We start from the raw sequence: 72,089 nt of genomic DNA, 5'->3' as shown, positions 1-72,089 counted from the left end.
CACAGATTTAAAACATACTAAAATAAAGCATTATTATAAAAAATATAATAGAATAGAAAATGAAAGTATATGAGGAATTCCAGCGTTTGGATGTGACATTTGCAGTAAAAACTCAAAACATAAATACACAAAGAAAGTATATATGTTGACATTATATTGAAACATCTGTTTATATTTTCCAAAACGACTAACCACAGAGTTATGGGATCAGAAAAATATTTATCTGTAAACATGTTTTGTACTGTAAATGAGGAAAATAAACATGCGTTATGGACGTGACAAAAAAAAGTCTGCGAGTTTACAGTATACAACATACTTTGTAGAAATTCTGTGAATTAAACTGCACAACTCAAAATAAATAATGCTAATCAAAAGCAATCAAGAACAAGATTCAAGAACTCTAATCAAGAACAAAAATTATTAACATTATTTTATTTGACATTTTTGCATTTATGAGGAAAAAGTGTTGTTATGTGACGTCTCTCCGTTATGGATGTGACAGATGTGAAATTGCCACTTGTGTTACTTTGTTAAGTCAAGTACAATAGTTTGAAAACACTGACAGATACATTTTTGAGTATTTCTGAAGTACTGTAAAATACTTGTATACACAAAAAACATAGAAACAGTTTCGGTATTTTGGTGAAAACTACATTTTTTCATGGCAAGGTTGACATTTGCATGGAATTGCTCATATACATTAATGAAAAGTAGAAACGAAAGAGAGAAATGAAAACTGAAAATATAAAAACTCACTGTAAAATTATTATGGATAATTGTTTTTAAAAAGTTTGCAGATTATTGTATAAATACACACAAACACACACTTATCATTCATTCATTTTCCTTTGGCTTAGTCTCTATTTCAGAGGTCGCCACAGCGGAACCACCAACTATTCCAGCATTTGTTTTATACAGCGGATGCCCTTCCAGCCACAACCCAGTACTGGGAAACACCCATTCATGCTCACACACACACACACACACACACACACACACACACACACACACACACACACACACACACGCACACACACACACACACACACACACACACACACATACACAAACACACACACACACTACGGCCAATTTAGTTTATTTAATTCACCTATAGCGCATGTGTTTGGACTCAAACCAGCAACCTTGAGCCACCGTGCTGCCCCCACACACATATATATTTATTTATAAACAATACAAGTATAAATTTCTATAATTTCTTTACCAGAACCTTTGGCATTTAGCCTTTTGAATATAGTGTATAATGCTACTAAAGCTTTTTTTTTTTCAGTTTAAATGCTGGCCTTTGGGTCTTTCTATTCTTCAAAGAATAATGAAAAAAGAAATGTTAATAAATACTGATGATATAATGATAACGAAATTAATAACAAACTTTCCTTGAACTGCAAGGACAATTGAAACTGAAGGATTGTGTGATTTAATGATGCAAATAATTCAGTTTTGAAATCAATAAAATAAACTAAATTCTAAAATATATTTAAAAAAGCAAGTTATTTTTTGCTGTTTTTTTTGGTGAATGTGTATATAGAGCAGGGGTCACCAATCTCGGTCCAGGAGGGCCGGTGTCCCTGCAAGGTTTAGCTCCAACTTGCCTCAACACACCTGCCTGGGTGTTTCAAGTATACCCAGTAAGACCTTGATTAGCTTGTTCAGGTGTGTTTGATTAGGGTTGGAGCTAAAATCTGCAGGACACCGGCCCTCCAGGAACAAGTTTGGTGATCCCTGATATAGAGTATAAAAGTGACTAGGGGTATAACTGATTACGGTTGATCCGTGATTCATACGGACCACAACCCATGGTTCGCAACACACGTGAACCATGGATTAATACATTTTTTTACTAGTAGATCAATCCTAAATTTGTTACGATCACAGAGAGATCGCATCTCGTGTCGTTCAAATCACACGTATGAAAGCATTTAGGATTTCCTGTAAAATATAATGATGACAGAAGAAGTAGTGGTAGGTTATTCAGGACGTGGTGGGTTTCTTAGGTTATTAAAGGTGCTTTCTGTCACTACTTGATTAGCCTGCATTAAAGCATTCAGTATAAGCTACATGATTAATCAATAAAAGATCAGAATCTCAACACCCATATAACATAAATTATAAATGAAGGTGATTTGCATGTTTATTAATCCTTTGAATCGCTGCATTCAAATCTGAGTTTGAAAAACGCAAAAATCAAGAAAGAGATTCAGTCTTCAGTCTTTTGAGTAAACAGTCAAATAAACACAGAACTACTGGCGCAACAGTTTATAGTTTATAGTTTAGATATTACCACTAATGCTTATGGTAAAGATCATATCTTATAATACAAAAATCACCATCATTTGCATTTAATTTGACGCTCAAAAATGAAAGCTGTAGGCAGAAATTACACTGTTTAACCAATAGGTGGCGACAACCAGCCATCAAAAATATTCATTCATTCATTTTCTTTTCGGCTTAGTCCCTTTATTATTCTGGGGTTGCCACAGCAGAATGAACCACCAACTTAACCAGCATATGTTTTACGCAGCGGATGCCCTTCCAGCCGCAAACCATCACTGGGAAACACCCATACACGCTCAATCACACACATACACTACGAACAATTTAGCTTACACAATTCACCTGTACCGCATGTCTTTGGACTTGTGGGGGAAACCATGTGAAAACGGGGAGAACATGCAAACTCCACACAGAAATGCCAACTGACCCAGCCGAGGCTCGAACCAGCAACCTTCTTGCAGTGAGGCAACAGCACTACCTACTGTGCCACTGCGTCGCCCCCATCAAAAATATGCCACTGAATAATTCTTCAAAAATTATCCATCTAGCAATGAAACAAAGTTTCATGAGTGAATAACTGAATCAATTATTGAAAATAAGACAAAATATAAACATGGGTTGTACAAATTATAATGTTAGATTTATTCTGTACATTTAGCGTTATCAGCAACAGTAGTAGTAACAGTGAATTTTTCACAGTACTGAATATTTACATTTATTCGGCTGATTATTTATTAATTTTATTTTAATAACATTACAAGTTCTACGTTCTGTTTGTTAAAATCAAAAGTTTCTTGCAGTACTGTTTTTGGAATAAATGTCAAGCAAATTACATTTGTCTCCTTCCCTTTTTGGCTGATCTGAAAAATAGTCCGATCCGTGACTAAAAAACTATAATGTGATCCAAACCATAAGATTTGTAATACGTTACACCACTAAAAGTGACTAAACTTTGTGTTTTGGCACATACAAGAAATTCAAAATATGAATAAATAATACAGGAATAATGTTAATACCCCAAGTACAAGAAATATTACCACCAATGCATGGTACATATTCAGCTTTGTATTGCATCTAGAAGACAACAAGCAGCTCAATGCTTTCAGCTCAGTGCACACAACCCTCCAAAATCAACTCAAATATATCTCACAAAACCACTCCATGTTCAAATTCATAATTACTTCAAGCCTGTGTGTGTGTGTGTACTCTTAACATACATCAAGAGTTTTCCATTTCTCCAAGAAACTGTCTAAAAAAACCAAACCACCACTTCAAAGAGAGCCCATTAGATTCTGTTTGCCACCCAAGATACAATAGTTTTCCTCCTAGCTGCTTTGTGATTGAGTGTGGTCAGCTTTTACTCCGGTTGCCATGGCACCATGGAGTTGTGCTCACCTGAAAGGCTCACACGCTCTGTAATCACATCCTCGAATCAACACATCTGTCTGTGCAACCACTAAACAACAGCCGATTCCCCCAAAGCAATTACTGTACAATTTTTACAGAAATAAAAGCACAAATCTATAATCCATCGTATAATAACTTGCAGATTCTTACCGATGGTGAAGCTGAATCCATCGATGCTAAAAGTGGCACTTCTGCCTTTAGTGAAGCCCTTTTTCCTGGAGTCCGATTCTGACATTTTCCCCTTCTAGCGTTTTTGGAGAGAATCCCAAAGTTGTTTTGGTCTCTCGTTTTTTTTTATTTTGCCAGATCCCTCTATCCTGACACTCTTTTTTCTTTTTTTATCATTGTCATCCTCAGATGATTTTCCTGCCGGCTGAATGCGAGTCTCCTTTCAACAGAGCACTTTAGTGTTATCGGTGCATAACACAACATAACACACGCACGCCTCTCATCCGCACTACAACTGTGTGTCTGCTCGATGTGCTGCGATGCACATTTGAAGAGCAGAGAGAAAAAAAGAGAAAAGAAAGCAGCTTCTTTTTATCGTGTCTGTGTGTGTGTGTGTGTGTGTGTGTGTGTGTGTGTAATGTATGTATGTGCGATTTTATCAGCTCAAACCTATTTGGATTGGCTGAACGCTTTCCCAGAAAAAGTGTCTAGCGGGGCCAAGGCCGTGAGGTTTATCTTATGTATTTTGGTTAAGTGTGAATCACTCATTTCTATTCAAAGGCTGTCTTTTTTTAAACTATAGAGACATGCAGACAGGTGGAGGCTGAGATGGAGCAATTGTGCTGAAATAATGGCTGGAGTTTTGATCTTTTTTGTCTGTGAATACAGTGGTCTCAAACCCCTGAGGGTCTGCTGACGGTTTAATACAGGATTGTCTCATGTCTTGACTGAATGATTAGAGAGCAGAAGACAATCTGAAAGGTCCTTCAGTAGCGCAAACGATTATAATGACACAAAGGAATTAAACAGTCATACAGTGCAAAGCGAAGAGCAGCATTGGATAGAAATTTTTAAAGAAGAGTATAGTAGAGTAGAACATAATAGAATAAATAAAAGTAGACCAGAAGAGAGTAGAAAAGAATGGATTAGAGTACCGTAGAATTGAACCAAATATAATCGAATACAGTACAGTAAGGTAGAATAAAATAGAGCAGAGCAGAGAGGACAATAGAATAGAAGATAACAGAATAAAACAGAGTAGAGTAGATTCTGAAGAGAATCCTAAAAAAAGATTAAAGATTAGTAGAATACAGATGAACAGAATAGAATACAGAACAGTAGAATACAATAGAATAGAGTAGAGTCAAGCGGAATAGAATATAATATAGTACAGTAAGGTTGAATAGAAAAGAACGGAAAAGAGTATAATAGAGTAGAGTTGCGTACAATAGAATAGAGTGGAGCAAAACTGAATAAATTAATGATGAACGGAGTAGAATAAAGGACAACAGAATAGAATAAAGTGCAATTGAATGAATTACAGTACAGTAGAGACAGAATGGAGTACAGTAAGATAGAATAGGATAGAGCAGAGAAGAGTAGAATAGAGTAGTTTAGTAAAATAGGATAGATTAAAGATGAGCGGAGTACAATAGAGGACAACAGAATAGAATAGGGTGCAATAGAATGGATAACAGTACAGTAGAGGCAGAATAGAGTACAGTAAGATAGAATAAGATAGAGAAGAGTAGAATAGAGTAGTTTAGTAAAATAGGATAGATTAAAGATGAGCGGAGTACAATAGAGGACAACAGAATAGAATAAAGTACAAGAGGGTAAAATGGATTAACATGGATTAGACTACAGTGGTCAAGTAGAATAGAATAGATTATAGTACAGAAGAGTTAAGCAGAATGGAACACAGCAGAGAAGAGTAGAACAGAGCAGAGAAGAGTAGAGGATAATGGAATAGAATATAATATGGTAAGGTAGGATAAAATCGAACAGAGCAAAGAAGATAATAGAATAGAAAATACTAGAATACTGAGAGAATATAGATTAAAGATGAGAACAAAATAGAATAGAATAAATGACAGAAGAGTAACATAAAACAGATTAAAATAGAATACATTAGAGTCAAACAGAATAGAATAAAATAAAATAGAATATGGTACAGTAAAGAATGGTAAACAGAATAGAATAGAATAGAATAAAGCAGAGAATAATTTAATTTAATTTAATTTAATTTAATTTAATTTAATTTAATTTAATTTAATTTAATTTAATTTAATTTAATTTAATTTAATTTAATTTAATTTAATTTAATTTAATTTAATTTAATAATAGAGTAGAATAAAATAGAGAGATGAAAAATACAATATAATGGAGTAAAATTAGATTAAAGACAAGTGGAGTAGAACAGAGGAAAAAAAACAGAAGAGCACAGAAGACTAAAACAGAACAGTAGAATAGAAAGAATTATGGATTACTCTATAGTAGTCAAGTAGAATATAATAGTGTACAGTAGAGTCAAGTAAAACAGAATAAAGCAAAGAAGAGTAGAATAGAGTGGAGAAAATTAGAATAGAATGGAGTAAAAAATAGATTAACGACAAGTGGAGTAGAACAGGATAATTGAATAGAATAGAGCACAGAAGAGTAAAATAGAACAGAGTACAATAGAATAGATTAGACTACAGTAGTCAAGTAGCATAGAACAGAGTATAGTAGAGTCAAGTAGAACAGAATAGAGCAAAGAAGAGTAGAATAGAGTAGAGTAGAAGTTAATAGAATGAAATAGAATATAATAAAACAGAAAAGAATAGAGTGGAGTAAAATATAATAGATTGAAAAGTAAAGAAGTAGAATAGAACAGAATTGTACAACAGAGTCAAGTAAAATATAGAATAGAATACAGTAGAAGAAGAGTAGAAAATAATAGAGTGGCGTAAATAAGAATAGATTAAAGAATATTACAGTAGAATAAAAGGGATTTGAGTACAGTAGAGTCAAGTAGAATACAGAATAGAATAAAAGAGAATAGATTATACAGTACATCAGAACTGAATAGAGCAGAGAATAGAAGATAACAGAATACAATAGAGAGTAAAATATTACAGATTAAAGAATAGTACAATAGAACAGAATATAAGAGTACAGAAGAGCAAAAGAGAGGATAGTGCAGAACAGAATGAATTAGAGTACAGCAGTCAAGCACAATACAGTACAAAGTAGAACAGTACAGAATGGCAGAATAGAGCAGAGTAGAACAGAGTAGAATAGAGAAGAGTAAAGTAGAATAGAATTGGGTAAGGTAGATTAGAATAGAGCAGAGATGAGTAAAAGATAACAGCATGGAAGAGAAAAACAGAATAGATTAAAGAATACTACAGTAGGACATGATATAATAGAGTACAGAGGAGTAAAATCAAGCAGAAGATCAAGAAGTTAGAGATGAGTAACGTACAATAGTGAAGAGAATGTGGTACAGCAGAATAGAGAAGAATAAAAGGTAAGAGAATAGTAGAAGATTACAGAATAGAACAGAAGTAGTACAGAGTACAGAGTAAAACAGAATACATTAAAGAATAGTACAGAAAAGAAGTGTACAGAGGAGTAAAATAGAGCAGAGTATGAGAGAATAGTGAAGAGCAGATTACGTTGAAGTTGAGTACAGTAGAGTACAGTACAGTATCTTCTTTTCTATTCTATTCTGAAACAGAATAGAATATAAAATAAGAGAATATAGTACAGAAGAATAGAGAATATTTACAATAGAATATAGTACAGTAAAACAAGGCAAAGAAGAATAGAATACAGTAGAATAGAATAGATCAGAGATGTGTAGAAGATAATAGAATGGAAGAGTAAAGCAGAAAAGATTAAAGAATACTACAGTAGAATATAATATAACAGAGTACAGAGGAGTGAAATAGAGCAGAATAGAATAAAGAGTATAGTAGAACACAAGAGGTTAGAGGTGAGTAGAGTACAATAAAGACAAGAATAAAATATTGTGCAGATGAATAGATGAGTGAAGAATAGAATTCAATAGAACAGTAGCAGATAATAGAATGGAATGAAGTAAAACAGAATAGCTTAAAAAAACAGTGAGGGACTAAAGTAACGTAGGACAAAAGTAACAAAGTAATTTTCTCGAAGCCCTAACAACATTTGCTTTTCAGACACATTAGCAGCACATTCAGCATGCAGCCCTTAATGGAGCTGCCAAATATCATGGAATTTCAGGATTATGTCCTGGAGATAGCGCCAAATTTCAGTTTTTATGTGCAAAAACTTTCCTTATTACAAGTTGGGTTTCTCTCTTCATGCATCACACTAATGATCAATCTACAGGTTGTTTAGTGCAAAAACACATCCTTAAGTTTGCAATCTTTGAATTTTTGAGTTTAAATCAGGTTTAAATAGCAAAAGTTCATGTGGGTCTGAAAGAAACACTGTTATTTATGTCCCACTACCAATAACCAAGCCTTATTTTTCACCTCCACATTAGAGTTTGCACAATATAATCAAGATTAAGGCAGTAAATAGAATTGATGAGTAAAACAAAATAGATTAAAGAATACTACAGTAGTATAGAGTATAACAGAGTACAGAAGAGCAAACAGAGCAGAATAGAATGAAAAGTGTAGTAGAGCAGAAGAAGTTAGAGGTGAGTAGAGTACAATAAAGAAGAGAATAGAACAAAGTGTAGAAGAACAGATGTGTGGAGAATAGAATTCAATAGAATAGTAGCAGATAATAGAATAGAACAGAGTTAAGCAGAATAGATTAAAGAACAGTACAGAATATAACAGAAGAGTATGACAGATGAGTAAAATAGAGCGGAATATAGTAGAACAGAAGAGGTTAATGGTGAGTAGAGCATTATAGAGTATAACAGAATAGAATATAGAATAAGAGAATATAGCACAGTAGAATAGAGAATATTTACAATAGAATTTAGTACAGTAGAACAAAGTGTAGAAGAACATATGTGTGGAGAATAGAATTCAATAGAATAGTAGCAGATAATAGAATAGAACAGAGTAAAGCAGAATAGATTAAAGAACAGTACAGAATATAACAGAAGAGTATGACAGAAGAGTAAAATAGAGCAGAATATAGTAGAACAGAAGAGGTTAATGGTGAGTAGAGCATTATAGAGTATAACAGAACAGAGTATAGAATAAGAGAATATAGTACAGTAGAACAAAGCAGAGAATAAAATAGAATGGAATAGAATAGAATGGAATACGATACAATTACACTATTATATTACACTAGAATAGAATAGATCATAGATGAGTAGAAGATAATAGAATGGAAAAGTAAAACAGAATAGATTAAAGAATACTACAGTAGAATAGAGAATATTTACAATAGGTTATAGTACAGTATAATAGAGCAGAGAAGAATAGAATATATTAAAACAAAATAGAGCAGAATACAATACAATACAGTAGACTAGATCAGAGATGGGTAGAAGTTAATAAAATGGAAGAGTAAAACAGAAGGGATTAAAGAATACTACAATACAATACAATATAAGAATATAATAGAATAGAATAGAATAGAATAGAATAGAATAGAATAGAATAGAATAGAATAGAATAGAATAGAATAGATCAGAGATGAGTAGAAGATAATAGAATGGAACAGTAAAACAGAATGGATTAAAGAACAGTACATCAGAATAGAATAGAGCAGAGAAAATAGAACATAACAAAATAGAGTGTAGTAAAATATACAGATTAAAGAATAGCAGAGTAGATTGGTGTTTAATAGAGTACAGAAAAGTAAAATAGAAAACAGTGTAGAATAGAAATAATTAGCGCAGAGAAGCGTAGAAAGAGCAGAGTATAGTAGAATAGAAGAGGATAGAGTTGATTAGAGTCAATAGAATAGAATATTGAAGAATAGAAGAGGTTAGAGATGATTAAAGTGAATAGAATAGAATAGAATAGAATAGAATAGAATAGAATAGAATAGAATAGAATACAGCGGAAGATAATAGAATGAAAGAGTAAAACAGGACAGATTAAAGAATAGTACAGCAGAATAGAATATAACAGAGTACACAGGAGTAAAATAGAGCAGAATAGAATAAAGAGTATAGTAGAAAAGAAGAGGTTAGAGGTGAGTAGAGTACAATAAAGACAAGAATAGAATATTGTGCAGATGAATAGATAAGTGAAGAATAGAATTCAATAGAATAGTAGCAGACAATAGAATAGAATGGAGTAAAACAGAATAGATTGAAGAACAGTACAGAATAGAATATAACATAGTATAACAGAAGAGTAAAATAGAGCAGAATATAGAAGAACAGAAGAGGTTAAAGATGAGTAGAGCATTATACAGTATAACAGAATAGAATTTAGAGCAGAGTGTATAGTAGAATATAGTACAGTAGAATAAAGCAAAGAATAGAATGGAATAGAATTAAATAGAATAGAATAATCTAGGCTTCATCATCACACTCTGCTATCTTTTAAAGGATCAAACTAGCAACTTGTGGTTACAATAAAACAAACCCACCCACAACTAAAACAGTGTGAATTCACACATTTGGGGACAAAATAAGCTATTATATCAGCGCTCTATGAAACACACATGAAGGCTCAGTGTGAGATGGTGATCTGGTGTTTCCTCCAGTGCTGTAATGAGCCTGCAGTCGTTAGAGGAGTTGTGTGTTGTTTGTGTGAGGTCGGCTCATGTATATGATGTCTCTATTGTGAACCGTGGTCACTAGGCAACCAGCCAAGGCTTTTTCCCTCAGCATTCGAAAGATCCGGAGGTTAATGTAATGCAGTGTGTACTGGACAAAAGCTGGAGCTCACGTTTAATGTGTGTGGATGTATATGATCTATATAGTAAATTAACACTTTATTGGTATTCTGGATTGGTAAGATTTTGTGTTCGAACATTTCAGGTTTTAATTCCCATTTTAATTGATTATTATATTAAAATATACAGTTGAAGTCAAAATTATTAGCCCCCCTGTGAATATTTTTTTTCAAATATTTCTCAAATGATGTTTAACAGAGCAAGGAATTTTTCACAGTATTTCCTATCACATTTTTTCTTCTGGAGAAAGTCTTTTTTGTTTTATCTTGGCTAGAATAAAAGCAGTTTTTAATTTTTTAAAACCATTTTAAGGTCAATATTTTTAGCCCCCTTAAGCAATATTTGTTTTCGATTGTCTACAAAACAAATGATCATTATACAGAGACTTGCCTAATTACCCTAACTTACCTAATTAACCTAGTTAAGCCTTTAAATGTCACTTTAAGCTGAATACTTGTGTCTTGAAACATATCTAGTAAAATATTATGTACTGTCACCATGGCAAAGATAAAAGAATCTTCTCTCCATTAAACAAAAATTGGGAAAAAAATACAAAGGGGGGCTAATAATTCAGGAGGGCTAATAATTCTGACTTTAACTGTATTTGTTTTTTTAAGTATTTTAAAATGGTATGCTTAAATATGCAAATGAGCTACAGTTTAATGACATATGCACTCATTTGCATAAATTTCATCTTGCACAAAATCTAAACACTTAAAGTATGTTTTTACTTATAAGCCAAAGGTTTCGATGAAGAAAAGTAAAGTGGGAAGGATAGTGATTCTGAAGTAGAGATTTACTGTATGACTTTTTGTGAAAACAAAAGAAACACTTTAAAGTGTATATTGAATGATTTCTTTGCATTAGCAAAAAAAGAACGTGTAAGTGTTTGGGTCACTGTAAAATGATCAATGTAGTCCCATTAGTGTCAAAATACTTGGCAAATATACAGTACGGTATCCTTTAGGCAACATTTAACACATTTACTGAATTTTGTAGGGGGCAACACAGTCGTTAGCAGTTTCCTTTGGGTGCTCCAGTTTCCTCAACAGTCCAAAGACATGCAGTGAATTGGGTAAACTAAATTGGTCATAGTGTATGGGCTCTATTTTAACGGTCTAGGCGCAAAGTCTGAAGCACAGGATGCAAAAGCATTACGGGCGTGTCCGAATCCACTTTTGCTATAAGGACGAGAAATACGCTCTGTGCAGTGGCGCATGGTCTAACAGGGTTGTGCTTATTCTCTTAATGAGTTATAGGTGTGTTTTGAGAATAAACCAATCAGAGTCTCATCTCCCATTCCCTTTAAGAGTCAGTTGCGTTGCTCCATGGCACATTTGCTATTTACATGGTGGACTTTGTAAGTGGAAAAATTGAACACTTCAAAACAGTTAAGAAAACAGTTAAACAGCATCTGCAGCAAGAGGATAATGAGCCTCCTCTATTCGGCCTTTATGTTCACTCTTTCGTGGATAAGGAAACGGTGTTGTACACTCTCCACTGAAGACATTTATTAGCCTACATAATTAATTTTGTTTGTTAAGAGCAAGGATTTGTTTTAAAACTATTTCTAAATTCAGTTCTAATTTCCAGCAAACGAATAAATGAGCAATAATAACGAAGTGTGGTCAAAAAACGGAGTTATATCCAAAGACACGTCCTATGCCCCATATGGTCCAAAACCTGACAAGTGGACAAATCTAAGGTTGGTTTTTATAAAACAAATATAAATATGCATTTAATAATCATAATAATGATAATAACACTATACAAACGCAAGTTGTTGTGAATAAACTGAAAAAGCCCCAGAGATGAAGAAGGCATGGAGGTATGTTTTTTTATTTATGTAGAAAATAATCATTTTTGTAACACTTTAATCCTTTAATTCTTTGTCATTTGTAAAGATATTTGTGTATTGCTGTGTATTAAGCATTGTTTAAGCGAGGCGCACAACTGACATGCTCTGCACTGGACTTTAGACCTGCTTTTCAGCTGGTCTTTTGAGCAGTCTATTTTAGTTCCGCGAAATAGCAACGTGCCAACAATGCGCCTTAACACACCTCTTTTCTAGACAAAACACCCATGAGTCTACAAAGTGGTGCAATTGGATTTGCTATTTAAACAACATGGTGGAAAACAGAAAAAATAGGATTGTGTTGGTCTGAAACTAGCAACACGTCATGAAACACGTCTTGCACCTTATTGCGCCGGGTGTATGATAGGGCCAGGGCTTAATTTGTGAAAGAACACGCCAGATCCAGATCCGACACCTCTGAAAATAGAATTTTTTTTATTTGATAGAGCAATATTTGTATTTTGATGTTGTTTTGTTAAAAAATCATTATTAAATTCCATTCGTTCCAATGGGTTAAAAGTTAAATTCTGTTCTTATGAAATTACATTCAAATAAAATATTAATTTGACATTCAACGAATTCCACTTTTTTTTCTCGACAAACGACGCCAATGCTGTAAGACCACCAGTGGTAAAAAGAGTACTGAAAAATCATACTCAAGTAAAAGTACCATTACTTGCCTAAAAATATGGTGCAAGTAGAGTAAAAGTATCTGTTGTAAATATTACTCAAAGTATGAGTAAAAAGTAGACCTTTCAAAAGTACTCAAGAGTCGTGAGTATTACTCTGTAAAAAGCTAATACATTTACATGTAATTTGTGGATGTGTGCAAACGTAACATTCTGTAGTGCATTTAGTTATTTCCTAGCAGGCACACAACATCACAAGACGTTAATATTACAGTAGGTTAGATTTAGGTCATGACATCAGGTGACCAAAATTCAAGTCTAGCCAGCGTCTAAAGACAACGTTTTGACGACGTCAAATTACGTTGGTTTGATTGATTTTAGGTTGTGTTAGAAAGTGGCAAAAATCCAACGTCGAGTCAACATCTTAAACCAACGTCATATTGACGTCAAACACTGAGATTTATTTTATCTATATATTTGTCAGGCATGGCAACCAAAATCCAACATCTGATAGACGTCATAGTGGTAACGTCCTCGCAACGTCAAGATGTAACATCATTAGACGTTGATATTTGGTTGATTTTAGGTTGGACGTTAAACATTGGCGTCGGCCTGACGTTGGGTTCTGTTATCAACCCGATTTTCATTTCTAAATAAAATGCAACGTCCCCACAATGTTGGGGTACAACGTCAATCTGACATTATGTTGACGTCTTGTGGGTTCTTCTGGGTGTTTAAGGCCATTTCGATCCTCTCATCAGTGACATGCATCTAAACAGTGTCTGGGTCATTGTGTGTGAAGATTTTGGACATCTTCTTGGACACTTTTAATACTTCCAAACAGTTTGCTGCATTTATAAAGCACCATGTCATGAGGTAGTTCATTATGATGCGATTTACCTTCTATGTGTGATTTGATTGGACAGGAATCACAAGACTGAGTTTTCTAATCCCCAAAGACAAGAAAAAAAAAATAAAGCAGTGACTGCAGGTTGAAGAAAACTAGAGGAGTAAAAGTACTGATACTGCACTAAAAATGTACTCAAGGGAAAGTAAAAGTACACATTTTTAAAACTACTTAGTAAATTGCAATTCCTGAGAAAAACTACTCAATTACAGTAATCTGAGTATTTGTAATTTGTTACTTTACACCACTAAAAACCATGGTTAAAACTTTGATGTATTTTCACATTAGCTCATTTATATTAATGTGCTGATCAGATACAATATGGTTCAAAAGTTATAACTGTTAAAAATACGTCAATAAAACGTTTTATGACAGTTAACGTAAGTGTGCCAACACATTGATTTACCTGAATTTTCGGTGCAGTTCCCGCATGTGACCAAAAGAGCGCGACAAAACCTCTTTAATTAATTAGAGACTTGTCAGTGATAACAAATATTGAAACATCACTGTCTCTCTGTTTCCGTTTGGTTATGATACATAATCAGAACATGTGAATTAGACGAATAAATTAGTTAAATAATGCGTGAAAATCAATCTGAACAGAGAGATCAGAAACGGAACAAGCTGTTCCTGCGCCTGTTGCCATGGCAGCACACACAAGCGCGTGCTCTCGGTGATTCCCCCGCGCTGGAGCTCTGAGCTCGGTGACGTCACTGAACGTAAATGCGCTGGAAATCATAATATTAACTAATAGGTATATATATATATATATACACATTTTTCTTTTAAAATAAAGAAGCCAAAAGCAATTAAATTGCTGTTACAGCCTGATCTTTGCATGTATAGTCGTACTTTAGTGTGTAAAGCAGAAGGTTTACAGTATCTCGATTCGTTTATCCCTCTTTGTCTTTACTTGTTAAAGATTCTAATTGCAGATATATTAATAACTTATTCTTCTCTTTTATTTGAAAAAACAAATCCCAAAGTATCAAACATCATTCCTATAAAACATCATTCACACTAATAAGAAAGCTGAAGGAGGTCTATAGATGCTTTATTTTGAGGATATCAATAACCTTTAAGGTCAATTGGATTAAGAGATGTCTATCCACCTCCCAATTCCACCCCCAATTCCTTTTGGTACAATATTCCTCATAATTTTTTTAACCAAATAAGTGGCTTGAATGTTATTTTAATATTATTAAAATCCCCTTTAAACTCTCCAAATTTCACCAACAAGCCTTTCTTGCTTGGAAAAAATGTTACTCTCACAATTTTTCTCTTCACACCTCTTTTATTTGGAATAATGGAAATATAAGCTCTTCAAATAAATCCTTGTTCTAAGTAAACTGGTTTAACAGAGACATTAATCGTCTTAAAACTTTTCGACAGTTTCGGGAATATTCTATCATATGAACAATTCATGTCTATTTACAATTTTCCAATACTGTTTAGAGAAATGAATTTAGTTATTAAATCTATCCCTGTTAAAATTATTTAACTTCATTCATGAAAATTTATATTTTCTATAATTCTCTTTCTGTTGTAAACCCAAAACTACATTCAGAAGGTGTTGAGTTAACTGACAAAAAATATAATAACAAACACATTCGTAATATTTTTCAGAAGCAAAATAAAATAACTCAGAGAGGCAAATTTTTCTGGAACCCTATCATAGTTAATATTATTTGGAAACGAGCTTGGTTAACTCCCTTTAAATACTCTATAAACAATAAAATTAAAGAAACTTATTTTAAAATAGTACATACAATTTACTCAGTAAAATATTTATTATCAAGGAAGGACATCTGTAGTTTCTGTAAAGCAGATTTGTCATTTATTTTTTGAGTGCAACGTTGTAAACAGTTTCTGGAAGGGTATAGCAAAATATATCTAAGCATATTATTTAGATATATTTTAATATATTATTTATTATAAAATATATCATACTATATTATTTTACTTTAAAAGATATCATTTTTTGTTATGAAAACAAATTCAACAAAAGTCTTTAATATATTGTTAATCTATAATATTGGCAAAATTTCACATACACAAACAGAAATTTGTGAAGTCATTTTTTATTATTTATACTGTGAAATTGTTGAAAAGCAAACAATCTGAGATATGTCTTATTATAATGGTTTTTTGATTCCCCTGTTAATTCCTAAAGTCATTGGATGTGGAAATGCTGTACATTATGTTTTGTGGATTTTATTTTTAATCATATTTTATTTTTATGTATTTATTATATTGTGTTGTTGTATGCAAATCATAACATTAGCTCAAATAAAATAGTTGTAATATTTATAAACTCAAGTAGAACTATAGCAAACTACAGTATAATAAATACGCTCTTTTTTGCCCCCAAATATTACTCTTACAATAAAACTGTTTGCCAATAATGCAAGATTTTTGTCTAAAACCTAATTAGATGTTTGGATTAGATTAGATTCAACTTTATTGTCATTGCACATGTACAAGTACAAGGTAACCAAACGCAGTTTGGGTCTAACCAGGAGTGCAATAGCAGCAAGTGCAGGATAGAGGTAAGCGATAAGTGCAATTATAGAAAACTATGGGTGATATTTACAGATGGATGAACAATGAGCATTATATACAGGTTATATTTACTATAATCAGATATTTAAAATAGATGAATATATATATATATATATATATATATATATATATATATATATATATATATATATATATATATATATATATATATATATATATATATATATATATATATATATATATATATACAGGTTGCTATTAATAATCAGAAGTATGCAGATAGATATGAACATAATTACAAATGTACATGTGCAGTGGATATGTACAATTCAAGATGAATTAGTGCAACATAGTGTGATGAATAAGTGCAGCTTTATTTATTTATTTTATTTTATTTTAATCTTTAATAGGTAGAGTAGTGCAGAGAATTGACAGGAAATAGTTGGGAACAGAGAGAGTGGTGGGGTCGGCAAAGGACCTCGAGCTGGGAATCGAACTCAGGTCGCCATAGTGCTATATGTTGGCGCACTTAACCACTAGGCTATTGGTACAGACAGAATATCTGCAATTTTTATTGTGCAAAAATTAAATAATAAATAATGCAGTGTTTATGGGGATTGTAAATTATGTGGAGTGGGGAGGTTGTATAGCAGCTCTATCTGCACTGCACGAAGGGAATTAGAGAGGATATTCAGTTTGTTCTGTAATAAAATAATGTTAAAATGTACTAAATTCCTAGTTATTATGTGATAGCATGTTTGAGATTTAATCATATTTGATGTTTTGATATTACAGAGTTTCTAAACTAATTAAATTTTTCACCATAAAGTGCAAATAAAAACTTTTACAACTGTTTATTTTAGCATTTTGCTTTAACATTGAGGCCTGAGAGTCTAAATAAAGTTTAGAGCACTGATAAAATTCTCAACGCTGCAAATCTGTGTATTCCTCCTCCATCTGTTCACACGGATCACTCATTATTTAAATAACAAAGCTCTAATTATTCATAGCAGGTGTCCGTCTCATCCGCAGACATGCAGACACGACTCTGCTGGACAAATGTGGACTGAACTCTTCTATAGGCATGGGTCGATAACCGGCTTCAAGGTTTTCCACGGTTTGGAAAAGTCAAGAATTTAGACCCGCAAAAAATTCCTGTTATACCATTTCAAGCTACTTGTAAATGTTTTTTAATGTTTTTTTTTTTTTTTTGGCAGAAAAGGAGCATCCACATCAAAAGCCACTGGTTAGCCCACGATTGAGCAAACATTTAGAAAACAAATCTTTTATACACCATCCTATAGACCCTCCGAGTAATGGGTTGCAGCTGGAAGAGCATTCACTTTGTAAAACATATGCTGGATAAGTTGGCAGTTCATTCCACTGTGGCGACCCCTGATGAATAAAGAGACTTAGCCAAAGGAAAATGAAAGAATGAATCCTATAGACCAACTATAGACCTGAAAAGTGCAATGGCCTACTTTATATCCAAAGAAAAGAAAGATACCCAAACATGAGAAATTCCATGCAAATGTCAACCTTCCATGAAAAACATAGGTTTTTGCCAAAATAGTGAAACCCTTTCTATGTCGTTTGCTTATGCTCGTATTTTACAGTCCTGTAAAAATACTCAAAAAGTCTCGGACAATGTTTTCAAACAATTATATTTGATTTACCAAAGTCACTCAAGTGGCAATTTCACATCTGTCACATCCAGCGATGAAAAGAGTACTAAAAAAATCATACTTAAGTAAAAGTTCTATCACTTGCCTAAGAATATAGTGTGAGTAAAAGTGTCTGTTGTAAATATTACTTAAAGAATGAGTAAAAAGTAGCCCTTTCAAAAGTTCTCAAGAGTAGTGAGTATTACGCTGTAAAAAGCTGATGCATTTACATGTAATTTGTGGATGTGTGTAAACGTAACATTCTGTAGTGCATTTAGTTATTGTCCAGCAGGCACACAACATCACAAGACATTAGTATTAGATTATTATTAGTAATAATATTAATTATTATAATTAATATTAGGTTAGATTTAGGTCGTGACATCAGGTGACCAAAATTCAATGTATAGCCAGTGTCTAAAGACAACGTTATTTTGATGCCCAACAACGATGTCAAATTATGTTGATATTTGGTTGATTTTAGGCTGGACGTTAGACATTGATGTCGGTCTGAAGTTAAGTTCAGACATCAACCCGTTTTCATTTCCAAACAAAATGCAACGTCCCCACAATGTTGGAGTGCAACGTCAATCTTATAACGACGTCTTGTGGCTTCTGGGTGTTTAAGGCCATTTCGGTCATCATACAGTAAACATCTGTCATCTTCTCATCAGTGACATGCATCTAAACAGTCTCTGGGTCATTGCGTGTGAAGATTTTGGACATCTCATTGGACACTTTTAGTGCTTAAAAACAATTTGCTGCAGTTGTAAATCACCCATGTCTTGAGGTAGTTCATTATGATGCGATTTACCTTGTGTGATTTGATTGGACAGGAATCACAGGACTGACTTTTGCAGTGACTGCAGGTTGAAGGAAAATAGTGGAGTAAAAGTACCGATACGGCACTAAAAATGTACTCAAGGGATAGTAAAAGTACACATTTTTAAAACTAAATTTTGTAAATTACAATTCCTGAGAAAAAACGGTTACGTAACTGGTCACATCCAAAATGAAGCTCTTTCCTCATAAATGCAAAAATTAAAATAAAATCAATCATTTGTTCTATAGAGAGCCGACTCTTATCCTTTTGATTAGCCTTGTTTCTTTTGGGTTGTGCAGTTTATTTCACAGAGTTTCTACAAAGTATGTTGTAAATTGATAAACTCCCAGACTTTTTTTGTCACATCTATAACGCATGTTTATTTTCATAATTTAAAAAATAAAAAATGTTTACAGATTGATATTTTTCTGATCACATAAATCTGTGGTTAGTTGTTTTGGAAAATATAATCAGATGTTTCAATACAATGTTAACATATATACTTTCTCTGTCATTTTATGTTTTGAGCTTTTACTTGAAATGTCACATGCATAACGCTGGAATTGCTCATGCGCCTTTTCAAATTTCAAAGCTTTTGAAACTAATGAAGACAGCAGAGGTCAATGATTTATTTGAATTATTTAGCCTGACATGTTTACTGCTCCAAAATATTTAAAAATGTTTCCTAAAATTAAAATATATTGTGTTTAAAGGGGGAAAAAATGCTGTTTAACACCCAAGTGCTTAAAAAAAGATATTTTAGATCAGTAATTACAATACCATGATACAGTAATATTTTTATCTAAGGTTATCATACCATCAGAATCTTATACTGGGGAAATGCCAACTCTCAGAGCTTTTGATATTGGAAAAATCTGACATTGCAATATTTTATTTTGCTGCAATACAATTTCACCAGATGATTAAATAGCTCTATTTAGAAAGATTTCATTAATCTAGATCAACTGTGATGATCAAGTGTTTTTCTATGCAAAAATAAACAAAGTAATAAAACAAAATAAACAGTACGTTATGGTTTTCTGGGGATTCTAATAGTATAAGTACAGAAATTGAACAATCAAATGTAAAACAGCATGGTCATCATTGAAGAAATTATTTTAAAACTACATAACCTGACAAGTCTTGTCGCCTAGCAAAATAAAATATGATCATGCCTTGATTTCTAATGATTTAATTAGGACAGTAAGGTCTGAATTTGCTTAGACAAAAGTCTTGTCACTTAACAGAAATAATGTACAGTATAGAATATAAAGTCATGCTGCAATGGAAACAGAATGAATATTGTGTATGACTCCCGTGAGCTTGGAGGACTGCATCCATACATCTCTGCAATGACTCAAATAACTTAATTAATAAAGTCATCTGGAATGGCAAAGAGAGCGATCTTGCAGGACTCCTAGAGTTCATCAGGATTCTTTGGCTTCATCTTCAATGCCTCCTCCTTCTTCTTACCCCTGACATGCTCAATAATGTTTATGTCTGGTGACTGGGCTGGCCAACCCTGGAGCACCTTGACCTTTCTTTACCTTTTAGAACTTGATGTGGAGGCTGAAGTATGAGAAGGAGCGCTATCCTGCTGGAGAATTTGCCCTCTCCTGTGGTTTGTAATGCAATGTGCAGCACAAATGTCTTGATACCTCAGGCTGTTGATGTTGTCATTCACTCTGCAGATCTCTCGCACGCCCCCATACTGAATGTAACCCCGAACCACAAATTTTCCTTCACCTAACTTGACTGATTTCTCTAAGAATCTTGGATCCATGTGGGTTCCAATAGGTCTTCTTCAGTATTTGTGATGATTGAGATGCAGTTCAACAGATGATACATCAGAAAAATCTACCTTCTGCCACTTTTCCAAATGATCTACTAGAAGTCAAGTTATTATTTGTTGCTCTTACAACTGGGATCAACGACAAAACTTTTGTAAGGTAACATCCTTGTGTTTTAATATTTAATAAATAATCGAATCCTGCGATATGACTACAGCAGATATACACATTGCGATATCGATGCTCAAAGAATATGATGTTCAGCCAAGGTTCAGTGTGTTGGTTCGGTGTTTCCCCGTCTGCGTCTCTCTAGAGATGGAGAAAAGCCTCTTCAGAGTCTTCAGCGGGAGACTTTACTGTCGCTGCTTCATGGTAACCGTTAAAAACATTGAGCTACAGGAGATATTTTAGTCACCCTCGAGGGTCACTTCTTCCTTTAACAGTCAGGTGAAAAGGGGGCAGAGAAGGGGGAGACTGAAAAAGGTTTCAAACTCGGAACGGGACAAAATAAATTTACTACAATTATGTTTTTTTTTTCGTTATGTGTCATTTCAGAGATTTTTTAAAATATTGTTAGGATGATGGTTTTGATTTTGCATATACACTACCATAAAAAAAGAAAATTGGATGATAATAATAATAAATTTCATTCGTTCATTCATTAATTAATTATTCTTATTTATTAGGGGTCACCACAGTGGAATGAACCGCCAACTATTGAACAATATGTTTTACGCAGCAGATATATCTTCCAGCTGCATCCCGGCCTGAGAAAAATAATAATAATAGATAATAATAATAACAACAGAAACTAATAATAATAATGACAGAAAAACAACAATATTAATAATAATAATAATAATAATATCAATGGATAATAATAATCATCATTATCATCATCCTTTAAGTTTTTTAAATATTGTTATTATTATATATATAAAATAATTATAATAAATAAAAAACATAGCAGAAGTATTAATTTTATATATATATTTTTATATATATTTTTATGATGCTTTCTATTTTGCATTTACACCATCAAATTATGATTAAGTTTTCTGTTTTGAATAGACATTTTATAATATCCGAATATATTCCCACTTTAATAGTGAAAAAATTATGAATAAAACAAATTTTACATTAAATTTAGTCTTGACATTTTTCTTTTCTGAATCATTTCAAGGTTTTTATGAAGATGTTTTATACTGCGCTACCATATACTACCATGAAAAACGAAGACAATTCATGAAAATTAATTTGTTTTTAAAAAAATGAAAAAAAGAGGAGATATTATTAGGGAAATTAATTATGTTAGTTAATTTTTTTTAAATATAATATTACATTGTCACTTTCATCCTGGTAATTAAAGGATAACACTTAAAAATAGCAGAAATATTAGAAAATCTCTAAGTTTAGTCTTTACATTAAATTTAGTCTTGACATTTTTCTTTAAGCATTATTTGGGTTATATATATATATATATTAACAGAGCAAGAAAAGTTTCACAGTATGTCTGACAATATTTTTTCTTCTGGAGGAAGTCTTATTTGTTTTATTTCAGCTAGAATAAATGCATGTTTTAATTTTTTAAAAAACATTTTAAGGTCAAAATTATTAGCCCCTTTAAGCTATATTTCCGATAGTCTACAGAACAAACCATTGTTATACAATAACTTGCCTAATTATTTTAACCTGCCTAGTAAATCTAATTAACCTAGTTAAGCCTTTAAATGTCACTTTAAGCTGTATAGAAGTGTCTTGAAAAATATCTAGTCAAATATTATGTGCTGTCATCATGGCAAAGATAAAATAAACAAGTTATTAGAAATTAGTTATTAAAACTATTATGTTTAGAAATGTGCTGAAACAATAGTCTCTCCGTCAAACAGAAATTGGGGAAAAAATAAACAGGGGGGCTAATAATTCTGACACTTCAACTGTGTGTGTGTGTGTGTGTTTGTAGTGCGTGCGTGCTATATATATATATAGTTATGATGAAGTTTTTACCTTTGCATGTAAACTACCATAAAAAAAGATTTAAAATCATGAAAATTAATTTGTTTGTTCAAAAAAAAAAAAAAGTGTCAACCAGGAAGAAAGTTGAACTGGTAGTAGTGAGATTAATTATGATAGTTAGTAATTATTGTAAATATAATACCATATTACATTTACATTATATTGCCACTTCCATCTTCCCAAAAAAATGATAATTGAAAAAAACAACATCATATCAGAAGTATCAGAAAACCTTTAAAGGGGTAGTCCACTACGATATCATATGTTAAACTTTAGTTGATGTGTAATGTAGCTGTGTGAACAAACAGAATCTCTGATTGTAAAATGCTCAAAGTTCAATGCAAAGGGAGACCTTGGTTCTTACAGAGTTAGCTTAGCAAAGCCTACAGCGAAGAATTTTGGGGACTACAAAAAAATACTTCTGGGCCAGTGAGAAACCAAACGTACTTTTACCGCGCACACACACTTTGCAGCTAAGGGTCGTGGCCAGAGGCACTGTAATGTTACAACAGAGAAAGCTGAAATACCATCCAAACGCTGCTATTTCCACAGAGCTTCTTCTGTTTCTGTATTTGGGCTTCTAAAGGACACGACACAAAGACAGAAGTGCTTACAGTTCAATATTAATTATGTTCCAGAGAATTATAAAATACATAGCAAGCATGATTTGACAAAAAACAGCTCCAGAATCTCTCTCAGTTCAGTGCTGGATTCGGTTAAATTATCCTCAAAGAAGGAGCAGCTCCAACAAGCAGAAGCTGTAGTTTGTGAGTTTTTATTTGTTAAAATTGATCATGACATGTACAGTGTCAAGCGTTAACGGTATGCTGTAGCAACGATGTAAACAATGGGAAACGCTGTTTGGCACCGCTAACAATTTAGCTACAAATTCATATTTATCAGTCAAACTGCTGTAAACACACACACACACACACACACACACACACACACACTCTTCACCAGTGTCTCTCTATAGGCAGCTTTTCCGTGCATTTTACATCTCAGATAATGAACTCGCAAAAGATATGTGAACGATTCATGTTACTTACAGGCATATTCCGAATATATGTGAAAGGCGCCGTGTAACTCGTTGAGTTAAAAAATATAGGAGAGCTCGCCTAACTCGTGTAGCAGAAAAATCAATTAAGGCTCACTTTTCTCAATTTAGGGTTCATTATTTAAAAAAATAAAGAAATATAATATAGGATGCTTTTAATTAATCAAAGGTAATGACATTTAATGTTTAAATATATATTTTTCAAATAAATGTATTTATAAAAAAAACTGAATATTATGTACAAAAATATTTTGAGCTGCATATAAAAGTAAATTCTGAAGACTTTTTTGCATAACAGGAAAAAATGTTAAATATATTCAAACAGAACTCACATATCTTGAATTGCAATAACGTTTACTGCTTTTATTCTTGTTCATCAAATAAATGCAGTCTTTGTTGAGCCCAAGAACATTACCAAACCAAATATATCATATCTAATAAATAATAGTTAAGTTCACATTTTACTAGACAGCGGTCATAAAAAAATGGTTACGATTGTTGTAGATTTGTGTACAAATCCATCTCTGCAAAACACTTGTGCTAAATAAAGCATCAGGAGAAGCTGTTATTCTAACATCAAAGAGTTCAAACATAAAAAACACAGATCTGAACCCTTCAAAAGCACGGCGGCGGCGCGTCATTGATCATCCCATTATGAAGCGTTTTTCTCATCTGTTCCGCAGAAGTGCCTGAACTCTCTAATGTGCAGATAAATGGCCACATTTCTGACCCAAAATGAGCAGACACCTGTTTCCCACCCGTCTGCTGAAATTCCACAATTATCTGAACACCTCGGGCAGACATAAAAATACAGATATGCCTTTAAAAAGGAAATTTCAATGATTTTTGATCATAATCATAATGGAAGCACTCTAACTAAAGATACAATAGAAAAAATGCTGGGTTGTTTTAACCCAATATTGGGTCAAATACAACCCAGGCTCATTCTAAAAAAGTACCGCTATAACATCAGATGGCGCTGTGCTTTACAAACAGCCACACTCTGCTTGTCTCCAATTCCTTACAAATACCACTTGAACCTAAAATAAACATTAATAAAGTGAAATACAATAGTGTTCATAGTGAGCTGTTTACATGAATTTTGTGACATAAAAGCCAACTTACACAACATGATTCAGCCGAATGCACAAATGCTCTTCCTCGTGAGCATTCGAGTGTGTGGTTGAAAATTAGCCTAGAGCGCCGTCTGCTGTTAAACACTAGTCTTTAGAGCGCCATCTGCTGTTAAAAAGTAGCTTAGAGTGCTGTTTGCTGTTAAACACTAGACATCGGCTGTAACTCAATATGCGTTCTTCAGCGGTCTTGCGTCCTCATGTTCTTGTGTAACATCATCATCAGCTGCCAAAGTTCAGTTCCAATACTCAAGACCGCAAGAACAGAGGACGAACTTCCCGGATGTGTTCTTGATATCGAGGACGCACTGATGCAGACTTGAGCACTGATCTCGCTCTAGAAGTCCCAGAAGTCATTGCGACTGGAGGAGCGAAGCGCAGCATTTTACTTATTATTAAAGTTCAGAGATATCACTTATTTACCTCATGGAGTTTCCCTAAATTAAACGGTAAAAGTAAACATTACCATGGACATCTTAATAAAGGAATAAACACATTAAGGGTGTTTGTTTGCTGAAATTTGCATTAAAATCTGTTTTATTTATATTGTGCAATATATATTTATAATGTTTTTATGCATAGTATATATTTTGAAAAGGGGAAAAACAATAAATCGTTGTATGAATGCTGTAATGTTTAAACAATTTTCCTTTAAAAAAATGCGTGAGGGTCATGTGACCATCAGGAAGAATGCAGCATCTCATTTCTTAAAGGACGCGTTCTCTGTTCTCGTGGTCTCCCGAGTTCATTCTTCCGAGGACACCTGGCAAGACCGGTCTTCACAAGAACGCAAGTCTTTCTCTGTGTTCTTTGCATTGAGAAACAGCCATCCTGTTTATAATCTGGCCTAGAGTTGCCTGTTTTTAGACATGCGATTATTTATTGTATTTAACAATGTTTTCACAAAATTGCTTCACCACAACAAGTGCTGGAGAAAGTTACTTGTAAAAGTCTTATATTACATGTTATTTCTTTCAAAAAGTTACTTTTAAAGGGGTGGTTTAACCCTTGGTTGTGTTTATAAAATGCAAAGCAATGTGTGCTCATGCTTCATTTGTAGAAAATCAGGTTATTTTTCATTTTTCATTTCATATAACTTTAATTATATAGAGCTACTCTGCTAACATGAAAACGACTGTCATATTTCCTAGTTCCTCCGAAAGCCCGCCCTCAGGAGGCTCTGATTAGTCCACTAACATAATGTGCTGTGATTCGTGGATCGGCTTCACATCACTCCCCTACAAGTGCACGCTTTTGCGCTGTGTAAACAGTCCCATCAGAGGCTCAGAGCATCTGTCAGCAGTGTTAGCACCCTGAATCAGACAGAAATGAAGCGCAGCTCACGCCTGCTCTCTAAAATAAAATCTGACAAGAGTCTTTTACATATATTCGGAATAAGCAAGTGCACGTTCTCATATCTTTTGCCAATTTGTTATATGAGATGTAGAATGCACGGAAAACAGCCGCATATCTTTTTTTTATAATTCTCTGGAACATAATTAAAACTAAACTGTAAGCACGTCTCTCTTTGTGTCGTGTCCTTTGGAAGCCCAAATACAGAAACAGAAGAAGCTCTGTGAAAATAGCAGCGCTTGGACGCCATTTTAGCTTTCTCTGCTATAACATTACAGTGCCTCTGGCCACACACAGGTGAATGCACGCAACCTGAAGCATTTGGGATCTCACCAGGGTTGTTGCTAGATCAAATAGATGAATTACCAACCTACGTCACATATGACGTCACACGAGTTCCCGGTTGCAAAAAGACATTGTACGCAATAGCAAGCATGTCGTGTTGTACGGTAGGATGCCAATTTCGTCCAAAAATAGAAAACTATTACCGTACACCACACTACTTTTAATGCCAACCGCAGATGTCATGGCTAAAAGGGAGCTGAATGAAGTGACGACCTAACTAAAATTGCTCGACTCTGCAGTTCTCATTTCATATCAGGTAAGTTCACACTATGCTGAATCATATACATTACTCGTTTTTGATTGCAACAATTTCAGCAAAAACAGTTATATATGGTGAATTAAACAGCGGACACTGAATGCTAAGAATGAAAGGTGAAAGTGTAAGTTCACATACCCTGCCATACAGGTGCCGTTCGCTGTCAGGATGCAGTTGTTTTGCTTGGTGATGATTAATTACCCAGGCCTATAGTCCCGTCTTTTTTCCTTGTCTTTGGCTAGGCAGAACCTCGGTTTAAGCACTACAAAATTTTGAATTTGGTAATCCTGGAGCATTATTTCTTGCACATGACCACAAAGAACAAAACTGTTTGCATCAAAAGACTTGTAGGCCTCTAACTTCTCTCTTGTAAAATCACTTGGAGTTTCAATGAGATAGTTGTATATTTGGGGCTGGATGTTAGGCCATTTTGTCTCACGCAATATCCATTGGGAGGGTGCTATCGCAAATGGACCTGTCAGACGAACGCCGCTCACTTTAAAGTAAATTTTTCCGAATCACTGTGCTTATCACTGGGTGACGAGCTGTTATAATATGCTAAAAGCATGATGTAAATGATATATATAATATGTAATCAATATAACTTATTTCTAAGACAACAACAAACTCTGTACCACATCGGATGTCATTCCCTCGCTGTAAATGCTAGCGCTCCTGGTTTTTTTCTGCCACATCCCTGTGCGCGCATCCTGAATGTTTCCAAACATGGTAATTCATCTATATGTTTGCGGCTGGAATTTAACAAGAATTATTTATAAAATTTCCAATTAATTGTATTTTATTAACGCCTACCTCCACCCCACCCCTAAACCCAACCGTCACAGTAACGTAAAGATATTAATTATTGTTATACAGTGCCATAAAAAAATGCTGCTACATTGATGTGCATATCACACTTCCGGCTGGCCGCATATCCAATCTAGACTTTACCTCTCACCAACCTGGATGTTTTTTTGTTTTTTTGTAGTCCCCAAATTTCGTTCGCTGTAGGCTTTGCTAAGCTAACTCTGTAAAAGCCAGTGGCTGCGTCCGAAACCGCCTACTACTCAGTAGGTACTGCAATAGAATTAAACGTACTACTCGGCTGTTAGAAAAGTGTGTTCTATACAGTATGAATGTAAGAAGTATGTGGGAATTCGGATGTACTACATCTGCCATTTTGTCATGGTCACGTGACCTACCTGCATCAGTTGCGTCACTTCACTCCCATTCATGAATTCTCTTGCAGGGCATCATGGGATAGCACAGCGTGCATGGGATGCGCACTTCAGAATCTCACCGGAAGTAGTTAGTCATCCGGGTACTTCTCGCATACTGATTTTCAAATTCTATGAATTCGGACATACTATTCGGCTCGCATACTGATTTTAGCGTACTGTATAGTATGGAAGTATGCAGTTTCGGACGCAGCCAATGTCTCCCTTTGCATTAAACTTTGAGCATCTTACATTCAGAGATGTTGTTTATGTTCACACAGCAACATTACACATCAGCTAGTTCAACATATGATATCCTACCGGACTACCCCTTTAAGGAAAGCAATGCATCATCTTAGTTTTGTTTTACTTTTTTAATCTGGGCTGAACTTTCTAGTTTCTAATAAGTACTTTTAACAAATATAAGATCTTTTTTTTACCAAAAGTGAAGAGTAAAGTGAATAAACAGTTATAATAAACTAAAGAAAATGCTAATTAACGTATCTATAGTTGAGGAAACAGCTAAAACATCTTGTATAATACAGTAGGTATAAATCTGGTTGGTAACTTACTTTGCATCACAAGGATATGTTTTTTGTTTTATGTTTTAACTTTCTACATCTGCTGTATTTTTCAGTGTCATGTGGCTCACGACTTCAGATGTGTCATCAACAAATCCTCTGCTGTGGCCTCATGGGATATTAATGTGTCCACTGAATCTCAGCAGAGGAAGCTTATGACGCTTATGGTTAATGACGTTGAATATCACATGCTTTTTAGTAATATATAGTATATATGTACAGTTGAAGTCAGAATTATTAGCCCCCCTGAATTATTAGCCCCCCTGTTTATTTTTTTCCCTGATTTCTGTTTAAAGGAGGGAAGAGTTTTTCAACACATTTCTAAACATAATAGTTTTAATAACTCATTTCTAATAACTGATTTATTTTATCTTTGTCATGATGACATTAAAGAATCTTTGACAAGATGTTTTTCAGGACACTTCTATACAGCTTAAAGTGACATTTAAAGGCTTAACTAAGGTAATTAGAATTACTAGGCAGGTTAGGGTAATTCGGCAAGCTACTGTATAACAATGGTTTGTTCTGTAGACCATCGAAAAAATATAGCTTAAATGGGCTAATAATTTTGACCTTAAAATGGTGTTAAAAAATTAAAAACTGCTTTAATCTTTAATAATGACTTTCTCTAGAATAAAAAATATTATCAGCCATACTGTGAAAATTTCCTTGCTCTGTTAAACATCATTAATGAAATATATATAAAAATGGAAAAAAAAATTCAATGGGGGGCTAAAAATTCTGACTTCAACTGTATATATATTAACAGGCAGGGCATGACTTTTATTGCGAACTTTTTTTTTTTGTTGTTGTTTTTTTTATATTTAATATTTATATGTTATTTTATTGGAATATATTATTTAAAGAATAAGTAAAGCATAAATATTTAACAATCTCCATACTGTTACATCCTAAATATTTAATTCAATTCAAATTGAATTGTTACTCCAGCAAAAATGTAATACTTTTTCAAATATTAGTTAATTTGTTAATTAGCTTAAATTGCACTTTAAGCTGAATACACTATCTTGTAAAATAACTAGTAAAATATTATGTACTGTCATCAAAGACAAAAAAAAAATAGTTATTAGAAGTAGGGCTGCACGATATTTCATTTCAGGGAGTGAAAGTTTTTCCATTTGCATGTTTTATAAAGCCTGAGAGAATTTAAAGCAATTAGGCACAAGAAAATTTACAGTTTGTAACTTTAATAAAGTTTAATAATTTTTATTGAATTATTTATGTCAGTAAAAACTTTTGCAGTGTTATTTTCCATTTGATTATTCAAATTCTGTACCTGAATATTATTTGACTGCCCCAAACACATAATGCAGTTTACTTTGCTTTTATCATAGCTTATCTTACATGGATGTTTATGAGCAATTCCAGCGTTTTGGATGTGACATTTGCAATAAAAACTCAAAACATAAATTCACATAGAAAATATACGTTAACATTATATTAAAACAACAGTTTATATTTTCCAAAACAACTAACCACAGAGTTATGGGATCAGAAAAATCTGTAAATTATTATTTTTTTTTAATTATGAAAATAAACATGCGTTATGGATGTGACAAAAAAAGTCTGCGAGTTTACACTTTACAATATTTGTAGAAACTCTGTGAATTAAACTGCACAACCCAAAAGAAACAAGGCTATTCAAAAGGATAAGAGTTGGCTCTCAATAGAAAAAACATGATTGAATTTATTTTAATTGACATTTTTTGCATTTATGAGGAAAAAGCTTTGTTATAGATGTGACACTTTTCCATTATGGATGTGACAGATGTGAAATTGCCACTTGTGTTTCTTTGGTAAATCAAATATAATAGTTTGAAAACACTGACAGATACATTTTTGAGTATTTTTAAAGTAGTGTAAAATACTTGCTTACAAAAAAAATGTAGAAACAGTTTCTCTATTTTGGTGAAAACGTAATTTTTTTAATGGCAAGGGTGACATTTGCATGGAATTGCTCATTTGCTTGTAGTTTGCTTATTACATTTTATGCATGATTAACTTCCCTACAGAATCATGCCGATCATTCTAAATTAATACATACAGCAGTTTTCAAGTCATCTGGTGAAATTGTATGTATATGTATATATGTATATATATATATATATATATATATATATATATATATATATATGTGTGTGTGTGTGTGTGTGTGTGTGTGTGTGTGTGTGTGTGTGTGTGTGTGTGTGTGTGTGTGTGTGTGTATGTATATGTATATATATTTGTATGTGTATGTATATGTGTGTATATATATATATATATATATATATATATATATATATATATATATATATATATATATATATATATATATATATATATATATATATATATATATATATATATATATATATATATATATATATACATACATACATACATACATGTATATATATACATACATATGTATATCGCAATATTTATCGCAAGAAAATAAAACCTCACAATGTCAGATTTTTCCAATATAGTGCACTCCTAATTAGAATTTGGTAAAACTATTGTGGCCTTTAAGAAAGCTATTTAAAAATTAATAATAATGTTTGGTCATTTGATATTTTCAGACCTTTGAAATCATTTTGGTATGAACTAAAGTAATTTTGTAATAAGCTGTATCCTGAACGGCTACTTTATTTATTGTCACTACTAATTTATTGTCACTACTAATATTTAATGTCACTGCTAATTTTTGAAAACTTCATAATGACCTGATTCACTATAACCATTAGTTTAAAGTGTTAGTTGTATTAACATCTTGAAAAGTACCATTTAAATTTGTATGTCATTTTGTTTTGCTTCTACATTTATCTATTAAATTCAATGACTTTTGTTTTTGTTAATAGCATCTTGTGTTTTTGTACTCACTGCAAATAAACAAAACTTTCATACCATATAGCTTTATAGTCTATTAAACCTCCTTTACACGAGCACACACACAGACAGAAGCTCAGTCTCACCTGTGGCAGAAGCAGGAGTTTGCGGTGTGTTGGCTCTGGAGCTGCCGGTTGTTTTATGCACCAGCGACTGTCTGCTCGTGTGTTTTGCCCGGACAGCGGCTCCAGTCCTCGGTTTACCGTCCGGCTCTTTCTGCGGCTCCGAGCCCACTTTTACCAGTGTATTGCGCGACCTGGTGAAAGCCGAGGTCACCGAGCCCATCTCTGTCCAGAAACCTCCAGCAAACTGAACACACACTCACTTACACCCTCCATGATTCAACCTCTGTCATCGCGGTGTCGTACTCATAAAACTGTCATAAAAATTAACCGTGTGCTGTGTTTATGTGAGGATAACGCGCTCAGTTCCGTCTCTCCGTCCAGCCACAGCATAACCGGCGGAAATCTCCAGTGCGCTTTCCCGAGAGATGCGCGCGCTCGTCACACGAATAAAGTTAGTTTGGCAAACACGGGTCTCTGGGGGCGCGCGCGTGGAAAACAAGCGGCTGTAATTAGTCTGTCAAGTGTGAGATATTAATGAAATCCGACACTGTCGAGCTGCTATTATATAATCGCGTTCACAGTTAAAGTGATGAGAAATTATATTTAAAACGGGGATTTTGTTTTTTATTATTAGACTGTTGTAGACAACTAGGCCAATATGAAAGGTGTATTGTAGTCTATATAGACCTAGTCTATTTATGGCTTTATCATTTCATATAATGTTATAAAAATATTGACAAAGCTGAAACTTAATGCACAAAACTAACCCTAACTGCATCGACATTTGTAAAATTGAGGTAAAGTTGGTGTTATATTCTCACATTTGTTCGGTGACAACACGGTCCCTATTGTTTACATTGGTACTTTGAATATTCGGTCTAAAATCGCATGTAAAAATGACTTCAAAGCATCTTATATTTGTTTTGATAGTCATTTGCAGCTAATATGATTTCCGTATTTAGAATATGCTAAATATAGGCTACTTTTCTGAAATTAATATGAAGGTGAAAGTCTGAATGTGCGAACTTTACCCCAATACTTGATATTCCCCAATCAACAAACGAGGATATTGACCTCATTTCAAACCTTTTGTTCTTCATGTGTTTAGGCCAATTTGGTAAGAAATGTGGAAAATGTGTACATACAGTTGAAGTCAGAATTTTTAGCCCCCCTGTTTATTTTCCCCCCAATTTCTGTTTAACGGATAGCGGATTTTTTTTCAACACATTTCTAATCTTAATGGTTTTAATAACTCATTTCTAATAACTGATATATTTTATCTTTGCTATGATGACAGTAAATAATATTTGACTAGATATTTTTCAAGACATTAGTATTCAGCTTAAAGTGACATTTAAAGGCTTAACTAGGTTAATTAGGTGAACTAGGCAGGTTAGGGTAATTAGGCAAGTTATTGTATAATGATGGTTTGTTCTGTAGACTATCAACAAAATATATAGCTTAAAGGGGCTAATAATTGTGACCTTAAAACGGCTTTTAAAAAAATAAAAACTGCTTTTATTCTTGCAGAAATAAAACAAATAAGACTTTCTCTAGAAGAAAAAAATATTATTAGACATACTGTGAAAATTTCCTTGCTTTGTTAAGCATCATTTGGGAAATATAAAAAAAATAAAAAATAAATCAAAGGGGGGTTAATAATTCTATTTCATGTGACGGCAATCATGTTAGTTTTTCTTTCTCTTTCCGGAGGCAAAATCCAAATGTTCTGATACTTTAAATTACTAATACTATAGGCCCAAAGAATAATTGCTACTACATTGTAAAAAAAAATAAATAAATAAAAGACTTACTGCTTTAAATTTAGTTGAATCTAACTAAATTTTCTAGTCATCTAAACTTAAATTACTCAAACGTATTAAAATATTGAGTTAAACTTATTGACATTAAAATAAGTTAAAATAACAAAAACATTTGTTCTCATGATTTTTTTGTCTGATAATTTTTTACAATGTAGTCAACATACTGTAGGTCACCAATTAGCTAGTTTTCCATTAGATTGACACTATCTTTGTCTGTTTTTAAATCTAAGTTAAAAGCTTTCCTGTTTGACAACACAAGGATGGCTTTTATTACATATTTTACTGGCTTTTGACCAGGTAAAAGCTTTCATTTTATTTTAGTATTTTATTCTTAGTGTTTTTTTTTTACTTGTTTTTGTCTTTGATTGACTCTTGTTGTTTGTGGTTTTAAGTTATTGTTCAGCACATTAGCCAACTTGTTTTTTTAATTGTGCTGTATAAATAAACTGCCATTGTCATAAATATACTTTTTTTTTTACTTTGGTCACACTTTACAATAAGGTTTCATGAGTGAATGTATTTACTAACATTAATAATCAATGAACAATACAATTATTACAGTATTTATTCATTCCTTAATGTTAGATTATGAAAAGACTTTTGTTGGTATCATTATACTTACGGTGCATTACACAGTTTGAAATTAATAAACCCATTTATTAACATTAACTAATCATGCCACATTGTGTGATCTTCCTTTTTAATCCCTATTCAGTCTTTACTTACTTATATTTGATATATAATATTTATATTTAATGTTTCTTTAGAGTGCCTCTTTGTAATTATTTATTTGAGTGAAAATACTAATACACTAATACACATTTCATTTCATTTTATTACTAATAAACATAAGTAAAAAAGCAATGTAATCATTATATAGCAATTTATTAAATTACATTAAAATAAAAAAGCCTGAAAAATAAACACGTCCACAGGTGTAAATTAAAATAGCAAAATGTAAACAGTGTCTAGACCTTTATTAACTCAGTCATTCCCAAAATGCACTGACAAAAATATTTTTTTTCCATCCCCAAATCAACACACATTGACAAGTATACTACTTTTAGGATATGTAAAGAACTTGACACAAGCTGGCACCTGTTTTTTGTTCTGTAATTAAAAATAAGCATGAAATATTCTTCTTAAAATATAATTTTGTGATCCGAAGTCCTGTATGACAGAGGAGTAAACATGATCTTTACCTGTAAAGACACACTTGAGCTCTGGAGGATGGTGAACTCTCGTGTCCAGGGAGAACAAACCTCCATCACTGGAACAAACAGACAGAAACACACGTCCCGTGACAGAGGACACACACCCAGACAAACACACACTTTCACAAAGATCCATCAACAACCGAGACTGGAACTTGATTTCTGATCGATGTTCTCAGTAATGTCCACAAGATGGCAGTGATGCACTAGTAAGATTTAAAATATACTGTTTTTGTATTTATAAGAAATTAGTTATAACTCCTCAAGAGTACTCACACAATTAAATTAAAATACTTATATCAAATTTAAAATCCATTTTTGCGTCTACTGATTGGAACAATTACAATTCCAATTACATTAGGTTTTTGTTAATCTTTATACTTTTAAATAAAAAAATATTAGCTTTAATACTCAACTATAATGTGTACATCATGTTTAACTCAACGTTTGTTTTTTGGGCACACAAACCTAAGATTTTAAAGCAGTTATGAATAAAATATAATAAAAATAAATAAATAAAATAAAATAGAATAAAAAATAATTAAACTAAGTTAAATTAAATTAAATTAATAAATAAATGAATGAATGAATGAATGAATAAAAATATAAAAGTTCAGCAGATTTTTTTTAGTTTGGTCAGCTTCAACATTGTTCTTATATTTTGTGAATCTTTATACCTTAAAATAACATTTTTAATTTACTTCAGCTTTGATAATCAGCTGTACTGTAACATGTACATCATGTTTTAGCTCAAGATTTATTTTGTGGGCTCACAAACCCAAGATTTCAAAGCAGTTATGATTTGAAGTTATGCAGTTATGCAGTTATTAAAATAAAATAAAATAAAATAAAATAAAATAAAATAAAATAAAATAAAATAAAATAAAATAAAATAAAATAAAATAAAATAAAATAAAATGAATGAATAAATAAAAAGAAGAAAGTTCAACAGAATTTTTTCAGTTTGGTCAGCTTCGACATTGTTTCTATATTTTGTGAATCTTTATACTTTAAAATAAAAAGAGAAGTTTACTTCATACCATCTTTGATATTCAGCTATACTGTAATTTGTACACCATGTTTTAGCTCAAGATTTGTAACGTATTATTTAGTGTTCTCTCTCTCTCTCTCTCTCTCTCTCTCTCTCTCTCTCTCTCTCTCTCTCTCTCTCTCTCTCTCTCTCTCTCTCTCTCTCTCTCTCTCTCTCTCTCTCTCTCTATATATATATATATATATATATATATATATATATATATATATATATATATATATATATATATATATAATTGTTTGAAGGTTTTCTGTAGAAAATAAAATTGAACAAAACAAAAATGTATTAATTAATTATTTAAATTGAATTAAATAATAAAAAGAAAGTTCAACAGAAATCTTGAAAATACTCATTTGACATTATTCTTATATTTTGTGAATCTTTATACTTAAAAAAAAAAAAAAAAAAAAAAAGCAATTTACTTCATAATATCAGCTTTGATATGTAACTATAATTTGTACATCATGTTTAAGCTCAAGATTTGTAACATTTTTTTTTTTTGTGGGCTCACAACCCTCTAACAATCTAAAGCAAATTGTTTGGAGGTTTTAATAAAATAAAATAAAATAAAATAAAATAATAATAGTAATAGTAGTAGTAACAACAACAACAACAACAACAACAACAACAACAACAATAATAATAATAATAATAATAATAATAGTAATAATAATAATAAATAAAATAAAATAAAACAAAGTCCAACAAAAATCTCAGTATCGACATTGTTCTTATATGTCACTATTGTTTATGATTTTGATTTTAAAAACATGTTTATTTAATTACTTGATTGTTTGTTTTTATTGTTGTTGTTGTTATTTGGAGGTTTTCTGTAAAACTAAAATAAAATAAGATAAGATAAAATGAGATCAAATTTAATTTAATTTAATATATTTTATTAATAATTTAAAATATATTATTTATATAATATTAAAAATATTTTTTAAAAATAATAAGAAGTAAAAAAAAGAATAAAATAAAAAAAACTTGACAAAATTAAGTCAGTATCAACATTGTTCTTATACGTCTCTATAGTTTATGATTTTGATTTTAAAAACAGTGCTTATGTATTTACCTGAAAGTTTGTTTTTATTATTGTTGTTGTTATTGTTCTTAAGTAACCAAAATATAATTCACGCGCATGAGAAAATAATCAGAACAGCTGAACAGAAAAAAATTTAATTGATATACTATAATTTCCTTTTGTATTGCAGTGAAGCTGCTCTAAAAACAAACTACATTAAACAATTCACAAATAACATACAGCAAATAAAGATTTATTAGAAACACACTCTTCTTTGACTGTTTTTATTCAAGCATTTTGCTCAGACCGCATTATTTTGGCTCAGAAATGCTACAGTATGTGGAAAGAGAATGCAGGTTGAGAGACAGTAAAAAGATTCACAGTTTGCTAAAGCTCTTGTTTCCTCACTACACTTCTTACAGCAGGTAAAGGCACTCAGAAGCAGAACACTGGGTTTTCCCATCAGAGAGATTTACAGTTTCATCACTCCAGATCATCGTGGTTTTGCGTCGACTCGTTGATCACCTCAATAAAGAGAAGAGGAGAAGACAATCAGATTAAAAACAAACTGGCTCTGAGATTAGATTAGATTCATTCACCAAACATAATCCGGTAGATTGGCGCAGTTTTAACAAGAGATTTAAGTAGTTGACAAATTCATGATAATAACAAACATGTCACAATTTTAGAGACATTTTTAAATGTACCATTAATCAGTTTGCTTAATTTTTCACAAAATGAAAACTAAAGAAATCCATTGAGATTAATGTAAATGTCAAAATATGAATGCAATAATAATATAATGGGGAGATTAAGTGTTTCATCAGTAACAAATAATATCCGTCTGCAGAAATCCTATTATATGCTTCATTTTTAGATAGTACTAATTATATTAAATTACATATATAATAATTAAATATACAATGTAAGAGTCTAAATTATCATATGCATTTGTTTATATGGCAAAACATGTCTTTTTCACCAAAGAAGGTCCATACTGGCTCCAAAGGCAGATACTGATTAGATCAGGGTCTGGTGACTTTGGGAGTTTTACAATGTGGTCACATGCTGATTGGTCAGTCTGAATGTCTCAGTATTTGGGCTTCAGTCACATGGTCAAGAAAGATATAAAATAGCTGGTAAACTTTGCTCTGGCTCTTCTCCTGCTCTGCTTCTCTCCTGTTCTGGAGTCTATCTTCTCTGCCTCTACTGCTCTTGGGCTTTCTTTGAGGCCTACTTGCTCTCTGTCTCTCCCTCCCCTTGTCTCTCCTTCTACCTCTGGTAACTTTATTTTTACATTTAAGCTGGGTGCAATTATTATTATATGTTTTTATCATTTAATATTTGATCATTTTAGACAGTTATTTTGTAATTAATTCAGTTGTAACCACAGCAAGTTATTGTCTTAAATTATTTTATTATCAAGTATTTGTGAATTAATTTAGATTTAACATCAAAATTTAATTGCTCCATATTGTAATACAATACAATCACATAATACCAACGCTCTCTCATATTTTTAGCTATTAATGCTGCCCTCATTTCCGTTTTTGGTACAAGATTGCAGAAGAACGGTTTGACTAGAAATTATCAGCTTTTTTACCATCATGCTGATAACTTTTTAGTCACTCTGCAGAACTACAGTTCGAACCGCTGTGGTTAAAACCCATTCTTACAATAATAAATTTAATAGTTAATTAATTAATTGATTGATTGATTGATTGATTTACAGGTTATTTTATATATATTGTTGATGGCAAGACTAGTGTCCCTCCTCTAAAATTGTACAAAAATTACATAATATATAATTTTATTTAAATATTAAATTATGACATTTTATATAGTATTTTCTATACTAAAATGTTACTTTGCACGTATTTAAATACATAATCAGAAGCATGTATAGTATGGAATGAACTGCCAACTTATCCAGCATACGTTTTATGCAACGGATGCCCTTCCAGCTGCAACCCATTACTGGGAAACATCCATACACACGTATTCACTCACATACACCACGGACAATTTAGCTTACCCAATTCACCTATACCACGTGTTTTTGGACTTGTGGAGGAAACCGGAGCACGCGGAGGAAACCCACGCAAACACGGGGAGAACATGCAAACTCCACATAGAATTGCCAACTGACACAGCTGGGGCTTGAACCAGCGACATTCTTGCTGTGAGGTGATTGTGCTACCCACTGCGAATGAATGAACGAGTATTTTCTATACTAAAATCTTACTTTACATGTATTTAAATACATAATCAGAAGCATATTTAGTACTAACATTTAACAGTTATATAAATATTACAATTGATTTATTTATTTGTGGGAGGTACATACTGTATACACACATTATTTATTTATTTATTTATTTATTTACAGGCTATTTTATATAGAGTTGACAGCTAAACTATTATCCCTCCTCTAAAATTTTTGTAATATTTAAATTTAATAAATTATTACATTTAAATTTATTTTATATAGTATTTTTCTATACTGAAATGTTACTTTACACATATTTAAATACATAATCAGAAGCATATTTAGTACTATTAACATTTAATAGTTATAGAAATATTACAATTTATTTATTTATTTGGGGGAGATACATACTGCATACACACATTATTTATTTATTTATTTATTTATTTATTTATTTATTTATTTATTTATTTATTTATGTACAGGGTATTTTATAAGTATTATACTTATTAAATGTAACTGTTATACTTATACATTATATATAAAATAAAAAAATTTAAATACTGTGAATTCTCTAATTCTATAATAAAAATAATACATTACACATATTTAAATACACAATCAGAAGCAAACGAATTAAGTACATTAGCATTTAATAATTATATAAATATTACAATTTATTTATTTATTTAGGGAGGGGGTGACATATATTAAACAGATATATTTATTAAAATAATATCTGTTTTGTTCAAATGCAGCAAATTATATTGCCTATTTTCACATAAAATAAAAACACATAAAAGCATTCCTTTTCAAAATGGGGTGCAATATATATATTGAAGTCATAATTATTAGCCCCCCTTTGAATTTTTTTTTCTTTTTTTGAATAGTTCCCAAATTGAAAAATCTCTAGTCAAATATTATTTACTGTCATCATAACAAAGATAAAATAAACCAGTTAATAGAAATGAGTTATTAAAACTATTATGTTTAGAAATGTGTTGAAAAAATCTTCTCTCCGTTAAACAGAAATTGGGGAAAAAATAAACAGAGGGGCCTAATAATTCAGGCTGTATATATATTTAATATATATACATATTTAAGGCAAAATTAGTAACATTTAATTTTATTAATTAAGTTATTATTTATTGAGTTATTCCTCATCTCGTACCTACAGTAGATGATAAAAATAATGTACTTAAGCAAGATGAAAATGCTATGAAATAGTAAAGTTAAGCACACACCTGGCCATCTCTGGTCTCAATAGTTTTAATAAGAACTTTTTTAGTAACTGTGTTTTCAGGAACAAGCTTGGACTCGAGCATTGTTTCTGAAAGAAAAATAAAATAAAACAACATGAGAATCTTCAAATAAACAGCTTAAGCACATTTTTATATATCATTATGATGTGTTGATTTACCTCTCAGATTGAAGGAGGAGAAGTTTGGAAGAGGAGCTGCAATTCTACACCCAAGACAATAAAAAAGCAGAATTATTATTAGTTTTTGCAAGTTATCATGACTTATTCAACCCAGAATAAACTAAGTATCTTTTTAAGGCAGGACACCGTACTTTAGGAGAATAACTTGATAAGTCTCTCTGTACTTATCACCATATTCTCTCAATTGATTAAATTATGAAATCACAAACTTTTTTTGTAATACATGTTTTCTTAGAAATGCAATGTAACTGTAACAAAGACAGGGCGGGGCAAAGGGTAGCCCCTCCCCTCTCTAAATAAACACATACACACATGCAATACTTCATTGCATTATAGAGCAAACCAGATTACTGGCATGAAACTTAACAGGTATGCAAGCCATGCAATTTACAAAAATGACCAATAAAAGTCTGTTACTGATACTCTGCTGGCTGATGCGCGTGTTGATTCTAATCGGGAGCCGTTTATGTTTCATTTAGTTAGTGTTGTGTAGTATTTAACAGGGTTTGTGTTTTTCTGTCATTTCAAAATGCCACTTTATTTTCACTTTGTAACCCTTATTTAATCAATGTGTTAGTGGGACAGTACAGGCTAAATGCTAATAAATGCTAATAATGACTATGTTTACATGGACATCAGTAATCGAATTATTTGCCTTAATCTAAAAAAAGACAATAATATGGCGTTTATAATAAGACAGTAATTTTGGGTGTTTAATTTTAAATTTGTCAGTTTGGCACTTTCACTTTCATTCAGGAACATTTCATGCATGCCACCGTGACAAACAAGATATTGGGTGCGAGTATGAACTGCTGGAAGAGTGTTTTTTTTAATGGAATTTGAGACCGCACATTGAATAGGAGAAAAAAAAAGTGTGTGTATCTGTGGTCCTTTACTGACTCGGTAGGTGCAGAGAATAGTGTCAAACAGCCGTGTATGTGTGGAATTTCCTGTCACAAAATTCAGCTAAAATTCTACACGGCAGTAATGGGTTTGATTGCGGTGTTTACATGTCTGTTCTGTACTTCAATAACGCGACTATAATCGGCATACTCCACAAGTCTTAATTCCATTTCTGTTTAGTTCGATTATGACCTCAATCGCATTAAACTAATCAAAAAATAAATAAAAATTCGCTGTTTGCATGGTACAATCTTAATCAGAGTATTGTCTTAATTGTATTAAAATCGGATTATTGGTGTCCAAGTAAATGTACTCATTGTAAGTTTGAATGCCATTTTACATGACCTTTATTGCCATTCTACTGAAAGCAGCAGCAGATAGATCACCTCAGATCTTGAAAATAAAATAAACCATTTGAAATTGAAATTTAGAACTGTGAATTAGTGCAAACCAACACATATCAATGATTCAGCATCTACATTTAATAATGTAAAAGAGGTTTAATATGTATTAATTAGACCATAAACCTTACCATTTCATGAGTGAGTGCACTATTCTGTGCTTCTGAATGGCAGTATTTACATTTCTGTCGTGTTTCGTCTGGTACAAACAGCCAAATTGCTTATCACTGCAAATCTCGTCACGTAGCTTGTTGTTAGGACACGGGGTTACAATGTAACCTGCTTACCTAATGTTTACGTTCATAATATTTATATTATTTGCTAATTAAAAACCACCTCATGTGGAACTCTAAATCTGCGTCTCATTTCGGAGTCTGCTAGACTGTTTCTCAATTCCAAAAATGCAGAGAACGGACTTGCGGTCTTGTGAAGTTACCTCAGAAGAACGAACTAGGGGGAGACCGCGGGAACAGAGATCGCGTCCTGTGAAAAATGAGATGCTGCGTTCTTCCCTGGTTTATCCTGATGGTCACATGACCTTCACGCGTTTTTAATGGAAAAATATTTGAACATTACAAACATACAACGATTAATTGTTTTTCCCATTCAGAATATATACTCTGCATAAAAACATTATAAATATACGTTGCACAATACAAATAAAACTAATTTTAATAAAAACTTCATCAAATAAACACCCTTAATGTGTTTATGCCTTTATTAAGATGTCTATGGTAGTGTTTACTTTCACAGTCTCATTTAGGGAAACTCCTGAGATAAATAAGTTATGTCTCCGAACTTTAATAATAAACCTGTATAAAATGCTGCACTTTCCACCTCCTTTATTCAGTCGCAATGCCTTCTGGCACGTCTCAAGCGAGTTTTGCGCATTGATGCATCCTCGATATCAAGAACGCATCCGGGAATTTTCATTTCATACGTCCTCTGTTCTTGCGCACTTGAGTTTCGGAACTGAACTTTGGCAGTTGATGATGACGTTACACGAGAACACGAGGATGCAAAAATGCTGAGGAACGCTTATTGAGAAACTATGGAACAAAATCAATGGCAAAAGTATTGAATTAAAAAGCTTGTTGACAAACACAAACTAAAAAAAATGATACACCGAATTAACAAGTTCTTGCATTTTAATGACTTCAATTGCAGGTTTTGTATTTTTAGGTCCTGAAATTTAACATTGCTGTGTATTTAAGCTGTGAATAGTTCAACTAAAAATATTTCAAACATGTTTTCGTACTTGTAAATTCAATAATTCATACTCAATTTCCAGATTTCACTTTCACTACTCTTTAAAAATACAATGTATAGTATTCAAAAGGTAATTTTCAGTTGATTTTATTTAGTTCAAATACTTGCTTCCATAAATTCAGTGGCTCAATTTAATTTTAAGTTAAGTTACTTTTAACTTGATGTTTTAAGTCAGCTTAATTGATGCAAGTTAAAATTAATTTTAAACTTAAATTGAATTAACTTAAAAATTGAAGTGAGCCATCATTCTTTATAGTGTATTATGGATGTAAATGGTTTGATTTGTTCTGAAAAATTCTTCAGAATATCTTGTTTTGTGTTCAACAGAAAGGTTTGTAATCACTTAATGGTCTGTGAAGTGCTTTGAAATATGCATTTTTATTCGATGTTTTACATAATCTCAACTAAAATAAAAAGAGGGCGGGACATGTAGTAGCTCCACCCCTTTTAAAAAAATCAGCCAATAGCGTTTTGTTTTTATCACAGCTCTGCCAGTGAGAGAGGTTGAGATCAAGCGCATCATATGAAAAGCAAACTAAGGGGGGTGGGACATGTCAGATACTATAGAGTATTTGATTGGTCAGAAGATTTGATGAGAAACTGAAGAACAAAAACAGTCCATTTAAGTGGAATCGGCAAACTGCAATATTTATATGTTTATAATTTCTAAATGCAAATGTTGTCACTTTTGGATTATACTAGCTCGGATACCCTTAAGCCGCCTTACATACTGATACTAACATCTAAAATCTTTTGATTTCACAGGACTTTTAAGTTTGAATAAATGTTGAATATTTAAATTTTTGGCATGAACTGCCCCTTTAAGGGAATCCATCAGTGTAATAGTCTGACCTGCTCTCCTCTCCCTCCAGCAGTTTTCTGTAGGTTGCGATCTCGATGTCTAGCGCCATCTTGACGTTGAGCAGGTCCTGGTATTCGCGCAGGTGTCTCGCCATCTCGTCCTTCATGCTGCCAATGTCCTCCTCCAGCCGGCCGATGGTGTCCTGAAAACCAGATGACTCCATACTGAAGTTCTCCTCCATCTCCCGCATCTGACGCTCCAGAGACTCGTTCTGCATGATTCACAGCGACAACAGACTTGTGGACTGTAGATGTCATGACTTAAGGTTTTTTGACACATAGAGAGCATTTGATTTTTGTTTTTTTTATAATTAGATTCTTGGTTGTTTGTTTATTTCGAAAACGAGTCATTTTAAGTGCCTTTGTCATTTCATATTATAATTTTTATGTCACACCGAAAAAAAAGATTCATTTGATTTACTATAATGTTTGAAGGTAAATGGTTGCAAACAATTTATATGGGCTGAATTTATACAAACACATTAAATGTAGTAATGTTCAACTTAATTTGTTTGTTTAAATTCAGCCCATATAAATAGTTTGCAACCATTTACCTTCAAACTTTATTGTAAATCTAGTGAATATTTTTCTCAGCGCAGTTTTAGTAATACAAATTGACTTTAAATGGACTATTCATTCATTCATTCATTTTTCTTCAGCCATGTTCACACAGTTCACTAATGGACTACAAATCCGCCATTTTGTACTACAATTTCCAGTCATGTACCGCTCACACACACCTGTTCTGAGGTCCGATGATGACACACAGACAGCTGAAGCTGCTCATGAACTGATTCAAGCACTATTTAAACAGCTCACACTCACACTTCTAAGGTGAGGCTTGTTAAACAGTATTGTAAAGATTACGATGCATTTTCCTTTGTTCATCAGTGGTCGCTACAGCTTTTTATCTGGCATATGTTTTACGCAAGCGGATACCCTTCCAGCCACAACCCAGTTCTGGAAAACATCCATACACACTCATTCACACACACACACTGTGGTTAATTTACAGTAGTTTATTCAATTCACCTATAGCGCATGTCTTTGGACTGTGGGAGAAACCGGAGCACCCAGAGGAAACCCACGCCAACACGGGAAGAACATACAAACTCCTCACAGAAATGCCAACTGACCCAGCCGGTACTCAAACCAGCGACCGGCACTTTCACTTTCTGTTCTTGCACTGAGCCACCATGTCGCCCATATATATATATATATATATATATATATATATATACACTTTTTTTATTATTAGTTTTTATTTAAGTTTTAGTGGTATTTCTGTTTCTAATTTTTAAACAATTTTATGATTGTCAATTAATATATATATATGTAAGCTTTAGATATTAATCTTTATTTCTTTTTTATTCTAAAAGCCAATGTATGTGCTTTTGTCATCTTTTAAAATACATTATTATTTAGTACTAATTGTACTTCAGTTTAGTATTTTTTGGATTAAAATTGCATTTCTGCTATGTATAAATGCGTTTTCTTTATTTAGTATTAATTCGTATTTATTTTAGTTTTACATTTTATAACTTTAGTATTTATTCATAAAATTGTAGCTCTGCCTTTTATTTTAGTTTTTAAAATTTTGTTACTTTTATGTTTCAATTGAAATGAAAGTTGTTCATGTTCCAAATAAAAATATATGATCATTTATAGCATAGCGTAGTTATGTATATAATAGCTTAAATCGTAAATCCAGAAAAACTGAGAGAAATTATTTATTCCCGTAGCTGTCATTCATTCATTCCTACATTCATTTTCTTTTCAGCTTAGCTCTCGCCTTTATTACCTTGAGGTGCCACAACGGAATGAACCGGCAACCTATCCAGCACATGTTTTATACAGCGGATGCCCTTCCAGTTGCAACCCAACACTGGGAAACACCCATACACTCCCCTTTACACACATACACTATGGACAATTTAGCTTACCCAATTCACCTATAGCACATGTCTTTGGAATGTGGGGGCAACCGGAGCAATCCCAGGCCAACACGGTGAGAACATGCAAACTCTACACAGAAATGCCAACTGACCCAGCCGAGGCTTGAACCAGAGACCTTCTTGCTGTGAGGCAACAGTGCAACCCACTGAGCCACCACGCTGCCCTTCCCATAGCTGTATATAATTTGAATTATTTAGATATATAATTATATTTAATTAGTTTTATTGTTACAGTCAGTCATGGCCCTTCAGTCTATAGATGACTAGTGTTGATGTGAATGTGAGATTCATACTGTTCCTCTGAGAGCGTCCAGTTCACAGGTGATCGCCTGCACCTGACGCCGGTACTCATTGGTCTCCTGCTTGGCCAGTCGCAGAGCTTCATTATTCCTGTTAGCAGCTTCAGTAAGGTCTGCAAACTAACAGTGAAACAAGACACGTTATTAAAGCTTGTCAACAGAAGCTTAAAAGATGTGCAAAAACTACATTCAAATAAAAGGAGGAACCACTATAAAACCATAAGCAAAACCATATGCATTTCCACCAGAGGAAGAAAAAAGGCGATGATACATATAATGATATGCAGTAATGTGATTTAGTATTAGGGATGCACCAATACCTTTTTTTGGAACCGATCCGATCTCGATACCAAAATTCTGAGTATCGATCGATACAGATGAGATCCCGATACTGTGGAGTTTTTTTTTTTAACATAATACAGTTTCTATAGCTCTGGTGCTTAAAATAACCTTCTTCTTTAGTAAAAATAACAGACCTATAGGTCTGTATATGACAGACGGCACAACCTAACTAAAAACATGATGCTTGCTGTAAGCTAGGCTACATTATTTGAGCATTCGTTATGACATTGATATGATCTGTTGTGGTCCAGCTTATGTTTCCTTTTTTAATATTAAGATTTTTCTTTGAAATCTGTAATAAGCTACCACTATTGACCCTAATCATTGGTAAAAATAAATAAATAAATAAATTTTTAAAAATGCTATTTTACGCAGACTAAACTTGTCACGATGGGCTATTAAAAATACAAGATATCCAAGTGCAGCAATTTAAGTTTTAATAAAAAATAAGGGGACAGGCCAGGTACAAAAAAATCCAACAGAGACAAAAAGTACAAAACAATAAACAAAAGTGAATCAAACAATGTTTGAACAGGAATTAAAAAAACATAATCATAACATGAAACAAAGTGAACAAAGAAACAAACCAAAGCAATGAGTCAGTGAACAAACTAGGACCAGATTAGAGCCAGACAAAACAAACAGAATCGTGTAAACAGACCAGATAAGAGCCAGACGAAACAAAACAGAATAGTGTAAACAGACCAGATAAGAGCCAGACGAAACAAAACAGAATCGTGTAAACAGACTAGGACCAGATAAGAGCCAGACAAAACAAAACAGAATAGTGTAAACAGACCAGATAAGAGCCAGACGAAACAAAACAGAATGGTGTAAACAGACTAGGACCAGATAAGAGCCAGACAAAACAAACAGAATCATGTAAACAGAGGACCAGATAAGAGCCAGACAAAACAAAACAGAATCATGTAAACAGACTAGGACCAGATAAGAGCCAGACAAAACAAAACAGAATAGTGTAAACAGACCAGATAAGAGCCAGACGAAACAAAACAGAATAGTGTAAACAGACCAGATAAGAGCCAGACAAAACAAAACAAAACAGGATCGTGTAAACAGACTAGGACCAGATAAGAGCCAGACAAAACAAAACAGAATCGTGTAAACAGACTAGGACCAGATTAGAGCCAGACAAAACAAAACAGAATCATGTAAACAGACTAGGACCAGATAAGAGCCAGACAAAACAAACAGAATCATGTAAACAGAGGACCAGATAAGAGCCAGACAAAACAAAACAGAATGGTGTAAACAGACTAGGACCAGATAAGAGCCAGACAAAACAAACAGAATCATGTAAACAGAGGACCAGATAAGAGCCAGACAAAACAAAACAGAATCATGTAAACAGACTAGGACCAGATAAGAGCCAGACAAAACAAACAGAATCATGTAAACAGAGGACCAGATAAGAGCCAGACAAAACAAAACAGAATAGTGTAAACAGACTAGGACCAGATAAGAGCCAGACAAAACAAAACAGAATCGTGTAAACAGAGTGCACGAGCAAACAGCAAAAATCCAAAGGCAAACTAAACACAACATAACAAAGCTTATAAAGACAACACTAATTAGACAATGACAGACAGCTGGAAACAATTAGTGATCACATGAACAACAACAAAACAGGTCCAAAAACCAAAACATTACTAGAGTCCAGAAGACCACAAGATGGCAATACAGCAGACGTGACAAAACTAAACCGTCTGAGGCCAGTTTTACTTAATAATCCCTCGCCAAATCTCACCATGAGTGAGACAGAGAAAGTTCAAAACAAGGTCCGCTTATATGATTCAGCGCCAAAACACAAACTGATCTGTTAAATAAAATGTTGATATAAATAAAATGACAGTGAAATATTCACAGTTTCAGAGTAGTCTATATTAGGCAAAATAATTATTCTGTTAATGACAATCCATATTGCGCCCATCATTTTCACTTTTATTAATTTAAGCAACTACTTTGACCACAATGAGCCATCCTTTACAAACCATTCGCAGCACTGAAAGTATTCAACTCTGAAGAATAAACTCAGTCAGAAGGATGAGAGAGTTAAAACTCATTGTGAGAATCATCTTATGGAGCGGGTGATGCACATCACGTCTGCACAGCTGGTGCGTGGATGAAGCGATTGATGCATTACTAAGACACAGCGCGCAGCTCACCTGTATCTGCGGACACTTTCAAAACTGAGCAGCACAAAAGGAAGAAATCCTTTTCTAATTTAAAATGTCAGGTAGGCCTACTTTTTGTGTGAAGAGCAGGTAATAACTCTCTCTACTCCAGTATTGCGAATGCGATCTGCAGATCTAACAGACACAGCGCAACATGATATAGTAACAGCAATGAACTCCTTTGCAGGTCAAATGTTGCAGGTCAAAATGAACCCATTTAATGCAAAACTAAATGCATTTATCCACTAATTATTTAAACTAACAGGTACAAATAGTCTTGGAGAGAGTTTTTCGTGTCGTCATGAAAGCGACGCGCAGTTTGAATTGTGAATGAATGGAGAATGATTGACAGGCGCATCGGCGGGAAGCGCTGAAGTAAACATGAATTTAACCACGTGAATATTCATCTGTGCTTCACATTAAACTGTAGAATGGCTTCAGAGCATTTGGAATATAGTAGGCCTACATGACAATTTCTAATGCCTTTTAATAGGCTATACCTTCATGGTTTAGTTGGCTTATAAACACAGAATATAGCGCACACGCAAGATCAGATTTGGACCGGTACCAGCTGGCCAATACCTGATCCAGCAAAAACATGTGGTATTATACCGATATCCGATCCAAGTTGCAGGATCGGTGCATCCCTATTCATTATGATAATGAACATGCAAGGTGTTGTTACTTAATAGATGGAATAAAAAAAAACACTGAAAATGCTTTTTTTACTTTTGTCTTGTTTTTATAGTGGAAATATCTAAAATAATTAGAATAAAGAAACATTTTCCATACAAGTAAAAATGATTGTGCTGTTTTCGGAAATTCTAAATTCTAATGGAGTAAGTGAAGCAATCTTGTTTTTGGTTTGAAATGAGATTATTTTATTATTTTGCTGTTTTTTTCTTCTGTTTTGCTTTTCTTAATTCTGACGGGGAAACAAACTTCGATAAGAGCAGCAGAAACTCATCTGTATGTTTTAAAAAGTCATCTGGATGTTGATTTCTGATGTTAAACACCTTGGATTTGTACCAGTCCTCTGACTCCTGTATGTTTTTGCTTGCCAGGTTCTCGTACTGCAGTCTGACGTCTCTGAGAGCGGCTGTCAGATCAGGTTTAGCCATGTCCATCTCCACCTGCACCTGCTGGCCCTGAATCTGAGTCTGCAGCTCTGCCAGCTCCTGCACACACACACACACACACACACATTTTTTTTTCTTTATCCTAGCCATTTTGCCAGTGCCTCAGTCTGTAAGGAATAGGTGCTTTATATAAACTTGTCTTGATTGCTAATCCACATGAGATGGTGATTATTGGGAAATGCATGTGGAATTGCAATCTTGCATGTACAGAATGCTCTTAAAGAAACATTCCACTTTTTTTGGAAATAGCCTCATTTTACAAGTCACCTAGAGTTACAGTAAACGCACATCATGATTTTGCCAAGTACGATGCGACCCTGGGTTAACATCGATGTTGATCCTGGAACATAATTTTTGTTCAAAATGTAATCCATACCTACTCCCTACCCCTAAACCCAACTATAACTATAAATTATTCCCAAATTTATTCCCAAACTGTAAATTTATTCAATTCACCTGTAGCGCATGTGTTTGGACTGTGGGGGAAACCGGAGCACCCAGAGGAAACCCACGCCAACACGGGAGAACATGCAAACTCCACACAGAAATGCCAACTGACCCAGCCCAGGCTCGAACCAGCGACCTTTTTGCTGTGAGGCGACAGTGCTACCCACTGAGCCACCACGCTGCCCTTCCCATAGCTGTATATAATTTCAATTATTTAGATATATAACTATATTTAATTAGTTTTATTGTTACAGTCAGTCATGGCCCTTCTGGCTATAGATGACGTGTGTTGATGTGAATGTGAGATTCATACTGTTCCTCTGAGAGCGTCCAGTTCACAGGTGATCGCCACCACGCCGCCCCTTATAAATAATATATATATTTTTTTTTATTATACTACCAAATCGGTAAGTTGGAACAAAATCAGAAGAGAATAATAGTTGGATAACACTCATGTAGAATGTAGAAGTGCTTAAGCATGTAGAAGTGCTTAAACCTAAACGTAAGCCTAAACTTAAAGAGCCCATATTATAGATGAAATAGGGTCATATTTAGGTTGTAAGGGTCTCCAACAACAGTCTAATATGCATGCAAGGTCAAACAACACTTTGATGGTCTTATAATCTGCATTTATTTTTACCAAATTATCCCAGCGACTCCCATATGAATCGTTCAGCGATTCATTTGTACCCAAACCCCTCCTCAGCGCGAAGCTAATTTGCGCTGATTGGACCGATGACAGCCTGCTGCGATTGGTCGACGACACTGACAGGCTTCAGGGCAAGACAGAGTGAAATGCCCAGCAGATTATCAACAATATAAAAGTAGTCACAGTGCATACACACTTCATAGTGGATTTTGGCTGCCAGTGGGTGAATGTAAATACAGACGATGGAATAGAAAATACTGACGACTAACTATTTTATTGAGCAAAAAGTCCAAGAACTGGCGAGGAGATCTCCTAGCAGCCTACTTGCTCTTTTCACACACACACGCACACACACAGGGCCGGCGCGTCCAGAATAGAGACGGCGCGGCGGCGACACCTCCCTCACCCTCCGCATCCTCAGTTATATCCGCGATTACAACCATTGCAACAATTTTAATCGCACGTACTTACACTGGTGAAATGGGGGAAGAAACTGATTCATGATCCACTGATCCTTGTTCTGACAGTCTTTACTGATCCTTCCTTTAACAAACTGATGAAGTCTTCTTTTTAAGCATGTAATTTCCAGAAGCACTCAATCTGCTCAAGGCTAGGCTATATTGCTAAGGTTTCATCTTTGGGTGAACTGTCAATAATCTCCATCTGCACAGCGTGACTTCATTCGACCGGTGTCTGTGTGTGTCTCTGTGTGTGTGTGTGTGTGTGTGTGTGTGTGACTTTTTTTCTGTTAGTGGGCGGGGCCGCAGGTTTCAAATCTCCCGGGCTTGCGCGTGCAACTACTTGTGTTTCGTAGCCGCGTCATCGCGAAACGCCTAATGACTCGTTTGAAGCACTATGAGTCGACTCTTTTATAGATGAATCAATAGTTTTAAACACCGTACACTTACAGATTTAAGCCTTAGCTGGATATTTCACTTCACTTAGAGCTGTGTGACACACTACATGGAAGAGCATTTTCAAAAACCCATAATATGGGCTCTTTAACATAAACTGTAAATGTATTCCTTAATTCTGATTGGCTGATTGGAATGTTGTTCCAGGATCAACACAGATGTTAATCCAGGAACATGTCCTACTTGGTGAAATCAGGTTGGCAGAGTTAAACAGTTGAGAATGACCATTTTTTATATCATTTAGCTAACCTTCACATCCTACAAGCGCACTTTTAGCTTAGCATAGATCATTGAATCGGATCAGACCATTAGCATTTCGCTCAAAAAAAATCCAAAAACTACCTAAAGCTTGACTTGTTTGTAGATGCATTTTGCACTGAAGCAAAGGTCCTTTATTATAACACCAGAATGAGAAAATAGTTCCTGTCCATATCGGCCTAGAAAAAAGCTACTTTCTATTTTATGTTGGTGTTAGTACACAATGTAACTACAGAGAGTCAAGCTTTAAATATCGAAACACTTTTAAAAAAATTGATTGAGATGCTAATGGTCTAATCCGACTCAATGATCTATGCTAAGCTGAGCTAAAACTGCTCTAGCCAGGCCTAAAGATCAGCTGAATAGATTAAAAAATGGTAAAAAAAAAATCAACTGTTTAACTCTAGGGGATTTGTGAGATGAGCCTCTTTACATTAAAGTTGAGTGTTCCTTTAAGAGCAAGATCGTTATCGGAATGAGATCGTTACAGCGGAATGATCTTATCCAGCATATGTTTTAAGCAGCGGATGCCCTTCCAGCTGCAACCCAGTACTGGGAAACACCCCTACACTCTCACATTCACACACATACACTACGGCCAATTTAGTTTATTTAATTCACCTGTAGCCCATGTGTTTGGACTGTGGGGGAAACCGGAGCACCTGGAGGAAACCATGCAAACTCCACACAGAAATGCCAACTAACCCAGCCCAGGCTCGAACCAGCGACCTTTTTGCTGTGAGGCGACAGTGCTACCCACTGAGCCACCACGCCGCCGCTTATAAATAATTGTTTTTTTTCTTTTTTTATTATACTACCAAATCGATAAGTTGGTACTCCGAGTCAGTGTTTTGTTTTGTTATACAACAACTATATCAACATATCACCAATATAGGCCTGTTTCCTTTTTAGTTGCCAAATATTTGATTAATTTTATAGATGAAAAAAATACTAAATGAAAAAGTAATTGATAATTTTAGGGTTTTGTTGGTATAATATAGGCCTGTTTCTTTTTTAGTTGCCAAATATTTAATTCATTTTATAGATGAAAATACTAAATAAAAAATTAAAAGTAATTGATAATTAATTAGTGATAGACTATTAAAGAAAAACTTCTCAGTGATATTAAAGGGACAGTTCACACAAAAATAAAAATTTCCTCACACAAAAAAATACAATGGAACGCAATGGCTGTTTATTTTAAACATTCTTCAGTATATCTTCCTTTGTATTCAACAGAAGAAAGTCAGTGGAGGATGGATAAATGATGACACAATTTTCATTTTAGGGGTGAAAATCTATTTAATTTGACAATTATTTAAACTTATTCTAATTTAATAACAATAAATAGCAGCATTTAGACTTTTGTTTAACCCTTAAGTACTGTTGGGGATGTTTTTATCCACTCTGGGGTGATTTTAAGTCTTAATTTGGCCACAACTTTTTCTGTGTTTCAGCTAGCAGAATGATTTTTGGTGAAAAATCTTATTTTGACACATATTTTGGTAGTTCTGAGAGCAGAGATGCATATTTTGATTTCCTCAGACACATCAAGGTAAAGGTCACTCTCACACTCAGACACACACTTTAATTTGCTGTTATGGCCCATTTTCACTGAGTGGTAGGGTACGGAACAGTCTGGTATGGCTGGGTACACTTTAAATGGTCGTTTCCACCATCAAAAGGTACCTAAAAGCGAACTGTACCATACTACTTTTTTGGTACCCTTTTGGAAGGGTACTTAGCACTACAAAAGGTACCAAAAAGTGGAGCTAGATGCACAGCTGAACGCTATTAGTTTACAGAGATACGCTCGTGGACACGCAGGAGAATGAAAACAAAGGAACCGCCATTTTTAAAAACACAGCCAAGACATTATACCGTAATAATATATACATATAATAACGAGCCGTGGTCAACCCGAGCTTAAACAAACATTGTCGTCGTCTTGATAAACAGCCACAAAGCCAAAAAGTAAAGCAGAACTTCTTTGTGACCCGTACAAGGCTGTCTGAAGTGCGAGCGGTTTTGCTTTCTTGCTTGCGTCTGCGTCTATACGTCTATATTTAAAATAACGAACTTCTTGAGCTGATGATAATAACGTGCGCGTGATTACTGAAGTGCTTCTGACATCAGATCCTTTCAGAAACAGACAAACGCGAGAGTGAAGCGTGAAAGAACAAAGGAGAAGCTGGAAAAAAACAAAGGAGCGAATGATTCCTTCACCATCTAAACTATGAATAAAATGCCATGTTTAATTATTATCATCACCATTTGGACTATTATGAACTCTAAATGAAGGAATTACTTTCTAATAGAGATCACATGTGCTGGTGAAGATTAAAGATGCAGATGAAAGGTTTGCACTGACTGTGGGCTATATTTTGTGTTGTTTTTAAACCCCAAAAAGGACTAAATGTATTCTGTGTGTAGTTTTTCTGTTATTGGTAACATATCGGAGACAAATATGTTGCACTTTTTTATTTATTTAATATAATTGCAGACATTACAGTAGGCTGTTTTGCACAGATCATTGATCTGCAGTTATAATCAATCAAGTTCATAGAAAGGTTAGTAATAAACATTTATGCACAACTATTTATATGTTTAAAGCATCTGTTTTGTGAGAAGTGATGATTTCACAAATGATTTGTGAATGACCCGTACAGCTTTACTTTGACATTTCCTTGAGCAAGAATGACATCGACTGAAACTTTCTGTCGTACACCACGCCAACCAAAAGGGCACTATTGGTACCCTTTTAGCAGTGGAAACGCAAGACTGATAAAGGTGACCCATACCGACCTGTACTATACCGTACTGTACCACTCCATATAAAATCTAAAAATTTATCTTTTTTTTGCACAGGCCTAACTAAAAGGTTAATGCTGCCAACTGATGATCAACAGTAAAAAAAATAGCCTCTTCGCAACAGGGAAAACCAACCAATGATCAAAAGTGCATGATTATATGGTATCATGGGTTTGCAATAAAAAAACGTGGTTATAATGGAAGTCAATGGGGCAAAAACAGGGGGGCAAATGAAAATCTAATGTGGCACAAAAACTAACAATGCATCAAAGCCAATGTTGTTACTAATTATTCACATGTCCAAGACTTTGATAAAAACCTCAAAGAGTTTTGATCAGAACTGAGGTTGATTAACAGATTTATGCAAAGAAATTAGAAAAAAATATTTATCTGATGCATTTTTACAGCGGTTTAATTCAATGGATGTTTTCATCAGTAACATAGCAATTTGAACAGTGCACAAGTGTTAAGGAACTTAGTTAAGGCCCTTAAAATGTATAAAATGGTTGGTAATCAGTCTTTCAATCACTAGTTGAGAATATATGAGCAATATTTTGAAGAAATAAAAACTATAAAGTCATATCAGACCTCATCATGGAGGTTTTTGAGGAAGGCCAGTTCATCCTGAAGAGACTCCACTTTCCTCTCCAGATCCACTCGAGCAAGAGCCGCATTGTCCACATCCTGCAGCAGCAGCAACAACATTAATGAAACAGAGACACAGTATTAAGAAGAGAAGCACAGCGTGAAGAGATCTTTGTGTTTTTAATGAGTCTCTGGGATGGGGCACAATACCCTCCAGTCTGCGTGGCACCATTCGGATGTCTGCTGACTGGACCAACATATCCCGCATTAAAACCATGAATAAACAGGGCTTTAACACTCGCACTCTTTTAATGCTTGACACATGCTCTCACACTCAACACACTCATTCCTGTTCTTGGCAGTCAGTTCAGTCACAACAGTCAGCTTTGTCAGAGTCTGCTGGAAGTAAAATTAGCAGAGATGGAGATTTACCAGCGCTTATGAAAGAAACACAGACATTCAGATAGACCAAACCAGAACCTCACATTACAGTTTTTCTTGATTGCTTTGATGTAGCCATCAACTGAAACGCCACATTTTCAAAACAGTTAACACACAGGCCTAAATAGCGGCACTCATGGTCAAAATGACACTTTTTTTTTTCAATTGAACTATGTACGTTTGTTCTGATAATGTAATATTTCTGTGTACTAATTTCTGCAAAAGTTTTTTTGTTCACTCAACTTTAGACTGATGTTTTCAAAAGTAGAGTGAACAAGAAAAAGCGAAAGAAAATAAGGACTATGTTTTTTGTTGTTGTTGTTGTTGTACTGACTTCAACTTTTTACAGTGTACAACTTTCTTAAATTATCTATCATGATTTTTCTAAAAGCATTATAATAGATTGACTTGCTCAGAAAAAAATTCCAATTATCAATGCTGATTATCACTTGCTTCAAAAGTTCAAGCCATTCAAATCATACTAAAACACAAACGTTTGAATATAGACAATCACAAAATAATTACAAGCCATTCACCAGATGCATTCATTTTCCTTCGACTTAGTCTCTTATTCAGAGGTTGCCACAGTGGAATGAACCGCCAACTATTCCGGCATATGTTTTACACAGTGGATGCCCTTCCAGCTGCAACCTAGTACTGGGAAACACCCATACACACTCATATTTACACACACTCATACACTACGGCCAATTTAGATAATCCAATTAACCTATAGCACATGTCATTTGGACTGTGGGGAAAACTGGAGCACCCAGAGGAAACCCACACCAACACAGGGAGAACATGCAAACTCCACACAGAAATGTCAACTGGTCCAGCCGGCACTCGAACCTGCGACCATCTTGCTGTGAGGCAACAGTGCTAACCACTGAGCCACCATGACACTTCACCAGACGCAGATTTAGACATTGATCACATTGCTCAATCTTTTGTATCTACATCATGAAAACCTGTTACACTCAAGTGTTAAATGTCGCAACAAGAACAACCGTTTCTCTGGAAGCATTTCTCCAGTGATAGAAGAAGTGATAATAACACCTTTAGCTAGCCTATTTACAGCAGTGAAAACTCACGAAGCAACGTCCTGCAGATTTGTATGCCATGGTCTAATTAAAATCTCTTCTATTTATTATTAGTTTTAAACACTGCGATATTTTACCTGTCTGAAACTCTTCATGCTGTTCTCTGCATCTTCTCGCTGAAGCATCTCATCCTGCAGTCTGGAAATGACAGATATCCATAAGAAAACTTTTAGATTAGCAGTTTTGCATTTTACATAATTTATATGCAGCATTTTTATTCCAATACAAAATAGCTTTAAAATACACTTACACAGTTGAAGTCAGAATTAATAGCCCTACTGAATTATTAGCCCCCCTGTATATTTTTCCCCCAATTTCTGTTTAACGGAGAGAATTTTTTTTTTTATCAACACATTTATAAACATAATAGTTTTAATAACTCATTTCTAATAATAGTTTTCTTTTATCTTTGCCGTGATGACAGTACATAATATTGTACTAGATATTTTCAAGATACTACAATTCTTGCTTAAAGCGACATTTAAAGGCTTAACTAGGTTAATTAGGTTAACTAGGTGTAAGGATCACCAGTGTTGCTCTTGCAGACTGCTGAAGAACACTCACATTCAACTGCACTACAAACCCCATCATGAACTTCACTCACACACCTGGTCCAGATTCGCCCGTAATTGCAAACACACACAGCTGAAGCGGTTCAGGATTAAATTAGATGTATTATAAACACAGCACACGCCCACACATCATTGCTGAGTCTTGTTTCTGTTAGTTTATAACACCACAGGGCTTAATCCTGTCTAGTCTTTCTTTGTTTATCCTTGCCTTGTTTTCTCATTATTGATTGTTTGCTGCCTGTACTGACCATTCGCCTGTTACTTGACTTCGCCTTTTGGATTGCCTGTATGTACCCGTTTGCTTCTGTGTTTGACCATTGCCTGCCTGACAAATCTCATAATAAACTGCAAATGGATCCTCACCTCTTTTGTCCAGTGATCATGCATTACAGTTAGGGAAATTAGGCAAGTCATTGTATAACAGTGGTTTATTCTGTAGACAATTGAAAAACAATATTGCTTAAGGGGGCTAATAATTTTGACCTTAAAATGTTTTTTTTTTAAACTAAAAATGCTTTTATTCTAGCCAAAATAAAACAAATAAGACTAAGAAGAAAAATATTATTGGAAATACTGTGAAAAATTTCCTTGCTCTGTTAAACATCATTTGGGAAATAGTTGAAAACGAAAATAATATTTACAGGAGGGCTAATAATTTTGACTTCAACTGTTTGTAGACTAACTATTACAAAGCTCTCTAGAACATTTAATTCCTATTGGTCAATTACAGCAATTAAATTTACAGCCGTTCAATACTTTAAATGTTAATTTTAGCAATTATTCTGTCCCTGCAAAGTGTTTACACGCTAATAAACACTTGAAATGGATTGGACTGCAAAAAATAAAAGGTGTAAGCAATTGATTTGATAACCACAAAGCTCCCAAATATGTTTTGTTTTCATTCAGCATGGGGTACAGCAAGGCCACAGGCCCCTGAGGTAAAAAGCACAATTGATTTTATATTTTCCAAACCTAAAAAACACCACCATAGCACTTTCCTAAACACTGGTCGGTCAATACGTGCTGAAAAATGTTCCTGATGGATGAGGTCACTTTGCACAATTATAATAATACTGTAACTAATAATACTGGTATACTATATATATATATATATATATATATATATATATATATATATATATATATATATATATATATATATATATATATATATATATATATATATATATATATATATATGCTATATATATAAGGCAAGCAGTTACACCAAACTTGTTTTTAAATGCCAAAAGTGATTATTTAGAGTGTAATTTTTAACACAATTTCCCCTTAATCTGTTACCTGATCAAAATGATCTTACTGATGATACTTTTTTTGCCTTAAAATATGATGAAAAAATATCTATTTCTTTCTCCATTAATGTTAAATCAAGAAAAACACCCAAAACAAAAGTGTGTGTCTTGTTTTTTTGCTTTAATCATTGCCTTGTGAGGATTTGCAACACATATGCTGACAAACCGATGAGGACCTTTCCTTAATTGGCTAGTGTTTTCTTAAATTGCATGTGTTTTCTTTAATTGCAGCACAATAAGCTCTCTCAGCCACCGTAAAAGAACACCCATTGACTTTCATAGTATAAACAGCTGCTTTTGTCCAACATTCACATGTCATGAGTTTGCCAAGCACGATGCGATCCTGGATTAACTTCTATGTTGATGCTGGAACATAATTTTTGTTCGAAAATGTAATCCATACCTACTCCCTACCCCTAAACCCAACTATAACTGTAAATTATTCCCAGAATCAGAGGGAATAATAGTTGGGTAACACTCATGTAGAAGTGTTTAAACTTAACCGCAAGACTAAACTTAACATAAACTGTAAACGTATCCTTTAATTCTGATAGGCTGATTGGAATGTTGTTCCAGGACAAACATAGATGTTAATCCAGGAACATGTCCTACTAGTTAACATTCTTCAAAATATCTGGTTTTGTGTTCAGCAGAAGAAATACATTTATTAAAGTTTTGAGTCACTTAAGTGTGAGTAAGTGAAGAGGAAATGTTCATTTTAGATTTTCATTCTTTTGTAAACTATCCCTTTAAGTCAGTTAGCTGTGGGTTTTGCAGTCATCATACTTCTCTTTGAGTCACTAACAGAACCCATTGAGTTTCAACAGACTGACAGAGTTTTGAGAGATATTTGACTTTTCCTTAAAAGTAGGATCTTTTTTCCCCAAAACTTACAGGAATAGGGAAATTAAACATAATAGGAACGATAGGCTATTACAGAAAATGTTAGCAGTTTGTAACCTTGACTTTTCCAAACCGCGGTAAACCTTGAAACTAGTCATTGTCCCATGCCTAGAACTCATTCATTCATTCATTCATTCATTCATTCATTTTCCTTCAGCTTAGTCTCTATTTCAGAGGTTGCCACAACAGAATGAACCACCAACTATTCAGGCATATGTTTTACGCAGCAGATGCCCTTCCAGTCGCAACCCAGTACTGTGAAACCCATACACGCTCATGTTCACACACACACACACACACACACACACACACACACACTACGGCCAATTTAGTTTATCCAATTCACTTATAGCACATGTCTTTGGACTGTGGGGGAAACCAGAGTACCAGGAGGAAGCCCACGCCAACACAGGGAGAACATGCAAACATGCAAATGCCACACAGAAATGCCAACTGGCCAAGCCAGCACTCGAACCAGCGACCTTCTTGCTGTGAGATGACAATGTTTTCCACCGAGACACTGTGCTGTCCCTTATGTCATTTATTTAAAACAAAATATGTATTTAGTTTGAAAGTACAGAGGCACAGAGGCCCATCCAATTAAATTAAATGAAGGTCAACTAAGGGTGTATTCTATTCTGAAGGGCTCATCCCTATGCCCTAATCACCTCAGAGGTAATGTTTGTCTGCCCTTTTTAAATGCCGCTACTTCATTTTAGAATGTTTAGGGAACATAAAAACTGCCCAACGCATCACAGGGACTACACTGCCAACCATAGAGGTCATCCAGAAGAAACACTGTCTGCGCCGAGCACGCAGTATTCTTAAGGACACCTCTCACCCTGCTCACAGACTGTTTTCTCTCCTGCCTTCCGGCAGACGCTTCAGGCTCCCCCGGACAAAAACCAGCAGACTGAGGAACAGCTTTTTCCCCAGAGCTGTATCGCTTTTGAACTCTGCCCCTCACTGACTCTTTTGCCCCCCCACACTCCTCTAACTTATACTCCTCACAATCACTGCACTATTTAACATTTGCACATTTAAAGTTAGCACATATTCATTGCACTGATTCATTTACTTGAACTGGACATACCCACAGCACATGGACATTTGTAATTATGTTTATCTATCTGCACACTTCTGCTATTAATAGTATCCTGTACATATATTCATTTATTGTAAATCTGTTCATAGCTAATACAACCTGTATATAATGTTGATAGTACATCCATCTGTATATATCACCATAGTTTTTCTATAACTGCACTTTAAAACTTATACCTGTATCCTGTACTTGCTGCTATTGCACTGCTGGTTAGACCTAAACTGCATTTCGTTGCCTTGTACTTGTACATGTGTAATGACAATAAAGTTGAATCTAATCTAATCTAATCTAAAAATGTAACAACCCCACAATGTTTGCGAATCAAATAGCAACAAAACCAAATAATTTAATAAATGGTTTTAAATACACACAAAAAAGTGTTTACTGGATTTTTACTATAAAAGCATGGCTAAATTTCACAAGTTTGAGCAAAAAGTAAGTCCAACATAAGTATAAAAGTTTGGTCCAACAATCTTTACAAAGTGAAGGTTATTTATAAACTAATTTCGAGAGGATCACGTGCCTTTTATTGCTAGCGGCTGGATCCGCATTATCCAATTTTCAATGCACCAATTAGACGACTCCTAAGCTACTACAAATACCCTGGGTTACGTACCACTGCTATTTTCGTTTTGAAGAATCCCCCCATCCACCCCTACTCCTCCTTCTTCCTAGATGGGTGACACGATGGCCCAGTGTTGCCTCACAGCAAGAATGTCTCTGGTTCCAGGCTTTACCAAACCAGCAGACATTTCTGTGCGGAGTTTGCATTTCTCCCTGTGCTCATGTGGGTTTCCTCCCACTGTCCAAAAAACATGCGACATAAGTTGATTGACTAATCCAAACCGGCACTATAGACATGCTCCTAGTAAATGGTTATCTCTCAAGAGCAATCACTGGCTGTTCATTGGTTATTACAGCAGGGGAGTTCCCGAGATCTACCTGAGCTCAAACTCCCCTCTCGCCTTGCAACGGGAGGGAGCCCTGGGCTCAAGGATCTTATGAGCTCAGGGCTCTCTCCCAGGACAGCATCAGCTAAGTGTGAACTCTTGAAATATTTTGTGTTTTACAAAAGAAAGAAATTCCTAAAAGTTTAGAACCACTAGATTGTGAGTAGGCTAAATGAAGAAGAAATGTAAATTTTTGGGGTGAACTATCCATTTCAATTTAAAGTTTTGTGTAAACTATCCCTTTAAGTGAGTTAACTGTGGGTCTTGTAGCCATACTTCTCTTTAAGTCGCTCTACATCTTCAGCCAGGTTGTCTCGCATCACTTCAGCTCGTGTTTTCTCGGTGGTCAGCCGATCCACCTGCCCCCTCAGATCCCGCATCTCTTCCTCATAGAGATCCGCGATGCGGGATGACCTCTGCCCCCTCAGCTGCTCCAGCTCCGCGCTCAGGATCTTATTCTGCTGCTCCAGAAAGCGCACCTTCTCGATGTAACTAGCGAAGCGGTCATTCAGCGACTGCATCTGCACCTTTTCATTCATCCGGTTCGCCTTAAATTCCGTGTTTAAGGCGTCCGAGAGGTTAAAATCCAAAGTCTCAGATGTAAGTCGTGGCATCGCGGCGCTGCTTCGGATTTTTGCGCTTTTTGACGGGTAAATAACCGGAGACGAGGACGCGCCGAAAGACACCCGTGCGCGGGTGGAGGAGTTGAGAGTTTGGCGGCTGGAGAAAGCGCTGCTCCGGGACACATCTCCGAATCTCTTCCTGTAGGAAGAGGTGGACATGATGAAGATAAAGGTTATTTAAGCTCTCCGTGCGGTTAGTCTGCTCAATACTGTCTGAAATGGGGATAGACTGTGTGAAGCATTATATAGGCAACTGTGCTTAAGGATTTGAGTGACGCTAGCAGAAGCCTATTGAGTTTCAACAGGCTGAGAGAGTTTCGAGAGTTATTTGACTGTTCCCTGCCAACTGAGAGATGCCCCCCCCCCTCCCCCCAAAAAACTTATTATTATTATACATAGTTATAGTCAGGGATGGGCAGTATTTTATACAAGTATTTTAAAAAGTAGTTTGTAATTTGTATTTGATAGGGTTTGTTAAAATGGCTCAATATTTTGTATCAAAATACTTTAGTGCCTTGTATTTTTGTATTTTTAAAATACTGTAAAATGCTTTGTAAGAAGTCTAAATGATGACATCATAAAAATGTGACCTTTAATAGTGGTGTTTTTTTTTTTTTTTTTTTTTTTGTCTATTAAGATTGATATAAGCTTTTTGTTAAATCCAGGAGTTATCATTCCCAGTATCCTGCAGATTTTATAATTTTTTTCCCCACAAAAATATCATTGCTTTTTAAATAACGACTAAACTGAGCAGTTTCTATTACCTTTTTCTTTTTACCTTGACTGCTATCAGGATAATATTTCATGTTATTGTTGTTAAGTGCATGATTTACTATGTTGAAAACATTTCTTTGTCATGTCTAAACTACCCAAGCTCAAAACAGGGTTCATTTATTCATACTATTCTGAGTAGGTTGTTCACTGAATATTTTAGCAACCCTTTCTAATAATGCTGAGATAATCAGGATCAAATGCAAACCCCCAACCTGTGTGAAATTCAATTCACACATAATCACAACCACAGGCCATGCATTTTGGAGAGTCTTTGGAAATTTGGTCCTGCTTTTGTGAGAAATACTTGAACAAATATGAGGCTGCAAAAGATGAGAGATTACAGCAATTGTTTATAACCCCATCATCCTAAATAGATCATCCAGTTAAGAGGGAAAAATACCCTTGATTTGCAGAAACTCACTTCGTTTTGGAATACATAATACATTTGGAGAGTTAATTCAATATTGCTGGTCATGACACAAGTTTGTCTGTTAACACTCTAGGTCTTTTCTCAGGTCTTGTGATTCTACTTCAAAATTAAATGACGTGTTTTACACTTTTTTGTGCTGTTATTTTGTGCCCTTGGTTTTTAACTTCTGGCCTACATGGCTGAAAAGCTCTTTTGTGTTACCTCTTGTGATTTTGAACCACTGATCATCATGTCCCATTTCCATGGAAACTCAAACAAACATGTCCTTATAATGAGAGGGTTCAGATTTCCATGTTACCCTACAGACTTTGCCTCAATTTTACAGTTATTTACTGTCATAACTCACAGTAAACAACCACATACATTCTTTACAGTTCACTACTGTAATATGCACTGCATTGTGGGCCATTTTAAAACTTTTACAGTTAAAAGCTGTGTCTCATTTCAGAGGCTGCATCCTCCGAAGGATGCAGACTTCAAAGGTGAGTCCTTCATAGTCCACACAAGCCGAACCGAGCGTTTTGAAATGAGACAATTTTGGCTACATAGGACAGGTTTTCACACCTAGCAAATGCTAATGAGCGGTTATATAATCACCTTTTATCAAAATGATTTTAAAACTTATTTTAAGCAATCTAAAGGCAAAGCGAGGTTTACAGAAGCTGAAAATATATTTCCTCTGATTCATACATGTACACATAAAAATGTAAACAGTGTAAAAAACTATTTTAGTAAGACATGCCATACTCTTTTTGTTTTTTTAACACATGTTTAGACATCCAAGTAAAAGAAAACTCAATTCATACAATTAATCTGGAGTTTTCTTTTAAAAACGTAAAGCCGTTATCAGCGCAAACTGAATCTTGGGATGTTCGAGGCCGCAAAGGATCCACTGGTTGTGTCCTTCATTACCTGGGAAACAAAGGACCCATTTTGAGGCTGCATTTGAAAGAGCCATCGAGTTTTTTTGAAATGAGACAGTCTTCGATGCGCCAAAATGACACAGCACCCTTCGAATGCATTCTTTTAAAGGATGCAGGCTCTGAAATGAGACACAGCTGTGACTACGTGTTAGGAATTTGCGGTATTCTACTGTAAGCAATGTAATGAAGTACTGCTACTGTAGATGTAGACAAAATGAGCCAGTTAATGGAAAAAATTATGAATTAATGTATCACAAAATGTGTTTAAAATAGATTGATGAATGAAAATTACTTTTGTAAACTATAAAGGTCACACTTTATTTTGATGGTCTGTTTGTTGAATTGAAGTTACATTGCAACTACATGCCGACTAATTCTATATATATATATATTGGTTTGTCCTTAAATACCCCTGGCTGTATCTGTAATTTTTTCAATTAATAGAAAAAAGCCAAAAACACACTTACTAATTTTTACATTTATGCTACGCTGTAAAAACTTACATTAAAATTTACAGTATTACTGGCAATTTTGGTTGCCAGTAATACTGTAAAATTTACAGGTGCACAAATTAGTAAATTAACAATTACAATTGTGCTGTAGTGTGTTTGTCAATTTTGTCAGTAATACTGTAAAAAAATACCAGTAATACTGTAAAATTAACAAGCACACTACCTGACAAAAGTCTTAAGTTTTAAGAGCAACAAATAATAACTCGACTTCTAGTTGATCATTTGGCATCAGAAATGGCTTATATGAAAGGCAAAGGCCTCTAGATTAGGCTTATTTTACAAAAGTAAAATATGATCATGTATTGATTTTTAATGATTTAATTAGGACAGTAAGGTCTGACTTTGCTTAGACAAAAGTCTTGTCACTTAACAGAAATAATGTACAGTATAGAATATAAAGTCATGCTGCAGTGGAGAAAGAATGAATATTGTGTATGACTCCCATGAGACTTACCCCAGACATGCTCAATAATGTTCATATCTGGTGACATATCTGGTCAATCCTTGAGCACCTTGACCTTCTTTGCTTTCAGGAACTTTGATGTGGAGGCTGAAGTATGAGAAGGAGCGCTATCCTGCTGAAGAATTTGGCAGCACAAATGTCTTGATACCTCAGGCTGTTGATGTTGCCATCCACTCTGCAGATCTCTCGCACGCCCCATACTGAATTTAACCCCAAACCATGACTTTTCTTCACCAAACTTGACTGACTACTGAGAGAATACTGGGTCCATGCAGGTTCCAATAGGTCTTCTGCAATATTTTTGATGATTGGGATGCAGTTCAACAGATGATTCATCTGAAAATTGACCTTCTGCCACTTCTCCGAATGATCAACTAGAAGTCAAGTTGTTATTTGTTGCTCTTACAACTGGGATCAACAACAAGACTTTTGTCAGGTAGTGTACATTAATAATTGGTGCAACAATTGCAATTGCTATTTTACAGTGCACTTGTAAATTTTACAGTATTACTGACAAGCAAATTTGCCAGTAATACTGTATATTTTACAGCATTTCTTTTACAAAGTAGTGTTACATTAATACAAATCATTTGTTGTATTTTATGAAATATATTTGTGTATTTTGGATTGGTAGCTTATTGCATTTTTTTAGAAAACAGATTAAAATTTCTTTGGGATCTGTGTGTTGGTTAGGGAGCTGAGAAAGGTGTTTGTTACAGTAAATCCTTCTTACAGTGCACTCATAAATGTAGGGAATGAGTTTGGCACACTTTGCTTTCCTCTCCACATCGGCGCTGAGCAATAATGAGCTGAGAGGCCTTTGTTCAGGTCGTCATGGTGACTCAGGAGGGCGATGGAGAGGTTCCAGGACTGCAGCAGGCTAAACAGGGTTGACTAGACTATACAAGACCAGGAGATTTGTGTTTCTGTGTGTGTGTCTGTGTAAAAAGAACCTAATATTTACAACGTCAGAAATCACTTCACTCTGTCCACCTCAATCAGTCATGTTTTTGCTCTCATTTGCACCTTTAGTCCTGTCGCCAGTGGTTGTTTTGTTCAGCAGTGTTTGTGTGAATCTGTTGCCAAGCTGAGGCTGCGTTTTATAAATCTCAGTCTTCAGATGGATAAAAAGGTTTAAATTTACAAGGTGAGACCTGGATCCAACTCTGTAAACATGATTTTGGACATGTGACACTGTAATACCTAGCAATGCTAAGCCAGTGGGAACTTTAATTCATTCATTCATTTTCATTCAGCTTAGTCTCTTTATTTATCAGGGGTCGCCACAGCAGAATGAACCGCCAACTTTTCCACCATATGTTTTACACAGAGGATGCCCTTCCAGCCACTGTGGGGAAAACCGGAGTACCTGGAGGAAGACCACGCCAACACAGGGAGAACATGCAAAATCCACACAGAAACGCCAACGGACCCAGACGGGGCTCGAACCAGCGACCTTCTAGCTGTGATGCGACCACTGAGCCACCACACCGCACAGGATCTTTGTTGTCAAAAAGAAGTCAAAAAACATGCAGAAAAAGCTTGGACAAAATGCTAATCGATTTGACGTCATTTAACTACTATAATGTCAAATTGACATCTAACGTTGACGTCAAAAATCGATTACAAGACAGTCTAGTAATCAAGTTTTGATTTGTTTTTGACGTCAATGTTGGATGTCAAGTTTTTTGACAGTTAAATCTACTGTAAATTTGTAATTGAAGCTTTGAGATGAATAAAACATTTAAATTCAATTCAATTCAATTCACCTTTATTTGTATAGCGCTTATACAATGTAGATTGTGTCAAAGCAGCTTCACATAAAAGGTCATAGTAAATTGGAACAGGTAAGTTCAGTTCAGTTTAGCTCAGTTCAGTGTGGTTTAATAATCACTACTGAGAGTCCAAACACTGAAAAGCAAATCCATCATTGCGCAACTCTACAGATCCCGAACCATGCAAGCTAGTGGCGACAGCGGTGAGGAAAAAATTTCAACAATTGGCGAAAGTGAAAAATTTAAAAACCTCGAAAGAAACCAGGCTCGGTTGGGCACGACCATTTCTCCATTGGTCAAACATCATGTGCAGAGCTGCAGTCTAGGCGCCGGAGGCTGGAAGCTGGACCTCAGCGAAGACTCATCTGTCCCTGGAGCGTCGCAGGAGAGCGTCTCATGCTCTCCACTCCTCCATGACCACCACAGTAGCTGCTCAGGATATGGCCTGGTCTCGGATATGGAAACCTTGGGATCATCTTGTCGCTGGTTTTGGATTGAGTCAGTGGTGCTGCGTAGTCTGAGGGCCTCGGGAAGAGTATCCCCAGGTGGAAATGGAGAATAAAGAGAATAATTAGCATAGCTGCTGTTCATAGTGTATATAAATGAGATGAAGAAACCTGTGTGGAGAACATTCATGTATCATACAGCTAAGTGATGCACTGAGATATGCTTTACTAAACAGATAGGTCTTTAATCTAGTTTTGAACTGCGAGAGTGTGTCTGAGCTTCGTACGTTATCAGGAAGGCTATTTCAGAGTTTGGGAGCCATAAATGAGAAGGCTCGACCTCCTTTACTCGACTTTGCTATTCTAGGTACTACCAGAAGCCCTGAGTTTTGAGATCTTAAAGAGTGGGTTGGATTGTAGCGAGACAGAAGCTTGGTTAGATAAACAGGAGTTAGATTATTTAAGGCTTTATAGGTGAGAATCGTCAGTGTGTATCGCTCGCTGATTGGTTCCTGTACTAGAAGGCGGAGTTTCATTCGCCATGTTGACGTTACACTTTTCCCCATTCAAACACGTCTTGTGTAATCTAGTCTGATTCTAGTCTTTGTAAAAGGTTTGTAATGATTACGATTAAAAAAATATATAGCTTCTTCGGCCTGATTCTGTATTTTAATTGGTGAAAAATACAGTCAAATAGTAATATTGATAAACATTTTCACAACTTAATATAAAAAGGTTGTGCCTGGAGGACAAATCATCGAATAAACAGACAGTTTGCCCTGCAACAAAACTTTAAGATGCTGTTTAATTTTTGTATTTTCGCACTCTGTCATAGCCTTTTGCACTGATTTGCATGACAATTGAGTATGTGTCAATGACAGATGTGTTTCTGCTAGGAGCAGATGGTATGCTGTAATCATGTCTAACCCGAATACAGGTTAATATGCACTGTTTTGCAAAATAAGATTGTATTGTATTGAAATAAATATTGGCATTTATTTCAGAGGTTCTGAGGTTGGCATCTATTTCAGAGGTTGCCACAGCGGATTGAACAGCCAACCATTCCAACATATGTTTTAAGCAGCGGATGCCCTTCCAGGAGCAAGCAAGTGCTGGGAAACACTTATACACTCGTTCACACACACGCAAACACACACATTCACACTCATACACTACAACCAATTTAATTCACATATAGCGCATGTCTTTGATCTGTGGGGGAAACCGGAGAACCAAGAGGAAACCCACCGGGAGACCATGCAAACTCCACACAGAAACGCCAATTGGCCTAGCCGGGACTCAATCCAGCGACCTTTTTGCTGTGGGACAAGGCTTGATCTCATTAGTGGGTGATTGATTGAATTGTTGTGGTTTTCTATTGGTGGATGACAAATGATTGACAGGTTGACTCTGCCCTCACACCAGTAAACAATCCTCAGAGTCTTTGGAGAGGGAAAGCAAGATATTTTTATTACAAATTACAATGGCACATGAATAAATTTAATTCACCTTTATTTGTATAGCACTTTTACAATGTAGATTGTGTCAAAGCAGCTTCACATAGAAGATCATAGTAAATTGAAACAATGAAGTTCAGTTTTCTGTGTTTAAGTTCAGTTCAGTTTAGCTCAGTTCAGTGTGGTTTAATAATCACTACTGAGAGTCCAAATACTGAAGAGCAAATCCATCAATGCGCAGCTCTACAGATCCCGAACCATGCAAGCCAGTGGCGACAGCAGCGAGGAAAAAACTTCACCAATTGGCGAAAGTGAAGAATTAAAAAAAAAAAAGTTATAATTTTAAAAAATTAAAAGAATGATGTACAGCAATAAACCATAGGATGAATTCAGGTCAATTAGGACACGTTTTGCCATTGAGATGACAAAGAAAGAAGTGTCCTAACTGACCAGAATTCACCCATACAAAAACTGAAATATGCCATCAGAATCCATTTACAGTTGAAGTCAGAATTATTAGCCCCCTGTTTATTTTTCCCCCAATTTCTTTTTAACGAAGAGGAGATTTTATCAACACATTTCTAAGCATAATAGTTTTAATAACTCATTTCTAATAACTGATTTATTTTATCTTTGCCATGATGACAGTAAATAATATTTGACTAGATATTTTTCAAGACACTTCTATACAGCTTAAAGTGACATTTAAAGGCTTAACTAGGTTAAATAGGGTAACTAGGCAGGTTAGAGTAATTAGGCAAGTTATCGTATAACAGTGGTTTGTTCTGTAGACTATCGGAAAAAAAGTAGCTTAAAGGGGCTAATAATTTTGACCTTAAAATGGATTTAAAAAAATTAAAAACTGCTTTTATTGTAGCTGAAACAAAACAAATAAGACTTTCTCCAGAAGAAAAAATATTATCAGACATACTGTGAAAATGTCCTTGCTCTGTTAAACATTACTTGGGAAATATGTAAAAAAGAAAAAAAATTCAAAGGGGGGCAAATAATTTTGACTTCAACTGTACATGTATCTTCAGGTCAGATATTGATATGTGTTTGTTTTTTGTTTTTGTTTTTTGTTTTGATTTATGTTGGGTTTCTTTACCTTTATTGGTACCACTGTAAATAATCTAATGATTATTATTAACCGGAGCCGGGACCACTTCCCAACAGACATTATAATTTGAACAGCATCTACGCTTATGTCACTCTGTTTTTCATCCCGAGGTTTCCATAATCCTGGACCAGGCCGTATCCTGAGCAGATGCTGTGGCAGTCATGGAGGAGCGGAGAGTATGAGACTGATTCCTGAAAGACCGCAGTGACAGAAGAGTCTCCGCATTGATCCAGTGGGCCAGCCTGAACACCCGCTGGTGATCACTTACACCTGCAGTTCTCTACGGTGGACGTCCAGCATTCTCCAGCCTCCACCACCTAGCTCTGCACAAGAAGTTTGGCCAGAGGAGAAATGGTCATGCCCAACTGATCCTGGTTTCTCTCTAGGTTTTTTAATTCTTCACTTTCGTCAATTGTTGAAGTTTGTTCCTCGCCACAGTTGCCAGTGGCTTGCTTGATTTGGGACGTGTGGAGCTGCACATCTATGGATTTTCTCTTCAGTGTTTGGACTTTCAGCAGTGAAAATGAAACCACACTGAACTGAGCTAAACTGAACTTCAACTCTGAAAACTGGACTGACACTGTTTCAGTTTACTAGAACTTCTATGTGAAGCTGCTTCGACACAATCTACATTGTAAAACCACTATAGAAATAAAGATGAACTGAATTGAATTGAATATTGTAAATGGTTATATCTATCTAGCATATCCCCCATCCCCCCGACCCCCCCAAAATTCTGTTAATAATAATAATAATAATATTAATAATAATAATAATAATAATAATAATAATAATAATAATAATAATAATAATAAAAAGTTCAAGATCGCTCAACTACTAATGCATCCACTTTAATGCAGACACTTTTGAATTTGAAAGTGTCTTCAGCTTAATTTTGGAAATGCTGACATACACTGCAGGCCTGAATGAGGTTATCCAGGCAGAATAGAGCAAGAATTCACTGGCTAACAGGATGAGCTCTAAGAACAACAGACACTGCACTGCACAAACACTCCGACAAGCCAAACACGGATCCCCTTATAGCTTCCTGTTTTGCATTCCACTTCAGATTTGGCCTAACATCTTCAGCGTTCACATATTTACTGTAAATCACATTAGCTGGCGTTATTTTCCATGCATTTACAGCTCAGATGACAAGAGTGGAAACATTTTAGCTTGATTTCAGAGCTCTGGCGCTGTGCTGTTGAATTATCTTACAGTGTTTAATAGCAAACATTGACTTTGCATTCAAAATCATTAGCAGTGATCTTCATCAACTAATTAAATATTATGCAAAAATCCAGATCTTGTCGCAAGTTTATATTAAATGGGGTTTTGTCGCCCCTTTGTGGTTACTCTTGAATGTCGCTTAATAAATCAATGTGTCAGAGCAAATGCTGGCATGTGATTTCTAATACAGCTGGCGTGCTGATAGCTGGCATGTGGCATGCATGTGGCAGCTGGCATGTGATAGCTAATACAACTTGTAAATAATGTTCATAGTACATCCATCTGTAAATATCACCATAGTTTTTCTATAACTGCACTTTATAACTTATACCTGTATCCTGCACTTGCTGCTATTGCACTGCTGGTTAGACCTAAACTGCATTTCATTCCCTTGTACATGTACATGTGTAATGACAATAAAGTTGAATCTAATCTAATCTAATCTTATTAAACAATCAGGTCTTTAATATGGTTTTAATCAATGCATCTTCCATCCCTACTGAAAAAAAACAGCTTAAACCAGCCTAGCCTGGTTGGCTGGTTTTAGCTGGTTGAC

At 34.5% G+C, this 72,089-nt stretch overlaps 1 protein-coding gene across 1 annotated transcript; it reads right to left on the bottom strand.

Annotated features, from left to right (window-relative positions):
- Positions 1 to 36,983: 36,983 nt before the first annotated feature.
- viml (vimentin like) lies at positions 36,984 to 62,632 on the bottom strand. The gene is made up of 9 exons (XM_056445262.1): positions 62,057 to 62,632; positions 57,015 to 57,075; positions 55,397 to 55,492; positions 49,607 to 49,768; positions 46,048 to 46,173; positions 43,791 to 44,011; positions 40,345 to 40,388; positions 40,169 to 40,254; positions 36,984 to 37,240 (listed from the first exon to the last, which is right to left on the bottom strand). Exons 1-9 carry the CDS (start codon positions 62,560 to 62,562, stop codon positions 37,199 to 37,201), a joined length of 1,344 nt encoding a protein of 447 aa, XP_056301237.1. The 5' UTR covers positions 62,563 to 62,632; the 3' UTR covers positions 36,984 to 37,198.
- Positions 62,633 to 72,089: the final 9,457 nt, after the last annotated feature.

Source organism: Danio aesculapii, chromosome 2 (assembly GCF_903798145.1).
Source record: "Danio aesculapii chromosome 2, fDanAes4.1, whole genome shotgun sequence".
NCBI classification, from domain to species: Eukaryota; Metazoa; Chordata; class Actinopteri; order Cypriniformes; family Danionidae; genus Danio; species Danio aesculapii.
The sequence above is the reverse complement of the archived record's forward strand: the minus strand, read 5'-3'. Positions and strand labels throughout refer to the sequence as shown.

Excerpts from the sequence above, each read along its gene's own strand:
- viml (XM_056445262.1), bottom strand. The coding sequence starts at position 62,562 with ATGTCCACCTCTTCCTACAGGAAGAGATTCGGAGATGTGTCCCGGAGC. Across the intron at positions 55,493-57,014 it reads GCATGAAGAGTTTCAGACAG|GATGTGGACAATGCGGCTCT; the intron begins GTAAAATATCGC and ends CTGCTGCTGCAG. Across the intron at positions 40,389-43,790 it reads CTGGAGGGAGAGGAGAGCAG|AATTGCAGCTCCTCTTCCAA; the intron begins GTCAGACTATTA and ends TCTTGGGTGTAG.